Source organism: Trichosurus vulpecula, chromosome 8, assembly GCF_011100635.1.
Source record: "Trichosurus vulpecula isolate mTriVul1 chromosome 8, mTriVul1.pri, whole genome shotgun sequence".
In the NCBI taxonomy this organism is placed as follows: Eukaryota; Metazoa; Chordata; class Mammalia; order Diprotodontia; family Phalangeridae; genus Trichosurus; species Trichosurus vulpecula.
In genome coordinates, this window is record NC_050580.1 from 38,182,688 (window position 1) to 38,254,776 (window position 72,089).

The 72,089-nt window shown below is 38.1% G+C and overlaps 1 protein-coding gene across 1 annotated transcript; it reads right to left on the reverse strand.

Annotated features, from left to right (window-relative positions):
* Nucleotides 1-13,292: 13,292 nt before the first annotated feature.
* LOC118828042 (cytochrome P450 2C23-like) lies at nt 13,293-55,538 on the reverse strand. The gene is made up of 9 exons (XM_036734429.1): nt 55,293-55,538; nt 35,903-36,065; nt 35,451-35,600; nt 34,923-35,083; nt 22,504-22,680; nt 17,282-17,423; nt 15,904-16,091; nt 14,386-14,527; nt 13,293-13,888 (listed from the first exon to the last, which is right to left on the reverse strand). The coding sequence occupies exons 1-9, from the start codon at nt 55,521-55,523 to the stop codon at nt 13,707-13,709; spliced, it is 1,536 nt and encodes a 511-aa protein (XP_036590324.1). The 5' UTR covers nt 55,524-55,538; the 3' UTR covers nt 13,293-13,706.
* Between the last annotated feature and the right edge of the window lie 16,551 nt (nt 55,539-72,089).

Consider the following 72,089-nt stretch of genomic DNA (forward strand, 5'->3'; position numbering starts at 1 on the left):
AGCCAGCTGTTAGTTCACTCTGCTATGTTGTCTCCTGTAGTACATCTTTCACCTGCTTGACTCCTGCTCAGTTTCCTTTTCTGGATCTTTATCCAGCTCATCCCTATCAACCATCAGTGCTCCCCAAACTCTGTTCCAAGCTCTCTTCTATTCTCTCTCTATAATAAGGGCTCTTAATCTGAGGTCCGAAGACCAATGAATAAGGTCTAGATATAGATTTCAAGGTGTCTGTGGACTTGTTTGTGGACAATTTCATAATGCCGACTACCTGTTGAACATATTTGAACCCTGATGTCCCATAGGCATCTCAAACTCAGCATGTCCCAAACAGAAATTATCTTTCTCCTCAAACTTTCCCCTCTTCTGAACTTTCTTATTAATGTCTGTCTGGGATACCATCATCCTTCTAGTTACCCAGGTTGGCAATCTCAGTGTCATCCTCAACGCCTCTCTCCTACTTATTCTTAGTAGCCAATTCCTTGCTGACAAATATGGCTTCTACCTTCATGATATCTATTATATACATCGCCTTCTCTCCACTCACACAGCCACCACTCTGGTAAAGGCCTTGATCAGCTCATGTCTGACATCATGCAATAGCCTTCTAATTGGTCTCCCTGAGTTATCTTTCTCTTCACTTAAATCCATGTCGCCAAAGTCTGCTGCCAAAGTGATTTCCTAAATCATAAGTCTGATCATGTCTATAAAAAACCCCAGTCATTTCCTATCACTCCCAGGATCAAATAAAAAAATGCTCCATTTGACTTTTAAAGCCCATCACTACCTAACCCTTCCCACATTTCCATTCTTCTCATTTTTCACTCCCCTGTATACACATAGTCAGTCAGTAATATTTCTTAAGCAAATGCTATGTGCCAGGCACTGTGCTAAGTGCTGAAGACACAGAAAAGGTAAAAGACAGCTCCTCCCTTTGCTAGAAGAGCTTATACACACATACAATCAATCTACCATAAGATAAATAGGAAAAATTATCACAGGACAGGCAGTAGAATTAAGAGAAGTTTGGGATAGCTTCCTAGGGAATGTGTAAGGGATTTGAGCTAGGACCTGAAGGAAGCAAAAAAAAAAAAAAAAAAACAAACACATGGGTAGAGATGAGGAAGGAGAACCTTCTATCAATATAGGACAGTCAGAGAAAATACCTGGAGCTAAGGATGGATTGTTATGTTTGTGGAATAGTTAGGATGTCACTGGATGAAAGAGCTGAAAGAATGTGCATTAGGGAGTAAGGTCTAAGAAGACTGGAAAGTCAGGAGGGGGTTAGATTATTATGGGCTTTGAATGCCAGAGTATTATTTATTTGATCCTACTAGCCATAAGAAACCTCTGCGGTTTATTGAGTGGTGTGTGTGTGCATGTGTGTGAGTGTGTGTGTGTGAGTGTGTTTGTGTGTGTATGACTTGATATAGGAAATCACTTTAGGGGCTTAGTGGAGGCTGGATTGGAGTGGGGAGAGAATTGAGGCAGGCAGACCCAGCAGCCACCTGGATAATATTTTCCAGGCATGAAGTGCGGAAGACCTGCCTTAGAGTCGTGGCAGTGTCAGAGGAGAGAATGGGGTGTATAGGAGTGATGTTACAAACGTGAGTGGAGTACAGGGAGCATTCTAGATGCACACCTCTACATTCCCCTCTAAACAACTTTAAAATAATGGATCTAAATGAATTCTGGAATGGCAAAGCTAATGAAAATCTGAAGTGAGACTTTTCCCAGCCTAAAAATACTGGGAGGTCAGAAGGAAATGTCTGTGAATGCTTGTCCAAGAAGCATGGGGATACTTATATGAACTGATGCAGAATAAACAAACAGATGAGAGAAATAATATACACAATCATCATAATAAATAAAAGGGAAAAAGGAAGGAAAGAAGGGAGGAAAGAAGGAAGGAGGAAAGGAAACTGGGAAGTAAAGGAAAGAAGGAACAAAGGAAGGAATGGAGGAGAGGGAGAGGGAAAAAGGAATGAATCCGAACATTTAAAGTTCAACTAATTGTGAATCAATTTTAAAGGACATATGAAGGAAGATTCTATCATCATCCAGAAAATTAACTGATAAAATAAAATATGCATTGTAAGGTTTTACATACATTATATCACATATGTGTGCATATATATGTATATATTTGTGTTTAATGGTAGCCTTCTCAAGGGTGATGTGGGGAGGAAGGAAAAAATTCAAAAGCATGCATCAGAGAACAAAAGAAAAATTAAAACAAACCACAGAAAAACAGGTTACCTTTGAAAATGATGTGTAATATATATTATATAGTTTTTTAAAAAGGTAAACAGTGTGAAATGGAAATCTAAGATTTTATACTGAATCCTCCCCTTATGTTCTGCTGTGTACATAACAGTGTTCTTTGCCTTTTTGTATTTAAGTTCAAAATGAACAATAATTTTTAAAAATAGAAAAAGATTTGCTGGGCAAGGCAGCAGTGAAGGATACATTTTGAAATGGAGGCATCATAAAAATATAAATTAAAAAATGAAAAATACCCATTGGAGAGCTGGATGGTGCAATGTATAGAGAGCCAGGCCTGGAGACAGAAAGACCTAAGTTCAAATCTATCCTCAGACACTTACTAGCTATGTGACCTTGCTTAAGTCACTTAACCCTCTTTGCCTTACTTTCCTCACCTCTAAAATGAGCTGAAGGAGGGAAGTACAAACCATTCCTTTGCCAAGAAAACCCAAAATTTGGTCATGAAGACTCAGATACAACTGAAATAACTAAACAACAAACAATAAGGGGTGAACTTTGTTAGTGGCTATTCTTGGTCAGTTAAATAAAATAATATGAACCAGCTGTTTCAGATTAAAAAAAAACACAACTTTCAAAATATTTATTCACTTTCAACTTCACAATTAAAATAATGAGAGGACATGTCTACTTTCATTCACATACCAAATTTATCATTTCCTCAGTCCCAATCCTTTTCTACAAAGTAGTGAACTTTGAGCATATAAGCTGGCACCTGTCAACTCCACCACCCAAGCATGGGGCAATGGACATGTAGCTATAAGTCATCCCTGACCTAGGGACTTGTGATTTTTTCCTCATCATCATGTTTGTGTGGAGAGACAGAGGCAGAATGGGGGAAACTTCCTCCAGGCCCATCTCCTTTTTCCTCCTTTGGGAACTTCCTCCAGCTGAACCCACAGAATATCCCCCAGTTCCCCTTCAAGGTAAGTGTGATTTATTCTGGGATTGGTTTCCACCTGGTGAATCATTAACAAGACCTTTCATTGGGTAAGGCATATTTGTGAGGCCGGACATCATGGTGCAATAAGACCCCAGTGTGTGGTTACACTGGAACTTTGTAAATATTTGGATCATTCATTCTCGAATGAGAATGAGAGTCCTGGCACTGCCCCTTACAAGCTGTGACAATTGGGAAACTCACTTCACCTTGAATGGGACAGATAATTGTGAAGACTTCACAGGGTAAAATACAGGGTTTATACTCTTCTCATATTTCTGAAATAGGGAATGTCTAAGGGAGTAGGAAAGGTTTGGAATTTGGCCTTGTGGTGACTCTGGAAGGTCAAGGCCTGGAGCTGTGGGCTTGTCCTTCACCCTCTCTCAGATGTTAGCACCAAATAGGAAGATAATGGACTACCTGTGAGCTATTTGTTCTCTGCTCCAGGAAGGTCTCTCCCCCACCCCAATTTCTTCTCCTAGACTTTCAGATGCCACCCCTGGCAGTTGAGTTCCGATAAGGAAAACCTGAATGGCCAGGATCAACCTTGGTCCTCTGTCTAGTTTTCATGCCTAGACTGTAAGCCCGCCTCCCAGCCAATAGTGAGAAGGGATAGAGGTGGACAGGAATCCTTTCATTAAGAGTATATATTAAGGCAGGGTTCCCTTTTGCCTCACCTCCTCCATTATGGAGGTGTGCCCAAATCTTGCAAGGTTTGCAAAATAAATTCACTTTACTTCTCCTAAAGATGTCTCTCCTATTATTTGAAATTTTGTCCCATACAACCTTGACCCTCAGTTGTCTTGTTTGTCAAATGAAGAAAATACTTTTGCAATAGCTATATCATAGGGATACTTGGAGCTAATGTAGAATATTGTATATAGAGGATTTTCAAAACAAAAAGAGCCCTAGAAATATCATCCTTTTGCTATGGCCTCTTTGATACTCACTGGATGGTGTTCCTGATTGCAGAGAGGCAATGGGAGGTGGCAGCCAAGCTGAGAGTAAACATTGCTATTAAGTCCTGGGATCCCTAAAATCATGTTCCAATAACTGTTGAAATACTATCCTTTACCACTCAAGAATTGGCAGGAGCTGATTTTGCCCAGTCCCAGGCAGGAAAAAAAGAGAGTAGAGGGAGGAATTTAATAGAAGAAAAACTTGTTAGAGTCAGTGGTGATAATGAGCTTGGTGAAAATGGGACTGGAAATACAGCTGAGCTCAGTCCTATCACTCTGCCCCAAAGGCTACTCTGGGCAGAGACACAGGTCAGCAACTCCCCATGTCCTCCAACACAAGGATTTTGAGTTAACCTTTGGCTTCAAGGGTCTGCTCATAAGTTAAGTGGAAAGTGTTCACAGAGAGTGATTAATAGTGGAATAGAAGGAAATCACTAAAACACCAAGGATAATCAGCAAAAGAGTCACGGTGTAGACCTGCTCCATTACCTCATCAAGAAATGGAAATGTCTTTGGACTCCTAAAATATATAAAAGAAAATTTTATAATTTTAAATTTTAGCAGCTCTCATCCAACTGGAAAAGGTTTGTGAGCATGTACCTACTAATGTCTGAGAACCAGATAAGCTGGGTTTAGAGAGGTTTAGGAGAAGGTTGGTGTAGCCAGAATGGACTTTGTTTTCTTTGAGTGACTCAGCTTGCCTCGTTGAGCTTCCCTGGATGCTGGGGCTTGCTCTTCCGGGGCAGGAGGCCCAGCAACCATGCCAGGGATTGGAGAGCTTCCTGTGTGATGAGTCGTGGGGCTGGCTGAGGAGAGGTGTGTTAACATGGTCTACGCTAGGGGGAGGGGCCAAGTCAAGAACCAATCGGCCCTGGTCGTTCAGGCAGCGCTTGATGATGTCAAAAACTCTATAAGAGGGGAGAGGGCAGCTTGAAGATCCTCCTTTCCTTTTCTGGTTGGAGCCAGAGACGCCTACAGCCAAAGTTGAGATGCCAGTAGCAGAGCTGACTAGAGGCTAGTGGGTAATCTTCTTACCGTAGAGGGGAAGCATGTATACGATTTTGCATTATACCATCTCGCTTCTCTGTGGCCTCCTGGTTACCCTTGTAAGGCGGACTTATTGGGCCTGGAAGCTTTTGATGAAAATATCAAAATGGGGACACTGGTTTGTGGGCTTGTTATTGTGGAGTGTAAATACATGCTTTAGTTGTCTTGCCTTCTGCCTAGAGAATTCCTTATATCCTGCGGTTCCGGACCTTTTAGGCACATATGAGATTCTCTTTGAAATCATAAATTCTGCCTTCCTAATATAGTTGGCCACATGAATGATTTTGCCACAGTGACTTAAAGATCTTCTACTAAGTTATACTGGGCTCAAGCTGGTGTTACTTATTACTGGTGGACAAAAGTCTTACCTGGGGGAAATTATAGATTGCCAAAGTATTGAAGTTTCTGCCAACGATGGGGAGGGGTGCATTCCAGGTGTCAGAATAGAAACCATACTGACCCCAAACCAAACTTTTCCAAAATTGTGCTTTAAGCTAAGATCCTCACCAATCAGAAATGATCCTGTGCATGGTCAGAGATGCTTACCAGCTGTACAAAGGCTTAATGAGACAGGGTTAATTTAGTGCTACCCTCTGCAGCTGTTTGAGAAAGAAGTGTCTGAATAAGTTCTAGGCATTTTCAAATGAGGAAGAAATGAATGGTTTCTCCCACTCATTTTGATTTCTACCTTTTGGCAGCAAAGGTCTCTCCAAATGAGAGATTATGTTGTAGTTCTGTATCCCCGATTGGGAAGGGAAAAAGAGAAAATCAAGACTTAGTTTGTCCTAATAAGTTTTATTGAAGGGTGGTCTGTTTACCTAATTGTCTGAGGTCCCAAAAGGGCTGTAATGGGGGTGCTATGCTGCTCTAAATTGGCATCCAAATCAGGGTGGTGGTGTGGCAGCCTCGAAGATGACTCCTGCCTTTCCCTTTTTGTACAGAAGTAGCCCCATCTCTTACATATATTAATGTGATTCCCTAGCCTTGGGGGCCTCTGGGATCTGTAAGGTTATTTCTTACCACTGCTCTGTGGTCTGCACTTTGAGCTTTTGTTGCTATTATTAGCATTTTGACAAATTGCAGGAACAGAGGAAAGAGAAAGGGGAGTGAGGAGAGAACTTGGATCACTCTGTGAATGCCTTTGGGCCTGTTCTTTGTGTTCTTGGCTAGCCTCCACTGAAATCCTCACCTGCACAGATGGTCATGAACTCATACAAAGAAGAAAAGTGCCAAAATGCATTCCTGGCCAGAATTTCTGTTTCAATACTTAACTGTCAATACAGTGATCACACAGGACCTTTTGTTCAGCATGACTAGGTCTCAGCTAGTTAAAATAGTGAACCCATGTGAAGCATTCAGAGTCTTTTGAATTTGTGCTGCATATTGCCACTGGATTGCTACCAATGGCCATATTTTACATGAATATAACTTAAAATAAGGAGAATTTGAATGCATGTGATTACTTCAGGAGACTGATTGTTTGTAGTAATCAGTATGTAGCTGTAATGCATATATTTGTGTGTCTTCCAATTAAGAAATGAGTCAGCAGGCCATGTCCCAAGATTAGCATATACCCTAATCCACTCCACTGCCACATTTTTGGTCTTAATGTCAAACCATTGGAACTATTCCATTAAGGATTTGGGGGATGGGGTGACTGGGTGGCAGAGACGAGTAAATTTCTATGGGAGGCTATGTTTTTATTTTTAAAAATGCTCTTTTTTGTTACAAACATTTTCTGCTCCTACCTGCATGACTATTCCTTCTCAGTCATCTTTGCTGGATATTTATTGTGCCATCTGGACTGGTAGTGTCCCCTAAGATACTGATCTTCTTTGTTTTTTATGTTTCTCTCTATGTTCTCTCACATGGAAATCTTATCCGCTCCCATGGACTTTTATCATTGGATCAATATATCTAGCTCTTTTCTCTTTTTCTGAGCTCCAATTCCACATCACTAACTGCTTATTGCACATTTTGGACCTGTATAAGCTCAATATCGCTGAGACAAAACCTGTTTTCTCCCTATACCTACCCACCTCTGAACTTTCCTATTTCTATTAAGGGGACCATTACCTTTCTAGTTCATAGATTCAATTTTTGGTGTCAATTTCAATAATTTTGGTGTCAATCTCAACTCTTCTGTCTTGTTCCACATATCCAGTAAGTTGCCAAATCTTATAATTCTCCCTCTCCACCATCTCTGGCTTCCTTTAAGTCTCAGGTCAAATCTCAGATTCTGCAGGAAGCCTTCCTTGGTGTTCCTCCTTCCCCCACCCCTATCCCCACCCTGGGATCTTTTCCATTAAGGCCACCTTCCATTTACTCTGTATTAACACTATCATTTGTTTACTGAGGTATATTTTTGTCTCCTGCATTAAACCAAAATCTTCTTGAAGGCAGAACCTATTTTTGCTTTTTTTGTATCCTCAGCATTTAACACAGTTCCTGTTATATAATAGGCACTTAATAAATGTTTATTAATGAATTGATTGATAATGATACTGGGAGGCATGGTTCTAGTACCCAATGAGACAGAGCCAAAACCACAACTATCCCTGCCTTAAAAAGGAGCTTACATTCAAAAATTCCAAATCACCTACAGAGTAAACCCAAGATTTTTAGCCTGTAAATCAAAGCTTATCATTGTATGAATCCGACCTACCTTCTTGGCCTCATTTCATCCTTACTCCCTCCAGAGTGTCTATACTATAGACAAACTGGATAACTCTCTGGGACCAAATGTTCCACTTTTACTTAGAGAGATCCCTGTGTCTGCCATGGTCTCTGTCCTCCACTGGGTCCTATTAAAGTCTTGCTCACTCTTTAAAGCCCAAATCAAAAACTGCGTCCTCCATGATGATCTTGTTTAACTGTAACAGCCCATAGCAGTAGCCACCTTTCCTCTCTTGGGCTTCATATATGCTTCATTCATATTGAACACCTCCTTTATTGTGTATTAGTTTAGTCTGGTACAATTTAGTCTAATAAATGTTTACTTTGTTAATGACTGAAGTAAAATATATTTTTCATGGTTAATTTATACCAATATAATGTAAGTGATTGAAGCACCTAAATTAAAATGAATGATTGTTATATCAACAAAAAAATCAAAAACATAATTTCTTCTTTTAAATTTTAATATTTCATTTTTCAGCTCATTTAAAAACAATTTTTAATCTTTTATTTTGTTTTGTTTTTTACAATTTTTAGTTCAAAAGTTTTTACCACCCTACCTCTTCTCCCGCATAATTGAGATTTTTGTATGTCTTTTGCCATTTTACTTAGTCCATTCTTTAAGATGCTATTTTCTTCTTGCATAATTCTCATCTCTTCACCCAATTTTTTTCTCTACCAATCATTTAATTTTTAAAATGCTTTTTGAGTGCTTGCATGAGTTCTTTTTTGGGTATGAGACCAATTCAAGTTTTGTTTGAGGCTTTGCATGTGAATTTTGACACTGTTGTCTGTTTCTCAGTTTATGTTTTGAGTTTCTTTGTCACCATAGTAACTTTCTATGGTCAGGTTCTTGTTTTTGTTATTGTTGCTTGCTTATTTTCTCAGACTTTTTCTTGACTTTTAACTTTATGTTAAATTTGAGCTCTGCTCTCGGAGTGGAGGAGGGTACTGTCCGAAGCTTAGTTTTTTTTTTCCTCTATTGTTTTCAAAGTTAGTTCTGGGAGTCTGTGGGTTTCAAATTCTTCTTAAGCGATATGATCTTAGGAGAGCTACTCTCCACACTGTACTCTTGTCTGACCACTAAAGGATAACCATTTTCTCTTTTGTATGAAGGCTAGCACTTTTCACTTCCATCTTTGTTGCCCAATATGTCATTCATACCTTGGGAATAAAAATCATAACATTAGAAATATAGAAATTTTTGCAATTATCCAGATTCTGGCTCCTGCTCCTAGGGAGAATTCACTCTCTGTATCCATTGTGTACTCTGACAATAGGAGGATCATTTCTATTTTATATAAACAAAATGTAGAAAAGCTCTCTTAAGTTGGTTAAAGGTATGCATTCTTTTCTCTTCTTTTCTCTTTCTGTTCACATCTTCAGTTTGGGGTAAATTTAGAGAGGATGAAAGAAGGGAAATGATTTTCACAGCATCCCTAAAGAACAAAGGGATGAGAAGAATACAGAAAGACTCTTTGGCTCACAAGTCTGATCACTGAATAGCATTCAAAGCTGTTCTGCAGATTGGGGGTGGTATCTTGGCATGATGTGTGTGTATACATACATACATATATACATGTGTCTACCAATCTTTCCCTCATAACTTCCTCACTGTTTTCATTTTTCTACATAATTTAATGGTGAGAGATTTCCATCCCTCTTGAAGTGAATGAGCCTATAGAATTTGAGTTGACAGGATGTCAGTTATCCTTTCTCCAAACTCTACGGAATCTGTTCTCCTCCTAATCTGAGCTCGTTTTTAGCCTATGACCAGCCCTTTTCTCCTCTATCACCAATGCTAAGATGCCAAGGTGAACTCTCAAATGACCCTTTTATTTTCACCTCAGTAATCATTTATTTTTATTTGGTGAGGATAAGATCCAGAATTAACATTTCACTTTTTGAAACCTGAAATCTTCAATTAGGTAAGTTGAAATATTATAAGGTATTTTTTGGTTTGAGGGGGTAAAGAGACAAAGACAGATTGTCAGAGAAACATAGAAAAGAGACAGAGAGTCACGGAAACAAAGATGTGAGATAGAAAGGTAGAGATAAAGGGGAAGAGATACAATGTCAGAACAGAGAGATAAAACCAAAAGAGAAAACAGGCAGAGAGAGAATAACTAATATCTTTGTGGAACTTATTATGTGCCATGCACTGTGGTAAGTGCTTTATAATTATTATCTCATTAGATCCTCCCAAAAACGACCCAGGGAGGTAGGTGCTATTATTATCCCCATTTTACAGATGAGGAAAGTGAGTCAATCAGAAATTAAGTAAATTGCCTGGGGTCTCACAGCTAGTAAATGTCAGAAGCTAGATTTGAACTAAGGTCTCCTGAACCCCAGCCCATCCATGCCATCTACTATGTATATAGCTTCCTGAAAGAGGGAGAGAGAAAGAGAGACAGACACAGAGACAGAGAGACCAAGAGACAGAGAGAACAAGAGAGAGAAGAAAAGAGGGAGGGTGATTGACAGACAGGATATTTCATCAGATGTCCAGATTTTGAAATCTCTGATCACTATTATCTCATACGTCCTCTTCACAAATCCTTGGTTGTTTCTTCTTTCCATATAGATAACTTCAATGACAGTATTGTTTCTATTTTCTCTCTTTTAATCTTCACTCCAATGTTTTTCCCTTTGCTTTCCCCCTTTCTGGAATATCCTTACATTATGCTGCTCTCCCTCCCCTGACCCCTTATTTGTCCTTTATCCTTTTTTTTTCTTTTGAATGTTGTATACTCTTATTCCACTCTTGGATCTCATCCCATTGTGTTTCGGTGACACCAAGAAGGTCAAATTTTCTTCCTTGCAAGGGAATCTAAAGTACCCCTTGCTTGGTTTAAATACTCTGTGCACAAGTTTTTAGATATCTGAGGCCATGTGTTTTATTTTGAGACACTTCCAAAGACCTGGGCTCCTGTCAATTTCAAGGTGATTTTTTCTACTATTCTTCCCACAGTACAGCTACTCTCTATAATAAAGATGTACATAAAACACTACATATGTGGTTTTCTTTCCCTTTGTTCCTCTTTGATTTAAAGCCCTTTTAAAGAGATTTCAAAGACACTAGGCATATACTCTCTTACAGGCCCATGTGAGTTGAATTTATCCCTAAACCAGGAGCTTAGCATTCTTCAAGTTTAAACCGTAGTGAAGATATCCAAAATATTTCCTCATTTTGTACAAAACCTTTGATTTGCCCACTTCAGTTATATTAGATAAAGCACTCCCGATCAGTCTCCCCCTTTTTTCCCTAGACTGTATCTGTTTCCCTCCTTTTCCTTTCTTCTTCGGTGGTTATTAACACATAACAAAAAACACTTCAAGCCCTTTATTTATCTAACAGCTTCTATGACCCCAGAAGACATTAGAGAGAGATTTGTATCATCTTTCCCTTGTAGCCTGTAAATTGCTGTTTATCCTTCCTTTTTGAAGAGAACCAATGATATCAAAGGGTGATGTCTTGACTTCTTCATGAATTGTACTTTAATGATGGTGTTTAGCTTCACTCTCTCTTCCAAAGTCATCAAAGTCCAGTAGCAAGATAAAAGTCAGAAAGACTGGTGATGGAAGGCCTTGACATCTTTGATGTCTGACTATTTAGCCACATTCATGGCAATTGGAACAAATTGTTCTCATGCACCCATTCCATTGGGGGAAGTCTTTATATGCTGTGGGTTGATATCCCCATAAGTCACGAATGGTTTTGAGGCCTGTCAGTTACTCTCAACTTGGTTTAGATGATCTGCTAAGCTAGTTTTACCAACATTTGACCTTTGTACATGCTATAGTTTCTTGGAGCTACAGGAGAGAGGTGTAAATACTGCATCCTTGTATACATTATGTATGTTCCTTCTGATTACTCACTGTTGTTTATCTTTGAACCTAGGTGAGGCAGTGTGTAGGTCACTGATCTTGGAATCAGGGAGATTCATCTTTCTGAGTTCAAATGTGAACTTAGTTAATACCTGTGTAATCCTGGGCAAGTCACTTAACACTGTTTGCCTTGGTCCCTCATCTCTCTTACATGAGCTAGTGAAAGAAATGGTAGATCTCTCCAGTGTCTTTACCAAGAAAAATTCAAATGGGGTCCCAAAGAGATGAAAAAAGAAGCCAATGGTTAGACAGGTTTTTTTTGCAGGAGTTTGACTATGAAAGGGAACAGAGAAAGAGGAAGGTAACATAATTGGGGTTGCATGGAGCATATAGAGGAATTCCCAGGGAGTTTTTGTGTTGGCAAAGTGTGACTCAGCACTCTTGTACTTTTAAATGAAAAGTCATTCATTCAAAACTCAGATGTGCTGGGCCTTCTAGAAGTTGAAGCAAACCCTCCTTGCCCACTGAGCTGAAGGAACTCTTATTAACTCAGTAGATACTCGAGAAGGCTCACTTTTTACTTTCAGAGTTACAAAAGTGCTGACTAAAATATAGACAGTAAGAGTCAGTTAGGGAATCCTTGGGAATATGATGGGTTTTTTGTTTAATTTTGTTTTAAGGATGAGGGAGAAGTGCATTTTATTGTAAGCAGTAGGAAAGGAATGAATGGATATAGAGAAATTATAAATTTGGAAACGAGAGGAGAGGTTAGAGAATGCAATCTCTAGAGGAGGTGATATCAAGGACCCAAGTAGAAGAGCTGCTGGTTGCAAGGAGAAATGCTACATTTTGTTTTCCTCTCCATCTGCTATACCATATTAGAACAAAAGAAAGGAAATGTGTGTGATGATGGAGAGGTGATTTAGAGTAAAGAATTGTACAAAAGAATAAATTAGTAATACATATTATCATGTTATTGAGTTCAGTCTTATGGTGAAAGGGAAAGACTGAGATGATGGGAGAAGCCTCAGTACAGAAGAGAAATCTTAAAAGAGATGCTGAAAATAGGGGGTAGTCATCCAGGGAAGAAATCTGTGTTCAGTAGCAAGGTTATAGTAACAGAAAAGGCAAGTAGCAGGAATGATTCCCTTCTAAAATTCAGTGAGAAAATGAATGTTCCCATAGGAGAAGTGGACATGGGATTTGAAAGTGAAGATTAATTTAAGATGGAACTGGTTCACTATTGGGTCAAGATACTGAAAGGAGGAATGTGAGAAGACAGATGGAGTGAGGACCCAAAGGACGGATGAGTGGACTATCCCACTAATCAGCTTGTCATACATAGAGACTCATTAGGGAATTCTGATCCCATGTAGCTTGACCCTTTCCTGACTGAGATGAAGAATCTGATGTGACAAAAAATGATGAAGTTATTTGCCCCAGGCCACACACGTTAGAAGCAGGATTCATCCCCAGGACTGTGCCCCAAAAGCTAGGAATCCTTCCCTGTTACCATGCTGCCTTTGACATCATGAATCCTCAACATAAAGGACAAGTATACATTTTCATATAAGGATTTAGTATGCTCACATCCGTGTTTATTGTACCCTAAATACAGAACAAGTAATATACTATATAAAACAAGAACATCCAGGAGGATATGTGAAAAATACAAACTAATATGGGTTTTGGGGGGGTATATTTTCCAAATCACCAGCCATGCCCTAAAATAAGAATTGAGGTTGTGGCTGGAGATATTGCTGAGAGGGCTACACATGAATGTCTATAATGCAGAACCTATTACCAAAGAATACACAAAGCACTCTGCTAGCCTACGTTGTCCCTGCAAATTAAAGCCTTTTTAATCACTAGGTAGCAATTTGTCTTTCTTTCAATGGTATTCCAGTCAAAAACATATTATTGCATCTAGAAGATGAAATGAGCTGGCTAATTACAAAATCAACTTTTTCTTCTGACTAGTGGGGAACAAAGCATAATTGATAACGTGGTGGAACATTGGTGAACCCAACATTATTGGTCTTCATGCTAATTTCATTTGGATCCCCAACTGGTTTGAGGGTGAAATTCTGTAGAATGCTGGTAAGGAACAAAAATAACTCCATCCTTGCCAGGCCCTCTCCAAGACAAGACCGTTTTCCTGGAAAGAAACAAAATTGTGCTTAGAAATCTTCACACAATATCACAGTGTCAGCCAAAGTGAAATAGACTCATTGGACCAGGACAATAGTGGATAAGGAAGCAAAAGGGAAAGATGTAGATGGGCTGAAATAGTGGGTACTATTATTGTAAGATATATCAGCCATTAGTAGCCATTACTAGGGACAGCAACAAATTCCCTCTTCACACCATTCTTCCTATCTTGAAGGCTTCTACAGTGGATCTTGCAATGAAGACATAGTTCCACTAAAATATGTGGGCTGGTAAGCCAGAGAAGAGGCTCAGTTCATTTGTTAAGGGTCCTGAGAAGAATCCAAGCCATTGGAATACTAGAAAGAGCACTGTGTCATGTACCATGGTGGGGTGGTGTATCCTTATAAAAAATACCAGGGGGAGGCTCAGCCACAGGAGGGTAGGAGGGGAAAAAGGATTTTCCTTTTTGAGTGAGAGGTAGAGATTGGAAGGGTTTCTTTTTACCAATGGAAAAAGGCATGAAGTAGTCACTTTTCTTGAATTTCCCATTCTTATCCAGGAAATGCTGGGGGTCAAACTGGTCAGCGTTGGGAAACTCTTTGCTGTCATACAAGACAGGGGAGAGCAGTGGGAAGATTGTTGTACCCTAGATGAAAAAAATTCCAGGGGAAAGTCAGTTATCATCATGAATATCCTTACTTTAGTGGCTCCTTATTGTCTCTAATACAAAAAGCACATTCCTTTGTGCATGGTATTGACTGGGTTGTCTAGCTATTGAGAATCTGCATAGCTTTCTAGGTTGATGTCCCCATTATTATTCCCATCATGCCCTCCTTGGGTATCCAGCTAAACTGATACAACTGTTGTTCCTGATCCACATGGCTCCTTCAGTGATCTTCAAACCTTTATAATGTCTATGTCCCATGCCTCTAAGACACTCCTTGCTCACTTCAGCCTTTTAGAAGCCCCAACTGTCTTCAAGGCTTTACTTGGGTCCCCCTTCCTAAAAGAAGCTTTGGCTAAGGTCCTGAGCTCTGTCTCTCCTCAGTTCCTTGCTCTATACTTCGTGTTAGCACCTGCTGCCTGTGTGACAGCTGGCAAGACATGTGAATTTTCAGTGACACAGGTAATGCTGAAAGCCTCTAGGTGGAGACCAGGTTTCCTCCTGAAGGAGTTAATTCAGCTTGAAGCCACTCTGCTAGTCAAGTCACAGCTTAGGTGTGAAGGAAAGAAATAATACTTTGGGAGGACTTTTCTGGTTCCAAATTGTGCCTCATCCAGGGAAAGCTAAAGTCCTCAATGTTCAAAATAACCTGCTATTCTTGCCTTTTGTGACCAACACTTGGCCCAAAAATTCTCACATAGTAGGTTTTTTTCTGAAATCTTGATGATTTGAATGGAAAAATGCACTCGATGGGGTATATTAAATGCGAAATAAAGTGAGATGCTCACTTCTTCTTTCTTTGAGGGACAGTAATTCTGATCAGCCATTGCTTGGAAACTTCAATCTGATTCAATTTAATTCAATCAATGTTTATTTAGTAACCCTGCAAAGCAGTACTTTAGAATCTAAAGACCTAGGTCTCCACTCTGCTCCCACACTTTTAAATAGCCTTAGGCAAGTCATTTAACCTGAGACTCAGTGTTTTCATCTATACAATGGAACAGATAATGGAATTTACCCAATCCACTTCACATTCTAGTGAGAGAAAAATTATATTTTTAAAAATTTCGGTTGAGCAATCTCACTATAATTTTCCTTGTATGTTTTCTTTCCAAAATGTTGCTGTGGAAAATGAGAAGCATGGAGAACAGATGTAAGTATGCACTTTCCTCTCATTCTTCATTAAGCACCACATCTAAGTGAGCTGTTTCTAATAACAAATGACTGCCTTATGGGGAACATCATGTGAGTTCATTACAATGGGCATCAGTTTTCCTATGTTCAAAATTATATCACAGGAACAGATGATATTTAAGATCTCTTCAAACACTAGATCCCATTCTTCCATGACTGCTGACCTTAGGGAGGACATATTGTTGAAACTGGATGTCTTTGGTGACTGCATGGGGCAGGTTGAGAGGTACAAGGTCAACAAATCTTTGCACTTCATGGACCACAGCATCCATATAGGGCATATCTTGTCTGTCTTTTATGGAAGCAACTCGATTATGTCCAATCACACGATCAATTTCCTCATGAATTTTTGCTGTAGGGATAAAAAATATGAGTAACCACTGAGTATCCTGTTCTACTGGGACTGCCCAACAGAGCCTGTGTAGAGTATCTGGCTGATCATATGACCTAAGATGATTCTCAGATGGTCTCATTGTTCTTCTATTACTCAGTAAAGGTGGAAATGCTTTTGCAGGGGCAATAGGATACCTTTCCATGGTTTAACGGATAGGAGTCAGGAAGAACTGCTTTTGCATTCTTGTTTATACACTATCTGTATAAATTAAGCAAGTCTTTAAATCTATCTAAGGCCCATTCTCCTCATCTGAAAAAATGGGCATTATAAATTATCTCTCTTCTAAGGTTCCCTACACCTCTAAATATATTATCCTGATTTGTAAAATGGAGATAATATCTGCACCTCCTTGAGAGGGCATCAAATGAAATAACATGGCAAGTAATTTGCAAACTTTACATCTTTTATATTGATACCATCTATTATTGTCAAAGAAAGTAGATGTCTTCATTTGAATTTGATAATGCTGGTGATTTCATTGTCTTAATTTAAGCCAGTCACCAGGTATCTATCTCAATTGCTGTCTCAATGTCCTAAGTTGCTGAGGCATAGGATGTTAGTATTGGAAATTACCCATTTCACCTAAGGCCAACCATACTTGAACAGGAATCTCATTTCTAATGGAATGAAGAAAGGGTTACCCGGCCTTTTCTTCAGAATCTCTACTAAAGGAGAACTCACTACCTCTACGGCAAGTAGAATGGATTTGGAAGAACTTAAATAGTTGGCAAGTCTTTCCTTTTATGAAGCCTCTGTTTGTCAACTTCAACTTCTATCCATGGTTCCTAGTTCTGCCTCCTTGGATCCAGCAGAACCAGCCCTGGAAGAATATAAACCATTTGAGGAAAGGAGGTGTTTTATTTGAGTCTCTGTATCCTAAGCATACAGCTGAGGGTGCACAGTGGGAGCTTCATTCATGTTTTTTTGAATAAATTGAATTCCCCATGATAGACCTTCACATACTTGAATAACTATTGGGCCTTATCCATGTGTTCTCTTTTCTCAAATATTCTAGTCTCTGACCTGTTGATAATCTTTGTGGGAGTCATACAAGTCCAAAAGGTCGAAATGTTATTTCAGGTCCTGGGAAAGGTACAGGGCTGGGAAAGCAAGCCTAGTCAGTAAGCATGGCAATTCTTGTGCTTTACCTTGGACCTCAGGATGTTTCAGAATGAGCAGCAGGCCATATCTTAGAGTGCTGCTGGTTGTCTCTGTTCCTGCAGAAAATAAGTCTACTCCAGTCATTTTTAGATTCTCTAAGTCAAATTCAGATTGGGGATTATCTTTTTCCTAAAGGAGAGTTGCAAAATAAATTAAGTAAGGAGAGACAGCAGGGAAAACCATTAGTAACCATATAAAGTACACAAAGTTTGTCCTAGGAGTCCTCCCCCACCTTCATTTTGGTAACCTAAAAGACTACAACCTTTCCAATGTCCTTAGACTTCCACTGCCCAACAGTAGACTTGTCCTTCCCAAGCAACCTTCCTCCTATCTAGCAATATGACAACAGTGAAAATAGCACTAGGCTTTGAATAAGGAAGATCTGGATTAAACTTTAGAGTCAGCTAAGGGGTATGTGTCCATGGGAAAGTCACTTAATTTCTCTGGGTCTCAGTTTCCCATATGTAACATAAGAGAGTTGGATCTCTCTCAGCTCTCTGTTTACTATGTATGACACATATGGTATGGTAAGCACTTGATCAAGTCATTCAGTTAATATCCTAATAACCTGGCAAGTGACCCCTCATCCTGATACTTTCACCACAAAGAAAAAAAACACATATTAGTTTTAAATAGAACAAAGAATTTCAGCTTTTCAGAAGGGGAAATGAGAGAAAAGTCTTGGGACTGGAGAATGCAGAATCTCACATTTTTGTAGGGAAAATGAACTTCACCCACCCACCCAACCTGTGACCGATCAGAAATTTCCTTTTAAAGATCACCCTTAAGTGAACATCTAGCCTAATTTTGAAGACTTAGACAGATGGGAAATTTATTACTTAATGAAGAAGTTCATTCAAATCTTGAACATTATTCCCTCATGTGGAAATTAAATGTGTCTCTGTAACTTCAAACCACTGTTATGAGTTCTGTCTTCTGGGAGTGAGGGAGCAAAAGTATTTTAGTCCATTTGTGTGAAGCCCTTAAATTAGGTGGCTGCTGAGGTTCCTTCCAACATGCAAATTCTGTGAAATTCTCTTAATGTGCAAACTCACAGGATTTAGGAGTTGTAGATCACTTGGCCCAACATATTCATTTTACAGAAAAGGAAACTGTGGCCTAGAGGGATGGAATGACTTTTTTTTTCAAGATCACACAGGAGAAAATGGAATAGGCTGGATAGTGGAATGGATAAAATGGGAGAAGATTTTATATTATGTTACCAGGAATAGAAATGAAGCTGTCTGTGGTCAAAAATAGAAAAAAAAAGAAAAGAAAAGAAGGAAGAGAGAAAGAAAGAAAGAATGAGCTAAAGAAAGGAAGGAAGGAAGGAGAAAAGAAAGAGGAGGGAATGAAAAGAAGAAAGAAAGAAAAGAAAATTTCCAAAAAGCTGAGACAAGTTTTGGGTTGATTTTCTACTCAAATAAACTGGCAGTGAAACTCATGAGAAGTGAAAAATGAGCAAATAATCAATACCAGGATATAAAACAATGAATATAGACTATATAATTAAGAACAGCTATTCATACATCTCTGATAAATGAGAAAACCAAGCACATAGCATTATAAGACTCAGAAATAAAGGAAGAACACGCTAGAGGCAGCTAGTTGGCACAATGGAGGGAGTGCTGAACTTGGAGTCAGGAAGATATGCATTCAAATTCAGCTTCAACACTTTCTAGCGTTGTTACAGTGAGCAAGTCTTTTCACCTCTGTTTGCCTCTCTTTCCCCATTTCTAAAATGGAGATAATAATAGCAGCTACCTGTTAAAGTTGTTGTGAGGCACAAGTGAGATAATATTTTAAAAGTGCTTTGAAATTTTCATGTGATGTAAATGCTATTACTATTCAAGTGTTTCATAAACAGAAAGAAAAGAATTAAAAGAAGAAATAAGGATGAAGATTGGACTGAAATAACAGGTCCCCAAAATAAAAAAAGTGTGTACATAATTTTGAACATATAATAAATAATGTGTCTAAAGCTGTATAGATTTTTTTAAGATGAAACTAGCAGATTTGGTTATAGAAAATAGAAAAAATTTGACAGAAAATGTAAAGACAATAATACTGGAATAACACATTGGAGCTGTACAAGCCAAAATGATCTTGAAGACAGGACTTGAAGAAATAAATTAAGGTTCTTATATATCTTAGAAATATAGAATTAATTTTAAATTGTGCACATAATATTTCAATAAAGAGACAACATACCATTGTTAAAAACAGGACAAAATATGTATTTATAAAATTCTGAGGCTATCAAAGAGAAAGAAGCATCCAGTTTAACACATCAAGAACTGTGGTATTCAGACACTAGGTCATCAACACTAAACAAGTGCTTTGGGCAATGAAAATCATGCCTTTTATATATCAAGGAAAATAAATTTGAATAAGTCAAAGTCTCTCAGAAATAAAGAAAAGATTGTGAAACAATAATACCAAAATTAAAGCAGATTAGGTTATCGTTCTAAATAAGTAATGCAAAAATGAGCTTAATCCTGCACAAAATAAGACAAACTTAAAGCCACCAATATTTTAAAAATGAACAATTTTGAAAGATTTATAAGTCAATATCAATTGAATTATCAATCATGAGCTCAGAAGATGAATGATAAAGAATGCTATGTGCCTGATAGGAATGTATATATAGAGACCATATCAATTTCATGCTGTCTTGGGGAGGGAGGTGGGAGGGAGAAAGTTTATGGAAGTAAATGTTGAAAATTAAATATACATATTTTTTTTTGAAAAAAGACAATCCTACCTGCCTTGTGAGAGAGAGCTAGTATGCAGAACGGGACATGTATTTTTGGACATGGCCAATATAGTAAATTTTTCTTGAATATGCTGTTGTTTAAGAAAGGTTTTGTTGATCTTATCTTCATTGGGTGGAAGGAAATAAATATTAGATAAAAGAAGAAGTATTTACAGAAAAAAATAGTGGATTTCAGGCATTCCCTAAAAAGAAACTCGAAATGATTCAGATATGTGACCTGGAATACTTCAAACCAGACAAGTATAAGGTAAATTAAAAAAAATTAATAAGAACAGATTAAGCAACAGAATCAATAGTCTTTTGCTTTTGTGTTAATTTTAAAAAAATCTCCCATTGTCTTAGGGCCACTGAAAACCAAAGGTAAAAATTACAGCGGCAATAGCAATAAAGTGCCAATGTGTCTAGGGAGGGCATTAAAAGAGTATTCAATGATAGTTGCATTTTCAACCTGGAAGAAAGTCTCTAGTGAACATTTGAGTGATCTCTGCTTTTTTCTATAGTGTTTCAGATTTTTACCAGTATATTAAACCAGTCAGTCAATCAATATATTTGAAATATTTCTGTGTGCAAAGCAGAGTGCTAGTTAGTGATGATATAAAAGCAAAGGATAAAAATAAGGCAGCCCCTTCCCTTTAGGAGTTTGCATTCTACTGGAGGAATACAACACATTTAAAGAGAAGCACATATGGTATCCATACAAAATAAACACACAGAGATTTTGAGGTGGGATATTAACAGCAAGAGCAATAAGAAAAGGCTGCTTGAAGGAGGTAACAGCTAAGTGTGGAAAGATATTAGGGCTGCTAAGAGTTGAGGACAGAGAATGAGAGCATGCTAGGCATGGGGGCCAGACTGGATAAAGGCAAAGAGGCAAAAGATAGAATATTGTGTACAGGGAAGAACAAGCAGACCAGTTTGGCTGGTGCATAGAGGGTGTGAGGGGAAAAATGCATATTGAGCCTAGAAAAAGAGGCTGGAGCTAGATTGTGAAGGGCTTTAAGTGCCTGAAGTAGGGTGGCTGTGATGTCAACACAGAGGAAATTTAATGATACTGCCCTGAAAGTGTTAGGGGAGAGAACACATTTACTATCTCCTCCCTAGCCGCATTCCCACATTCCCATAAGTTTTTTGATCAGTTAATATATGTATCACTCCCAATATGATTTTTACTTCTAGGACATATTTAATCTATTTGGTGACACTCTAAAGGAGGGACAGAGATATGCGTTCATCAAGCATTTGCAATGTGCTAAGCACATTACAAATATTTCATTTGATCCTTACAATGACCATAGTAGGTAGATGTTATCATTATATCCTTCTTATAGTTGAATAAATGGAGGCAAAAAGATGTTAAGTGACTTGCTCAGGGTTATGCTGCTATAAAGTATCTGACTTTAGATTTGAGCACAAGCCTTTCTGACTTTAGGCTCACTTCTCTATTCACACCACCACCTAGCTTTCTCCATCATTCTGAGTGGAACTATGTGGGACTGGAAGATAGTTAAGGGTTAATTAGAATGTTTGGCTAATGTCCTAATGGTGACTCTGAGGAAAATTTCATTGTCAGGGTACAATATGGGTTAATATATGTGCTTTCTTTGTTTCTTTAATTTGTTTGTGGGTTTCTGGGAGACTTTTATATCATTTTTATTTCTCTGTGGGGTAACATTAAGGCTGCTCTCTTCCTGAAATTAATTTTCAGTGCTTTTATGGGATCTAGTTATAGGTAGCATTTGAAATATTATCTAGTATTTATATAATGTTATAAGGTTAACAATTTGCTTTGGAAAATATGTTATCTTCATAATCATCCTGGGAGATAAATGCTATTAAGCCCATTTTACCAGTGAAGAAACTGAGGCAGATAGCAGTGATAAGATTTGCTCAGGATTACACAGCTAGAAAGTGCATGAGTTTAGCTTTGAAATGGAATCTTTTTGACTCCAAGTCATGCTCTGCAGCCCATTTCTCCTGTTTAGAGCTCATTTTTACTTATTTGCTTACATATTATCTCCACCATCACATTGTAAGTTTCTTGAGGGCAGGGGCTGCCTTTTGCCTGTTTTTTGTATCTTTGACACTTAGCATTGTGCCTGGTACATAATAGGTGGTTGGTAAAAGTTTATTAGTTGATCCCTATTATAATTCTCCCATATTATATTCTCCTCCAAAAAGGAAATCCCAGATCAGCAGCTCAGCACCTGGAAAAGTGGAACTTTTCCAACCTCATTTTCCACACTGAGTTCAGAGAAGGGACATCATCAGAAAAAACAAAGCCGAGTTTGTAGAAAGACAATGGCATCCTTGGGGGACATGGATACCTTGAGATTCTCCAATGTCCCTTCATGTGTTTTGAAGAGAGTGGCCTGTAAGAATCCTTGGAATATCTGCCTTACTCATCAAATAAGGTGTTTCCCCCATGCATCTTACCTGCTGCATTTTGGAGAGGAAGCAGTCAAGGTAGTCTTGTGGGTTGTGGGGGTCCAATATTTTTTGATGCTCCTTCACTCTTTCCGAAATGAAATTCTTTATTTCCTCAATATTTTTAAAAATTGTTTTATGTGTTCCAGGGAGGTACTCTCTGAATGCTGGTAAAAAGTTGTAGATCTACAGACAGACATCCCCAAACCCAGGCAAACACATGTGAGTTTACGGTCGTGAAGAAGCAACTTTAACTTTCTAATTATAAACTACTATGTTTTATTTGAAGGCATTACATTTCTTGTTAATTTTAATAATTTTTTTCATTAATAAAATATATTTTCTCTCATCTGCACTATACGTTTGGAAAAAAAAAAGAAAAAAAAAACATTGAAACAAATATACACAGTCAAGCAAAACAAATCCTCACCTCGGCAATAGCCAGGAATGTATATCACCTTCTCCATCCTGAGTCCATTCCCCTCTCTGTCATGAGGTAAGTAGCATGCCTCACTGTGCTTCCTCTGTGGGTCCTTGCATCGTTAGTTATTCATTTATTTTTTTATATTAATTTAAATTTATTTATTTAACATATTTAGTTTTCAGCATTGATTTTCACAAGAGTTTGAATTACAAATTTTCTCCCCATTTCTACCCTCCGCCCCACTCCAAGATGGCGCATATTCTGGTTGTCCTGTTCTCCAGTCAGCCCTCCTCTCTATTATCCCACTTCCCTCCCATCCTCTTTTCCCTTCCTTTCTTGTAGGGCGAGATAAATTTCTATGCCCCATTGCTGGTGTATCTTATTTTCTAGTTTCATGCAAAAATTTTTTTTTTGTTTTTGAACATCTGTTTTTAAAACTTTGAGTTCCAAATTCTCTCCCCTCTTTCCTTCTCACCCACCCTCCCTAAGAAGTCAAGCAATTCAACATAGGCCACATATGTAACATTATGTATAACCCTTCCACAATACTCACGTTGTGAAAGACTAACTATATTTTGCTCCTTACCAACCCATCCCCCTTTTTTGAATTTTCTCCCTTGACCCTGTCCCCTTTTGAAAATGTTTGTTTTGGATTACTTCCACCACTATCTGCCCTCCTCTCCATCATCCTCCCCCCCTTTTATCTTCCTCCCTCTTCTTTCCTGTGGGGTAAGATACCCAATTGGTTATGTATGGTATTCCCTCCTCAGGCCAAATCTGATGAGAGCAAGGTTCACTCATTCCCCGCTCACCTGTCCTCTCCCCTCCTCCCACAGAACTGCTTCCTCTTGCCACCTTTATTCCAGATAATCCACCCCATTCTATCTCTCCCTATCTCCCTCTCTCAGTATGTTCCTCTCTCATCCCTTAATTTGATTTTATTTCTTTTAGATATCGTCCCTTCACCTTCAACTCACCATGTGTCTACTCTCTCTCTCTCTTTCACACACACACATATATATACACATACATATACATTATATATATACATATATATACACACATATATATACACATACATATACATTATATATATACACACACACGTATATATACACCTATATATACATATACACACATACACATATATATACATACATACACATTCACATATATATATATATATGCACATAAACATATATATATGCATATTCCCTTCAGCTACCCAAATACTGAGGTCCCATGAATCATATATGTTATCTTTCCATGTAGGAATGTAAACAAAACAGTTCAACTTTAGTAAGTCCCTTGCAATTTCTGTTTCTTGATTACCTTTTCATGCTTCTCTTGATTCTTGTGTTTGAAAGTCAAATTTTCTATTCAGTTCTGGTCTTTTCACTGAGAAAGCTTGAAAGTCCTCTATTTTATTGAAAATCCATATTTTGCCTTGGAGCATGATACTCAGTTTTGCTGGGTAGGTGATTCTAGGTTTTGATCCTAACTCCATTGACCTCCGGAATATTGTATTCCAAGCCCTTCGATCTCTTAATGTAGAAGCTGCCAGATCTTTGGTTATTCTGATCGTGTTTCCACAATACTCAAATTGTTTCTTTCTGGCTGCTCGCAGTATTTTCTCCTCGATCTGGGAGCTCTGAAATTTGGCAACAATATTCCTGGGAGATTCCTTTTGGGAATCTATTTGAGGAGGCGATCGATGGATTCTTTCAATTTCTATTTTGCCCCGTGGCTCTAGAATATCAGGGCTGTTCTCCTTGATAATTTCTTGAAAGATGATATCTAGGCTCTTTTTTTGATCATGGCTTTCAGGTAGTCCAAGAATTTTTAAATTATCTCTCCTGGATCTATTTTCCTGGTCAGTGGTTTTTCCAATGAGATATTTCACTTTGTCTTCCATTTTTTCATTCCTTTGGTTCTGTTTTATAATATCTTGATTCCTCATAAAGTCACTAGCTTCCACTTGCAAATCCAATCTAATTTTTAAAGTAGTATTTTCTTCAGTGGTCTTTTGGACCTCCTTTTCCATTTGGCTAATTCTGCCTTTCAAGGCATTCTTCTCCTCATTGGCTTTTTGGAGCTCTTTTGCCATTTGAGTTAGTCTATTTTTTAAGGTGTTGTTTTCTTCAGTGTATTTTTCAGTATTTTTTTGGGTCTCCTTTAGCAAGTCATTGACTTGTTTTTCATGGTTTTCTCGCATCCTTCTCATTTGTCTTCCCAATTTTTCCTCTACTTCTCTAAGTTGCTTGTCCAAATCCTTTTTGAGCTCTTCCATGACCTGGGACCAGTTCATGCTTTTCTTGGAGGTTTCTGTTGTAGGCTCTTTGACCTTGTTAACTTCTGAAGTCTGTATATTTTGGTCTTCTTTGTCACCAAAGAAGGAATGCAAAGTCTGAGACTGAATCTGGGCACGTTTTCGCTGCCTGGCCATATTCCCAACCAACTAACTTGACCCTTGAGTTTTTCAGTGGGGTATGACTGCTTGTAGACTATCGAGTTCTATGTCGCATGTCTGGGGGGGAGGTGCCAGCTCTGTCACACCAGCACTACTCCTTCCCCAAGAATCCTCAACCCGGACTGGGCTTAGATCTTCAGCAGGCTGTGCACTCCTGCTCTGATCTGCCACTTCATTCCTCCCACCAGGTGGGCCTGGGGCCAGAAGCAGCAGCAGCTGTAGCTGCCCCACCTCTGCTGCCCCCAGGGATTGGAAGCTGAACCACGAACTCCTTCCACTCCCGCAGCTTTTCCCACTAACCTTCTCTGCTGTGTTTGGTGTTTGTGGGTTGAGAAGTCTGGTTACTGCCGCAGCTCACTGATTCAGTGTGCTAGGGCCCCCTCCGCCCAGCTCCTGGTCTGGTTGATCCATGCCTCTGCTCCACTCCGTTCCCAGCTCCCAGCTCCTAGCTACGTGTAGGATAGACCTCACCCAGAGACCATCCAGGCTGTCCTGGGCTGGAGCCCTGCTTCCCTCTGCTGTTTTGTGGGTTCTGCAATTCTAGAATTGGTTCATAGCCATTTTTTATAGGTTTTTGGAGGGACTCGGCAGGGAGCTCATGCTGGTCCCTGCTTTCCAGCCGCCATCTTGGCTCCACCCCCCTATCGTTAGTGATTTAGACTTACATGGTATTTATCCTTCTAGTATTGCTGTATTGTGCAAAGTAGTTCTGCTCACTTTGTTGTTGTTGTTTAGTTATTTCAATTGTGTCTGACTATTTGTGACCACGTTTGGGGTTTTCTTGGCAAAGATTCTGGAGTGGGTTGTTATTTCCTTCTCTGGCTCATTTTATAGATACAGACAGGGTTAAGTGACTTGCCCAGGGTCACATAGCTAGTAAGTGTACAAGGCTAAATTTGAACTCAGGAAAATGTCTTCCTGACTTCAGGCCTCACTGTGCCACCTAGCTGCTCACTTTTCATGGTTTCTATTCATAAAATCTTTGTAGGTCTGTAACTTTCACTTTAATCATTTTTTGCAACATAGTAAAATTCCATTACATTCGTATGTTATAATTTGTCCAGCTTTCCCTCACTTGATGAAAAGCTCCTTAATCTGCAGTTCTTTACAGCCATAAAAAGCAGCTTTCAATAATTTGCATATAGTTCTTTATTTTTTGTATTTTCTTCTTTTAAAAAAAATCTTTTTGAGCGCAGGCCAAGTAATGGTATTGCTGGTTCAAAATTTATACATGATTTACTAATCTGGGAGGGATAGATACAAATTGCTTTCTAGATTGTCTGGATCAATTTATAGCTACACCGTAAGTCAATGTGCTGGTTTTTCTGAAGTCCCTCCAAAATGTGTTATTTATATTTTTTTAAATGCATTTGGAAACACTTGGAAGGAGAAGTCAGGACTTGTCCATATTTTTAATAAATCCATTTGGGGCCAATTTTAATGACAGCTTCTAAAGTATTATAAACTGGCAGAATGTTTTTTAATGGTGTCCATTCAGGAAAGACCTGGTGTTAGTTATGAAATATGAGGAGTTTCCAGCAGCCAGGAGCAGACAAAACATCTTATCCTAATTGGACAGAGCAAGTTTCAGGGTTGTACACAACAAAACTAGGGAAGTCAGAAGCTGCTGGCTACACTGAACTTCAGGGAGAAACAATCTCATTTCTCTGACTGAAATAAGCATGGAGCAGAGAAAGCAACCTGAGTAGAAGACAATGCTTCTTTCTCCTCCAGAAATGGGATATTGCCAGAGCACAGTGCTGCCAAGTTCTAATAGAGGTGGAGATTAGGATTGGTGGAGAAACAATTAGAGATGTCAGAAAAAGGAAAGCTCAGACCATCAGAGAAGCTCAGCACTTGAAGTGAGATGAAGAGAAAGATTATCTGAGAGCAGAAAGTGTAAAATCAATTTTTATTCATTTTTTGTTTGTCAATTAATAAACATTATCCCTCCACGCCCCTTGAATTTAAAAATAATAAAAACCCGTAGTAACAAATATGAATAATCAAGTAAAACACAAATCCTACATTGTCTACGTCCATAACTGTATGTCTTATTCCACATATTCAATCTGTCAACTGTCCTAAAAGGGGCAGTATATTTTACCCTGGGTTTGTGGTAATCAGCATTGGTCATTGCATTGATAAGAGTAATTACATCTTTTAAAGTATTTTGTGTTTAGAATGTTGTTTCCATTGGATAAAAATGATCTTCTGGTTCTGCTTCTCTCAATCTGCATCACTTTACATATTTCTTTCAAGACTACCCTGAACACATTAATTTCATTATTTCTTTAAGTAAAATAGTATTCCATGAAATTAATATAACATACTTTTCCAATCATTTCAAAACTGATGTGTACCACCCAACTTCCAGTTCTTTACCACAACAAAATCTAGTATGCTTTTGAAAATATGATTCCCTTTTTATTTTTCTCTGATGTCTATAGGGATTAAAACTAAGAGAGGAATTGGTGGTTGCAAGGGTATGCAGTTTAATGACTTTTGAAGCGCACTTCCAAATGATTTCCAGAATGACTACACCAACATTATATTAATATGCCAGCTTTTATGTAGCTCCACAAATATTAACCATTTTATTATTTTATCACCTTTGCCAAATGAGAGTAATATTTGCTTTAATGTTTACTTCTTCTGATTATTAATGATTCATAACAAATTTTTCAGATGGCTGCTTGTTATTTGGATGTCTTCCTTTGAGAAATGCTTGTTCATATCTTTTGTCCACTTATCAGTTAGAAAATTGTTACAAAATATTTGAATTGATTGTCAAGAGTAACTTTATCAGAGAAAAATATTTTAAATATTTTCCACCAAGTTACTTTTTCCTTCCTAATTGTAGCTGCATTGATTTTGTTTGTGCTAACAATTTTCAGTTTTACATATCAGAATTGCTCCTCTTATCTTCTGTGGTTCTCTAACTTTATTGTACTATCATGAACTCTCCATAGTCATACCTCTGGAAGATAACTTCTTCCTTTTATTTCTAAGTTGTATGTGATGTGATCTTTCATATATATCATATATAATTTGAAGCTAATCCTTGTGTATGAAGTATGAGCTCTTGGTCTTAACTACTTTTGCCAGAATAATTCCTAGTTTCTACAGCATGATTTTGTCAAATAGTGAGTTCATACCCCAGAAGCTGGAGTTTAGGCTGCCAGGTAATGTTGTTTCTATTTGCAGCATACCCCATCAATTTAATTGGCTATTTATCTATTTTTAAATATAGTAACATCATTTTGAGATCGGGTCCTGCTAGGCTCTATTCTTCTTCCATTTTTTTTTCATAATTTCCTTTAGCTTCTTTAATTTTATCATTTATTTTCTAATTCTGTCAAATAATCTTTGGATTTGTGTGGCATTTATAAGTTAATGAATTGAATATTGGTATTTTTATTTTATTTGTTCAGCCTGCCTCTGATCAATTAAGATTCTTTAATTATTCATGTCAGTCTTCATTTCCACATAACAGAATTCTGTAGTTGTATTTAAAAAGGTCTTACATGCATGTTCATAAGCAGACTCCCAAGTATTTCTATAGTTTTTAATAAAATGTTTTTTCTCTTTCTCTTCTTGTTTACCCTTATTGATAGTATACAGAAATGTTGATGAATTAGCTGAGTTTATGTTACAACTAGTTACTTTGCTGTGGTGACTAACTAAAAAGCCAGTTTGGGGTTAAGTAGTAATGGGTAAGTTTCCTCCACTAAAGTTCTCTTATTATGCCTAGTCCTGGCATGGAGGTGATCCTGGGCTATCAAAGGATATGGAAACTTTTAACACTGTCAAAAGGCTTTCAGGAGAAGCTAGGCCATGCCTTTCCACTTTTTTGTGTGTTTGTGGGAAGGGAAATCAGAGGGTATGCTATATAATGAGCTTTCTCACCATAAGTTCAACTGAATGAGTTTTTGCTAATCAATTACTATTCCATTTAGGTGAATTCAATGGATAGGTATAAAGTACTTAATCAAGGTAGAGCAGAATGTGAGGTGTTCAGAAAGATAAAATACTTATAAAAGATATAATGCTTGCTCACATGAAGTTTATTTTCTAGAAGGGGAATAAGGTAAACACACAAAGATAAGTCTTAAATAAATAATGTATAATTGGTGAATCAGAAGGATGTAAATAAAATCCCAGGGGACATCCAGGAACATGAGATCACTGCTAAGTGCAGGAAACAATGTATGTTTCATGAAGGAGGTGGCATTTGAGTTGGACTTTAATGGGTGGGTAGAAATTTAACATGTCAAAATGGTACCTGAAGGACACACAAAGAATAGAGGACAGGGAAAACAAAGCCAGAATGTCAAATTAGGACAGAGTTTGACTCTGGGACAGAGAATGTCCCAGACTCTGGGATAGTCATACAGTACATGAACTTGAATAGTAGGTTTATCAAGCTAAAGAATTTGAGGGGATAACAGATTTGGAGGGTCTAGAATGCCAGTCAAGCAATATAGTGTTTTCTACCTCTTGGGAAAGTCTAGCTTGTTTATCTCTGTAGCCCCAAACCAAGATACTTCCATTCTCTAAGTGGCATTGGTGGTTATCAGACAAAAAGAGGGAGGGCTGTGAGTCAAGAGCAGAATATTGTCTGGATCCTATATAATTAAAGAAGGAAACTAAGCCATCGTTTCCTAAATTGATCACTACTCACTCTCTTGGCCAAGAGTAAGTAGGCTTGTGCTGACCACGGTGCAGAAATTCACAATATCAGCAAAAGGACTTAGAGATGTTAAATATTCACCTTTCTTGCTAAATTACTTATCTGTCTTGTGAAGGTGATATTTCATTCTTTAGCAGAGAATGTTTAAATAGAAAGATGATTGGACTTGAAGGTCAGAAGAGCTGGGTCACTATTCATGCTCTGTGACATTCACAGTGAACTCTGGTAAATCATGTCACTTCTCTGTACCTCTGTTTCTTACTCTCTGCAGCAATAATAATATTGATAATAGCAAAAATAACTAGGATTGTTGTAGAAAACTGTATGCCCAGGGGCAGAGCCAAGATGGCAGCTGGAAAGCAGGGACTAGCGTGAGCTCCCCACCAAGTCCATCCAAAAACCTATAAAAAATGACTCTGAACCAATTCTAGAACTGCGGAACCCACAAAATAGCAGAGGGAAGTAAGACTCCAGCCCAGGACAGCCTGGATGGTTGCGGGGTGAGATCTTTCCTGCATGGAGCTAGGAGTGGAGCAGAGTGGAGCAGAGCCCAGAGTGGGCGGCACAGACCAACCAGACCAGGAGCTGGGCAGAGAAGGCCCCAGCCCCCTGAATCAGTGAGCTGCAGCAGTTACTAGACTTCTCAACCCTCAAACACCCAAGACAACAGAGAAGGTTAGTGGGAAAAGCTGCGGGAGTGGAAGGAGTGTGTGGTTCAGTCACCACCCTGGGGGCAGCAGAGGTGGGGCAGCTACAGAACTACAGCTGCAGCTGCTTCCGGCCCCAGGCCCACCTGGTGGGAGGAATTAAGTGGCAGATCAGAGCAGGAGTGAAGAGCCTGCTGAAGATCTAAGTCCAGTCTAGGTGGGGGTTCTTGGGGAAGGAACAGTGCAGGTGTGACAGAGTTGGCACATCCCCCCAAGCTTGTAACATAGTTCTCTTTACTCTACAAGCAGTTAAATCCCACTGAAAAATTCAAGAGTCAAGTTAGTTGGTTGGGAACATGACCAGGTAGCAAAAATACACCCAGATTCAGTCTCAGACTTTGGAATCTTACATTGGTGACAAAAAAGACCAAAATATACAGCCAGGAAAAGGTGACAAAGTCAAAGAGGCTACAACAAAAGCCTCCAATAAAAACATGAACTGGTCTCAGGTGATGAAAGAGCTCAAAAAGGATTTGGAAAAGCAAGTTAGAGAAGTAGAGGAAAAATTGGGAAGAGAAATGAGAAGTGTGCGAGAAAAACATGAAAAACAAGTCAATGACTTGCTAAAGGAGATCAAAAAAATACAGAAAAATATACTGAAGAAAACAACACCTTAAAAAAAATAGACTAACTCAAATGGCAAAAGAGCTCCAAAAAGCCAATGAGGAGAAGAATGCCTTGAAAGGCAGAATTAACCAAATGGAAAAGGAAGTCCAAAAGACCACTGAAGAAAATACTACTTTAAAAATTAAATTGGAGCAAGTAGAAGCTAGTGACATTATGAGAAATCAAGATATTATAAAACAGAACCAAAGGAATGAAAAAATGGAAGACAATGTGAAATATCTCATTGGAAAAAAACACTGACCAGGAAAATAGATCCAGGAGAGATAAGTCAAAAATTATTGGACTACCTGAAAGCCATGATCAAAAAAAGGGCCTAGATATAATTTTTCAAGAAATTATCAAGGAGAACAGCCCTGATATTCTAGAGCCACAGGGCAAAATAGAAATTGAAAGAATCCACCAATTGCCTCCTCAAATAGATACCAAAAAGAAATCCCCTAGGAATATTGTCGTCAAATTCCATAGCTCCCAGACCAAGGAGAAAATACTGCAAGCAGCCAGAAAGAAACAATTTGAGTGTTGTTGAAACATAATCAGAATAACCAAAGATATAGCAGCTTCTACATTAAGAGATCGAAGGGCTTGGAATACAATATTCTGGAGGTCAATGGAGCTGGGATTAAAACCAAGAATCACCTACCCAGCAAAACTGAATATCATGCTCCAAGGCAAAATATGGATTCTCAATTAAACAGAGGGCTTTCAAGCTTTCCCTTTGAAAAGACCAGAGCTGAATACAAAATTTGACTTTCAAACACAAGAATCAAGGGAAGCATGAAAAGGTAATCAAGAAAAAGAACAAGAAAAAGAAATTGCAAGTGATTTACTAAAGTTCAACTGTTTTGTTCACATTCCTACCTGGAAAGATGATGTGTATGATTCATGAGACCTCAGTATTCAGGTACCTGAAGGGAATATGCATATATATATATATATATATATATATATATATATATATATATATATATATATATATGTATATATATATATGTATATATATATATACACACATATATATGTTTATGTATATATATGTGAGTGTGCATGTATGTATACATGTAAGTGTATATACATACATACATACATATATGTGTATATATATATATATACACAGAGAGAGAGAGAGAGAAAGAGTGGATACAGGGTGAGTTGAAGATGAAGGGAAGATATCTGAAAGAAATTAAGTCAAATTAAGGGATGAGAGAGGAATATATTGAGAGAGGGAGATAGGGAGAGATAGAATGGGGTAAATTATCTGGCATAAAAGTGTCAAGAAAAAGCAGTTCTGTAGGAAGTGAAGAGAAGGCAGGAGAGGGGGAATGAGTGAATCTTGCTCTCATCAGATTTGACCTGAGGAGGGAATGCCATACATACTCAATTGGGTATCTTACCCCACAGGAAAAAAGAAGGAAGAAGATAAATAAAAGGTGGGATGATAGAAGGGAGGGCAGATGGGGGTGGAGGTAATCAGAAACAAACACTTTCAAAAGGGGACAAGGTCACAGGAGAAAATTCAATAAAGGGGGATAGGTTAGGAAGGAGCAAAATACAGTTAGTCTTTCACAACATGAGAATTGTAGAAGGGTTATACATAATGATACACATGTGGCCTATGTTGAATTGCTTGACTTCTTAGGGAGGGTGGGTGGGAAGGGAAGAGGGGAGAGAATTTGGAACTCAAAGTTTTAAAAACAGATGTTCAAAAACAAGAAAAAAGTTTTTGCATGCAACTAGAAAATAAGATACATAGGCAATGGAGCATAGAAATTTATCTTGCCCTACGAGAAAGGAAGGGAAAAGTGGATGGGAGGGGAGTGGGGTGACAGAAGAGAGGGCTGACGGGGGAACAGGGCAACCAGAATATTCACCATCTTGTAGTGAGGGGGAAGATAGAAATGGGGAGAAAATTTGTAAATCAAGCTCTTGTGAAAATCAATGCTGAAAACTGAATACATTAAATTTAAAAAAATTAAAAAAGAAAGATAGACAAAGATAGATAGATAGATAGATAGATAGATAGATAAATAATGGTGTATATATTGTATGTATGAATGTAAAACCATACTATACATACTTCTACTTATCAGTTCTTTCTCTGGAGGTGGATAGCATATTTCTTCACATGTTGATGTGAGTATTTGTAATATATGAAATAGCTTAATCATTCAGTTATTCTTTGAACAATATTCCTTTTACTGTATGCAACATTCTTTAAAAAAAATTTTTTTTGACAAGGCAATCGGTGTCAGGTGACTTGCCAAGATCACACAGATAGTGGGTGTCAGGTGTCTGAGGCCGGATTTCAACTGGGTCCTCCTGACTCCAGGGCCAGAGCTCTATCCAATGTGCCAGCCCTCTATACAACATTCTTGTGGTTGTGCTCATTTCACTCTTCATTATTTAATCCAAGTCTTTCCATGATTTTCTAAAATCAACCTACTCATTATTTTCTTACAGCACAATAGTATTTCATCACAATCATATATCAAAACTTGTTTAGTCATTCCTTAATCGATGGACATCCCCCTCAATTTCCAGTTCTTTTCCACCACAAAGAGAGCTGTTATAAATATTTTAGAAGGTATAGGATCTTTTCTTTTTTCTCTTATCTCCTTGGCAAACACACGTAATAGTGGTATTTCTGGGTCAAAGGTATGCACAGTTTTTATAACTCTTTGGGCATAATTCCAGATTACTTCTCTCAAATAGTTGGATGAGTTCATAGTTCCACCAACAGTGTATTAATTAATGCTCCAGTTTTCCACATCCCCACCAACATTTGGCATTTTCTCCTTCCATCATTTTAGCCAGTCTGTTATGTATGAGATGATATCTCAAAGTTGTTTTAATTTGCATTTCTCTAATCAATAATTATTTAGAGTATTTTTTCATATGATCATCTATAGCTTTGATTTCTTCATCCAAAAGCTGTCTGCTCATATTCTTTGACTATTTACCAATTGGATAATGATTCATAGTCTCATCAATTTGCCAGAGTTCTCTCTCTCTATTTGAGATATGAGACCTTTATCTGATAAACTGTCTGTAAAAGCTTTCCCCAGTTTTCTGCTATCCTTCTTATTTATAGAAAACCTTTTAAAATTTAATGTAATAAAATTATGATCTTTTTCTGTATTAGCTTATTTGAGTCACACAACAACTTTGGTAGGTAAGTGCTATTATTATCCTCATTTTACTGATAAAGAAAATGAGGATGAGACAAGTGAAGTGACTTTCCAAGAGCCATGCGACAGTTAAGGCCTGAGATAGATCTCAAACTCATTCTTCCTGATTCCCTGTCTAGCCCCCATTCATTAAATTCCTTTATGTCTCTAAATCCCCTGATCTTGTGATCCCTCAATCCAAGGTGCAGTCAAAGAATTGCTTTCTTGCACACTTGGGAGTAGTAAGCTACTCTGCACAAATCCCAAGACCTCCATAAGTCTTCTCAAATCTAACCCTAAATTGGCAAACACCCACAGGATAAGAAGGGAACTCTGGCCTTACCTGTGTCCATGGTTTGTTAAACAGATGAAAGTTTTCATTTAACAACTTCATCAGATATAGAAATTTCTTGTCATTATACTTGAATCGATCCCGGAAGAGGATAGAGCAGATCACATTGCATGGGGCACAGCCAAGGATGAAGGTAGGATCAGTGGGATGACCTAGGGTGGAAAAAATACCAAATGGGTATGAGGGGGAAGCAACTGTAACAGAAATATTTCGGATCAGATAGGATCTGGGCATCTCTTCTACTCATACCTGGATATGGTGCCTAGTTCTTTAATGGCTAATGAATATTGTTCATCTGCAAAATCTCTTTTACTGCATATAGGGATGTTAAATGTGCTTATACTACCTTAGTGTAAGGAAAAAGAAGGGAGTTCTCTGGCCCAGCATAGTTATTACCTGGTCAGTGGACCAAAGGAGAGACTTTTAAAATGCAATATAATTAAGCAAGTAGCATTTAGGACAGAAGATGAGTCAGCAGTTCAACCTCGCATGACCAGGTAGAAAGAACTGAAAACCAACCATTTGTTTTCCTGAGCTCCTCCATCAGGTTTTGGGCTTCTTCTTGAACTCTCTCTTCAATGCTTCTCTTCCCCATCCCAAAGTTCCTTAAGGTCATGAGAGAAAATCTACGGATTTGTTTCCACCTCTCTCCATGACTGAAAATAACTCCTAGACAAAGGAAAAGAATGTGACATTGGTCACTCTGATATTGGAGGTAAGCAGAGGGGTGTGGTGGCTGTGTAGTTTCAGGATTAGTTTATTGATCAAGTTTAATTGTATTCAATTCAACCCAAAATGCAAAGGCATCATGGTAGGTATCATGTACCTACCACATAAATGTCTTGTGCTAGGTGATGGGAATAAAATAATAAAAATGAAACCAGTCATTATACTCCAGAGGAGTATACTCTACTGGTTATACTCTGCCATACATTTTGCTTTTCTGTGACTCTTGAGTAAACAAAACTTACCTTTTCCTTTGGCAAGTTCTTCAAATATTGGTACATCTCCTCTTGCCATAAAAATATCTCCTTGATCAATTAGAGCTTCCTTGACAATATTATATCCATGTAACACCACAACACGTTGGGTTCCAAAATAAAGAGTATAGATGGGGCCATATGTTTCAGCCAGCTGTGAAAAGAATGCCAAAAAACAGGATGAAGTTCTGGTGAAACTTAAGAAAGTTGGAATTCATTACCACAACTACTTTATAACATGCCAGTAGCTATGTATGCATGAGACCATGAGTTGTTAATGAATTTTGGGTATATAAAGGCATAAGCTATGGGACAACAAAGTAGTATTCTCATTCCTTTTAGTTTGCTCTTGGGAATCTTTGTCATTATGTTGCATCATATTTTTCTCAAGTAGAGCCTCCCTTTGTGCTCCATTGGTACCTATTATAAAGAGATTGTAAAAAGACCCTCAGGTGGATGTTGGGTAGACAACCCATGGAAGATTTAAAGGAAGACATAGAAAAAGGTATACCAATTACATAGGAAATTGCCATCTCCTAACAAATGTTATCTACTGTCATTGCTGCTCCTCTCATTTCTTAAATTTTGTAGTAATTCTTCAGTAATAACTAGTTAAATTCCAATTTATGACTCCAAAGTTGCTAATGTTCTCTTTATTGACAAATCTGATGCTCTTATCTCAATCCACATTCTTTTATAACTCTTTACAGCATGTGACACTATGCTCTCTCTGGGCTTCTTGTATCACTCTCTCTCTGTCTCTGTGCCTGTGTGTGTGTGTATCTGCCTCTCTGTCTCATTTCCTCTTACCTGTATTATTACTCTTTATCAGTCTCCCCTGCTCAATCATAGTCCATATTGAACTATGGGTTTTCCTCATGGTTCAGTCCTGGGCCATCTTCTCTATCTGTACTCTAGCTTAGTAATATCATTATTACCCTAGAGATAATTCCCAGATGTATACATTTTGCCCTACTCTCTCTCTTAAACTTCCACAGGCATCCCACACTCAATAAGAACAAAATAGAAATCACCATCCTACACCTAAAAACATACCTTCCTCCAAACTTTGTTATTTCTGGTGATGATGCCACTGTATAGGTACCGGTCATACCATTTCAATCCCCTGATCAACAAACTTCCGTGGTTCCCTATTACATCTGGGACCAAATGTACACTTCTTTGGCATTTAAAGCCCTTCACAAGCTACCTAGAACCTTTCCGATGTTATTATTCCTCTTCATTTATTCCATGATTTAGACAAATTGGCTTTCTTGCTCTTTGTCACACAATATTTTTAAAGGCTTTTGCAAGCCCTATGCCCTCTGTGCACTCCTTCCTTTCATCTGACTCTTAGAATACCTAGTTTCCATGAAAGCTTAGCTCAAGTGCCACTTTCTGTACAAGATCTTTCCTGACCCCTCCCCCAGCCAGTAAGGTTAGTCCCTTCCCCTCCAAATATTACCTTACATTTATTTTCAACATATTTTGCATGTTTACTTTGTAATTTCTCACATTTCCCCATTTGCTTACCAACCCAATCCGAATACACACTAGAAGCTTTGGCCTTCAAGGATACCTGCAAAAGCTCTCTGACTTCTATGAGGATAGAATGAACACAAAATTATTGTACCATTGTAGTGAAACACAAATGTAGGGCTACATACATCAGCACCTAAGTCATGAGGTCATTTAATGAGTATGTGTTTGTGCACATGTGGCCTTTGACTCATTCAAATGTGAAATCCTTGAGGACAGGGATCATTTTTCTTGTGTCTCTGTATCCTTAGGAACTGGCACAGTTCCTGGAATATGGTATGTCCTCAATGATGGCTTTTATTGATCAATTATTCACCATAAAGGAGAAATACTGGAAGCAGGGGACTGAATTTGGACGCCATTGAAAGGATGGTTAAAAATATCATTTCCATGCTGTATTCTTCTGAACTGTAATTTTGTTCTTCCCTGTCTCCATTATAAAAATCAATTGTATTTGACTTCTTAGCATGGTTTTTCATGGTGTTTTGTTTCCTCCTGGCTTCTAAAGTGGATCTCTGTTTCTGAGGCTCAGAGGGCTCTGTCGCAAGTTTCTTGTGTTGGAACATGTGGGTCTGTTCACTGGCTTTACCTTCTATGGCCTCTGGTTTCTTTAGGTGGAGGCCAACAGGACAGATCTGAAGGGAAGGAGAGTGCTCAGCATGGGGAGCTGTTCCAGAAAGCACCAAAGTGGAAGCAGCTGCAGAAACCAATCAGTGAGACAAACAGTGAGAAAGCTGGTCACCTGAAACTGGTGGAGGTCCCCAGGTCTCCTGACAGGAGGTTGGGGAACCAGTGAGAGGCAGCAGCACAATGCCACCACCAGGAAATATCAACTCCTGAGCCTTGCAGCCCAAAGGTATAAACATGTCTTCTTGAACTTCTGGGAGACACAATAGACAGGTAAATGGCTCTAATTCCTATGCCCCTGACCAAGAGAATTCCTCAGGAAAAAATGCTGGAATAGAGGAGACAGAAGTGGGGATTCAGTGGTGAGCAGTGGGAGTTCCTGAGTCCCAGAGGGGCAGAGCTAGCAGGGGTCAACACCAGGAGCCCAGATATACCCTTGCACCCCAAGGGGAAGTGCCAGACACCGGCACAAACAACAAACATCTGAGACCATTGCTGAACAGCAACACTGCTGGACAGCAACCCCAGGGGAAGAGGACACTTCAGGCAACCAGACCCCTCCCCCACACCTCAGGAAACTGAAGACTATGATACACAAAGCCAGTAAACTAGACTCACAATCCCCAGAACAAGAAACCTGGGACAGAGAGCACAGAGCCCCAAAAGCATAAATCCACTGTAAAGCCAGGAAAAGCTAACCACCATGAAGAACAACATGAAAAAACTGAGGACCATTTATTCTTCTCATAGAGACAGGCATCATCAAAATACCAATTTGGAAGAGGATAGCAATGACACTATAACCACATCTGATACCTCAAAAAGTAGTGTGAACTGGTCTCAAGCCCAAAAAGCATTGCTGGAAGAGCTAAAGGAAGATTTTAAAAATGAAATTAGGGAGGTAAAAGAAAAAATGAAAAAAAAAAACACTGATGAAATCAAGTCCTTAAAACATGAGATTGTTGAAATGTCTATGGAGATTCAGAATCTAAATAGAGAAAATGGCATCCTGAGAGGTACAATCAACCAATTGGAAAAGGAGACTCAAAAGCAAAATGTAGATGGCAAGTCATTAAAAATTAGAATTGAACAGCTGGTAGTTAATGACTCTATGAGGCACCAAGAAGTAGTAAAACAAAATGAAAAGAAAGAAAAGACAGAAAAAAAACGTGAAATATCTGATAGGAAAAACAACTGACTTGAAAACAGATTCAGGACAGACAATTTAAGAATTATTGGTCTACCGGAAATCCATGATGAAAAAAGAGCCTTGAGAGTATCTTTGAAGAAATTATCAAAGATAACTTCCCAGAGGTCCTAGAACCAGAGGGGAAAATAGCCATTTCAAGAATCCACCGATCACCCACTGAAAGAGACCCCAAATTAAAAACACAAAGAAATATTATAGCCAAATTTCAGAATTACAAAATCAAGGAGAAAATATGGCAAGCAGCCAAAAATAAACATTTCAGATATCGTGGAACTACAGTCAGGATCATGCAAAATCTTTCAGCTTCTACTTTAAATGACAGGAGAAATTGCAATATGATATTCTGAAAGGCAAAGGAGCTGGGACTATGAACAAGCATCAACAAACCAGCAAAATTAAGTATAATTTTTCAGGCAAGGAGATGGACATTCAACAGAATAAGGGAATTCCAGAACATCCTGATGAAAAGGCCAGAACTCAATGGAAAATTTGATCGCCAAATACAAAACTCAAGAGAGATATAAAAAGGAAAATATGGATAAAAATACCCACAAACCTCAATAATCAATAAGGGGAAATTATTTACATATTCATATAGGATCATATCATCATATGTATGTTACATATATATATATATACATATACATATATGTATATATATATATATATGTCTATCTTGAGACTACTACAGCGATTATGACAGTTGAAAGGGATACACATAGACTGTGAATGTATGTATAAAATAACTGATATAAGGATAAAACATAATTAAGAGATGTAAAGGGAGGCTTCTGAGAGAAGAGGTAAGGAGGTAGTAGAAAAGGGTGAATTACATCAAATGAAGAGGCACAAAAACACATTTTAGTAGAGGGAAAGAATGGAGGAAGAAGAGGAGTATTTGAGCTTTACTGTCATTGGATCTGGCTCAAGAAGTGAATAACTTACCCTGATAATAATAAAAACCTAACTTCTCCTACAGGCAGTAGGAGGGGAAAGAGGGGGAAAAGGGAGGGGGTGTTCAGAAAGGAGGGAAGAAGTAGCAAGTGGAAAATGGTAAGATAAGGGAGGGGAATCAAGAGGGATGGTAAACTGAGTAAGGCAGTAGTAAAAAGCAAAAGTCTCTTGAGGAGTAAAAGGGGAAAGGGAGAAATAAAAGCATGAACAGGGTGGAAATAGGATGGAGAAAAACACTCATATAGAAATCACAACTGTGAATGTGAATGAGATGAACTCTCCCATAACACGGAAGGAGAAAGCAAAATGGATTAAAAACCATAATCTTACAATTTGCTGTTTACAACAACAACAACAAAAAAAAAACATTTGAAATAGGGGTATACACACAGAGTAAAGGTAAAAGGCTGGAATAGAATATACTCTGCTTCAGCTAAAGTAAAAAAAAAATTAAGAGTAGCAATGCTAATCTCAGACAAAGCAAAAGTAAAGATAGATTTAATTAAAAGAGATAAGGAAGGAGACTACATCCCACTAAAAGGTACCATAAGCAATGAAGTAATATCATTATTTAACCTATATTCACCAAGTGATACAGCAAGCAAATTCCTAGAGGAGAGCTTTAGGGAGTTACAGGAACAAATAGACAGCAAAACTGTATTAGTGGGGGATGTCAACTTCCCCCTCACTGAACCTAATTGATCTAACCTCAGAATAAACATGAAAGAAGTTAAGGAAGTGAAGAGAATTTTAGAAAAGGCAGATATGATGGACCTCTGAAGAAAACTGAATGGGAATAAAAAGGAACATACTTTTTCTCAGCAGTATATGGCACATACTCAAAAATTGACCATGTACTAGGGCATAAAAACCTCACAATCAAGTGCAGAATGGCAGAAGAAGTCAAAGCATACTTTTCAGATTATGATGCAATAAAAATTATTTGTAGCAAAGAAACATAAGCTAAAAATTAATTGGATACTAAATATTCTTTTTTTTATGTTACAAAATATTTATTGCTGCTCTTTTTGTGGTGGCAAGAAATTAGAAATCAAGAAGTACCTATCCATTAGGGAATGGCTGAACAAACTATGGCACATGAAGGTAATACCACTATGACATAAAAAATGACAAAAGTTTCAGAGAAACATAGGACTCTATGCATTGATAAATAAAGAAGTGCGCGGAATAAAGAAACAATTTATATAATAACAAAAACATAGTAAAAATGAAGGAATTTGAAAGACTTAAAAACTTTGATCAATGCAATGACCAACCATGATTCCAGAGGACTGATGACAAAAAATGCTTTTTACCTCCTGACCAAGAGATGAAGGACTCAATATGCAGAATGAAAAATATGTTTTTGGACATGGGAATTCATTTTGCTTGACTGAATATTGGTTACAAGAATTTTGGTTTTTTTTTTTTCCTTTTTCAGCGTGGTGGGAGATGTGGGAGGGAAAGGTTTGAGTGACATAGCATCTGGGTAATTTAATCATTTTATTAATAAGGCCAGCAAGTTACTAATAAAGGATGATCTTTCAGCCTTCTCACTTAGACCAAAGACAATCATGGTGGTGGACTCACAATTTATGTACCCTTCAGAACAGTAGATAATCTATCAAACAGAAGTCAGATCTAATTGGTTAAGGTGACTGGAGGTGGACTATATTTTTTTTCTCATTTCCTTTTTTTAAATTTATTTATTTATTTTTAGTTTACCACACATGGTTCTACATAGTTTTGAGTTCCAGATTTTCTCCCCTCCCTCCCCCCTCCCTCCCCAAGACGGCATGGAAGCTCATATAACTGTCATGTATAACTTCGCATTGAATTAATTTATGTGCTAGTCAAGTTGTGGAGAAGAATTTTGACCAATGGAATGAATCATGAGAAAGAAGAAACAGAACCAAAAAAGAAAAAAAAAAAAACAACCCAAAAACAAAAAGAAAAGAGAAGCAAAAAAGGCAAGCATGTAGTGCGTCTCGTTCTGTATTCAAACTTGACAGTTCTTTCTCTGGATGAAGATAGCATTCTCCATCGTGAGTCCCCTGGAGTTGTCCTTGCCCCTTGTGTTGCTGAGAAGAGCGAATTCTGTCAGGGTCCTCACAGAATCCATATATCTGTGGCTGTGCACAACGTTCTGCTGGCTCTGCTCCGCTCACTCAGCATTATGTCGTGTAGGTTTTTCCAGCTTGTTACGAAGTCTGCATCATCCCCATTTCTTATGGCACAGCAGCATTCCATCACCTTCATATACCACAGCCCATTCAGCCATTCCCCAATTGACGGGCATGCCCCCAATTTCCAATTCTTGGCCACCACAAAAAGAGCTGCCATAAATATCCTTGTACATATGGGTCCTTTTCCTGCTTGTGTGATTTCTTTGGGATACAACCCTAGAAGTGGTATTGCTGGGTCAAAGGGTATGAACATTTCTATAGCCCTTTGGGCATAGTTCCAAACTGCTCTCCAAAATGGCTGGGTCAGCTCACAACCCCGCCAGCAATGCAACAATGTTCCAATTTCCTCACATCCTTTCCAGCATTTATCATTTTCCTGTTTTGTTATTTTAGCCAATCTGACAGGAGAGATGTGGTATCTAAGAGTTGTTTTGATTTGCATTTCTCTAATCAGTAGTGATCCAGAGCATTTTTTCATATGCCTATAGATAACTTTAATTTCTTCCTCTGAAAACTGCCTGTTCATATCCTTTGACCATTTCTCAATTGGGGAATGGCTTGTATTCCTATGTATTTGGCTCAGTTCCCTGTATATGTTAGAAACGAGGCCTTTATCAGAGATACTAGTTGCAAAGATTTTCCCCCAATTTTCTGCTTCCCTCCTAATTTTTGTTGCATTGGCTTTTTTTGTGCAAAAACATTTCAATTTGACATAATCAAAATTATCCATTTTGCATTTTGTAATGCTCTCTGTCTCTTGTTGGGTCATGAATTCTTTACTTTTCCATAAATCTGATAAGTAAACTATTCCTTGCTTTCCCAAATTACTTATAGTATCAGCTTTTACTCCTAAATCATGAACCCATTTTGACTTTATTTTGGTATATGGTGTAAGATATTGGTCTATGCCCAGTTTTTGCCCTACCATTTTCCAATTTTCCCAACAGTTTTTGTGAAATAGTGAATAATTAGCCCAGAAGCTCGCCTCTTTGGGTTTATCAAAGAGTAGATTGCTAAACTTGTTGATTTCTCCTACTTGTGTACCTATCCTGTTTCACTGATCCATACCCCTGTTTCTTAACCAGTACCAGGCAGTTTTGATGACTGCTGCTGTGTAGTACAGTGGATACTAAATATTCTAATTCTAAAGAATGAGTTGCCCAAAGAACAAATCAGAGAAACAATTAATAACTTCATTAAAGAGAATGACAGTAATGAGACAACATACAAAAACTTATGGGATGCAGCAACAGCAGTTCTTAGGGGAAGTTTTATATCTCTAAATGCTTACATTAATAAAATAGAGAAAAAGGAGATTAATGAATTGGGTATGAAACTCAAAAAGCTAAAAAAAGAACAAGTTGAAAATCCCCAATTAAATACCAAAGTAGAAATACTGAATATAAAAAAGAGAAATTAATAAAATTGAAACCAAGAAAACTATTGAATTAATAAAAAAACAAAAAATCTGGTTTTATGAAAAAAAAAACAATAAAATTGGTACACATTTGGTCAATTTGATTAAAAAAAAAGGAAGAAGAAAATCAGATTACCAGTATCAAAAATGAAAATGGTGAATTCACATGCAATGAAGAGGAAATTTAAACAATAGTTAGGAATTAGGTTGCCCAATGGTATGCCCATAAATGTGACATCCTGAGGGATATGGACGGATATCGACAAAAATATCAATTGCCCAGGTTAACAGAAGAGGAAGTAAAATACATTAGTAACCCCATCTCAGAAAAAGAAATTGGGAAGCCATCAATGAAATCCCTAGGAAAAAATCTCCAGGGGCAAAAGGTTTTATATGTGAATTTTATCAAACATTCAAAGAACAATTAATTCCTATACTTTAGAGATTATTTGGGAAAATAGGTGAAGAAGGAGAGCTACCAAATTCTCTTTATGACACAAATATGGTACTAATACCTAAACCAAAAAAAGTCAAAACAGAGAAAGAAAATTATAGACCCATTTCCCTCATGAATATTGATGCAAAAATTTTAAATAAAATATTAGCAAAAAGATTGCAGCAACTTATCACCATAATAATACACCATGACCAGGTTGGATTTATTCCAGGAATGTAAGGCTGCTTTAATATTAGGAAAATCATTAGCATAACTGACCACATCAACAGCAAAACTAGCAGAAACCATATGATCATCTCAATAGATGCAGAGAAAGCCTTTGACAAAATACAACACCCATTCCTATTAAAAACATTAGAAAACATAGGAATAAATAGAACCTTCCTTAAAATTATTAATAGCATCTACCTAAAACCATCAACAAGCATTATTTTTAATGGGGATAAGCTAGATGCATTCCCAATAAGATCAGAGGTAAAACAAGGATTTCCATTATCACCCCTATTGTTCAATTTGGTACTAGAAATGTTAGCTGTAGCAATAAGAGAAGAAAGAGAAATTGAAGGAATTAGAATAGGCAAAGAGGAAGCTAAATTATCACTTATTGCAAATGATATGAGGATATACTTAGAGAATCTTAGAGAATCAAGAAAAAAATATTTGAAATAATAAACAAATTTAGCAAATTTGCAGGATATAAAAAACCCACATAAATTCTCAGCATTCCTACACATTACTAACAAAGTCCAATGGCAAGAGATAGGAAGAGAAATTCCATTCAGAATTCCTGTAGATTCCGTAAAATATTTGTGGGTCTATCTGCAAAGACAAACCCAGGGACTATATGAACATAATTATGAAACACTTTTTGCGTGAATCAAGTCAGATCTAAAGAAATGGAAAAATATATCAGTTACTCATGGTTAGGCCAAGCTAACATAATAAAAATGACAATTTTGCCTAAATTAATCTATCTATTCAGTGCCATAGCCATCGAACTACCAAAAAATTCTTTTACAGATCTGGATAAAATAATAACAAAATTCATCTGGAAGAACAAGACATCTAGAATATCTAGGGTATTAATGAAAAGTAATGCTAGGGAAGGTGCCCTAGCCATACCACATATTAAAATGTACTATAAAGCAGCAGTCATCAAAACTACCTGGTACTGGCTAAGAAACAGAATCATGGACCAGTCGAATAGGATAGGTACACAAGAGGGAAAAGTCAACGACTATAGCAATCTACTCTTTGATAAACCCAAAGAGGCCAGCTTCTGGGCTAAGAACTCACTATTCCACAAAAACATCTGGGAAATTTGGAAAATGGTAGGGCAGAAGCTACGCATAGACCAATATCTTACACCATATACCAAAATAAAGTCAAAATAGGTTCATGATTTAGTAATAAAGGCTGCTATTATAAGCAGTTTGGGAGAGCAAGGAATAGTTTACTTATCAGATTTATGGAAAAGTAAAGAATTCATGACCCAACAAGGGATAGAGAGCATTACAAAATGCAAAATGGATAATTTTGATTATGTTAAATTGAAAGGTTTTTGTATAAAAAAGCCAATGCAACAAAGATTAGGAGGGAAGGAGAAAATTGGGAGAAAATCTTTACAACTAGCGTCTCTAATAAAGGCCTCATCTGTACAATATACAGGAAACTGAGCCAAATTTATAGGAATGAAAGGCATTCCCCAATTGAGAAATGGTGAAAGGATATGAACAGTCAGTTTTCAGAGGAAGAAATTAAAGATATATATATACAGGCACAAGAAAAAATGCTCGAAATCACTACCGATTAGAGAAATGCAAATCAAAACAACTCTTAGGTCCCACATCTCCCGTCAGATTGGCTAAAATGACAAAACAGGAAAATGATAACTGTAGGAGAGGGTGTTGCAAAATTGGAACCCTGTAACATTGCTGGCAGAGTTGTGAACTGATCCAGCCATTCAGGAGAGCAAGTTGGAACTATGTCCAAAGGGCTATAAAAATGTTCATATGCTTTGACCCAGCAATACCACTTCTAGGGTTGTATCCCAACGATATCACACAAGTGGGAAAAGGATGCATATGTACAAAAATATTTATTGTGGCTCTTTTTGTAGTAGCAAAGAATTGGAAATCAAGGGGATGCCCATCTATTGGGGAATGGCTGAACAAGTTGTGGTATATGAAGGTAATGGAATACTATTGTGCTATAACAAATGGGGAAGATATGCACTTCATAATAACCTGGAATAACCTTCACAATATAATGCTGAATGAGTGGAGTACAACTAGGAGATGTAATGATTAACCTTGATAGATTTAGTTCTTCTCAGCATATACAAGGTTCAAACACAACTCCAAAGGACTCAGGAGGGAGAGAGCTATCTACATCCAGAGAAAGATCTATGGAGACTGAATGCAGATTGAGGCAAACTGTTTGCTCTCCTTTTTTTTTCTCTCTTTTTTTTCATTTTGTTTCTTCTTTCTCATGAAAGAATTGGCAGTAATTGGTAATAATTCTTCTTCACAACTTGAAGAAAAGTTATATGTACAAGATATATCAGACTGGGGAGGGAGGGAGGAGTGGGAGATGAAAATCTGGAACTCAGGATCATTTGGAACTGAGTGTTTTAAACTAAAAATAAAAAATCTTAATAAAAAATGAATTGGAAAAATATATATTATTTCTTGGGTGGGGGGAGAGGGCAGAGCTAAGATGGTGGCTGGATAGCAGGGACTCTCTTAAGCTCTCCCCCAAATACCTTCAAACTTCTATAAAAATGGCTCTAAACAAATTCTAGATCTACTGAACCTACACAATAGCAGAGGGAAGCAGGTCTGCAGCCCAGGACAGCCTGGATGTTTGCTGAGAAGGGTCTATCCCATGATGCTGGGAGCAGAGGACAGCCCAGCATGGAACACACCAGGACAAACCAAGCTCTGAGGAGATGGGGCAGAGCAGGCCATACAGCCATGCATCACTGAGCTGTAGCAGTCACCAGACTTCTCAACCCACAAATGCCAAAGACAATGGAACAGGTTAGTGGTAAAACTACTGGATCAGGGTGAAAGCAGTCAAGTCCCAGCCTGAGGGATGTTGGAGGTGAACCTGGTGCAACAGCAGCAGCAGGAAGCTGTGGTTGCTTCTGGGCCCAGGCCCACTCAGGAGGAATCAATTGGCAAATCACAGCAGGAGTGTAGGAAGGGCTTTGCTGGCACAGACCAGGTTTCTCTTGCTTTGCCCTACTTGGATCTTCTTCATGGTCCTGGGTGGTGGTTCTTGGGGGAGGAGGAACACAGGTATGTCTGAACTTGTGGTGCCAGTGGAGGAGAAGTTGCTCTGAAAGCAGCAACACAGCCCCAAAACCTCGGGACAAAATACTTTCTACTCTACAAGCAATCGTACGCTGAAAAAAACTCAAGGATCAAGTAGTTGGTTGGGAACATGAACAGGCAGCAAAACTGACTCAGATTATAGAATCTTTTTTTTGGTGACAAGGATCAAAACATACTGCCAGAAAAAGCCAACAAAGTCAAAGAGCCTACATCAAAAGCCTGCAAGTAAAACATGAACTGGTCTCAGGCCATGGAATAGCTCAAAATTTGGAAAAGCAAGTAAAAGAAGTAGAGGAAAAATTGGAAGAAGAAATGAGAGTGATGCAAGAAATGCATGAAAAACAAGTCAACCACTGGCTAAAAGAGACCTAAAAAATACTGAAGAAAATAACACCTTGAAAAATACACTAACCAAAATGGCAAAAGACCTCCACCAGTGAATGAGGAGAAGAATGCCTTGAAAAGCAGAATTAGCCAAATGGAAAAGGAGGTCCAAAAGACAACTGAAGAAAATACTGCCTTAAAATTAGATTGGAGCAAGTAGAAGCTAGTGACTTTATGAGAAATCAAGAAATTATTAAACAAAAACAAAGGAATGAAAAAATAGAAGACAATGTGAAATATCTCATTAGAAAAACCACTGACCTGGAGAATAGATAGAGGAGAGATAACTTAAAAATTATTGAACTATCTGAAAGTCATAATCAAAAAAGAGTCTAGACATAATGTTTTAAGAAATTATCAAGGAAAACTTCCCTGATATTCTAGAACCAGAGGGTAAAAAAAGAAGTTGAAAGAAACCATCAGTTGCCTCTTGAAAAAGATCCCAAAAAGAAAACTCCTAGGAACGCTGTTACAAAATTCCAGAGTTTCCAGATCAGGGTGAAAATTTCGCAAGCAGCCAAAAAGAAACAATTCAAGTATTGTGAAAACACAATCAGGATAACGCAAGAGCTAGGAGATTCTACATAACAGATATAAGGGGTTGGAATATGATATTCTGGAGGTCAATGGAGCTAGGATTAAAACCAAGAATCACCTACCCAGAGCAACTGATTATAGTGCTCCAAGGCAAAACATGGAGTTTCAATAAAATAGAGGACTTTGAAGCTTTCTTAAGGAAAAGACCAGGTGCTGAATAGAAAATTTGACTTTCAAATAAAAGAATCAAGAGAAGCATGAAAAGTTAAACAAGAAAGAGAAATCATAAGGGACTTACTAAAGTTGAACTGTTTTGTTTACATTCCTTCATGGAAAGATAATGTGTGTAATTCATGAGACCTTTCTCAGTATTAGGGTGGTTGAAGGGAATATACATATACATACATACATACATATATACATATATAGACAGAGGGCACAGGGCACATTGAAAATGAAGGGATGATATCTAAAAATAAAATTAAGGGGTGAGAGAGGAATATATTGAGAGAGGGAGAAAGGGAGAGATAAAATGGTATAAATTGTCTTACATAAATGTGGCAAGAAAAAGCAGTTCTGTTTGAAAGGAAGAGGGGGCAGGTGAGGGGGATTAAGTGAATCTTGCCCTTATAAGATTTGTCTTAAGGAGCGAATAACATGCACACTCAACTGGGTATCTTATCCCACAGGAAAGTAGGGGGAAGAAGATAGGAAAGGGGGCATGACAGAAAGTAGGGCAAATTGGGGGACAAGGTAATCAAAAGCAAACATTTTTCAAAATGGACGTGGTCAGCTCAGATTTAATCTAGCTCAGTTGACTGAATCTAGCCTGCTTGTGAAAACAATTGTCACAAATGGTGGGATTTCTTAAGACAACCCAATATGGCACATCCTTAATAAACTTTGTCTTTTTCCTTGGCTTAGAAGGCTTGAGTCGAATTCATTCAGCAGGACCTGGAATGTTTGAATTTGGGTTCTTGAGCATCCCTCAACCTCAAACCTCATCATTTTGGTTTCCTGAGATGGGTAATACTGCTAATCTTAAGTTCTTCTCCAGCCAAGACTAGAAGGTAGAGTTATACTGCCACCGAGAAGAAAAATGGAAAGAAATTCCCTACATAATGGCCTTCGTCAAGCTCTCTCAGAACCCTGCTCTCAGAAAAGATTGTAAGATGCTCATATCTAGAGCTGCCCCACAAAGGGTCAATGGGGGGTAAACAGGACATTTTGGATAACCCCCTCCTTATGGCCCCCAAAGCTTCAGCCCCAGCCCCTCCTCCTGCTCCCCAACCTCCAACCAAGCACCCTTGTTTCCTGTATTCCCCCTTCCTTGGCTACTCCCTCTTTCCCTTTGTTTTGCTTACCTTTCCTTCTAGCCCAACCCTTCTCTTTTCCTGCCCCCTTCGTGGTCCAAGACTCCTACGCTGCATCTCCTCCCATGGCTCCTCCCCCATTGGTGACCCCTGCTTAGGTCCCAGCCAAGGGTCTTGTTGAGGTGCCTCCCTCTGTCACCCCTTTCTCTGAATAAACCCCTACTCAGTTTCTGGCCTCTTGGCCTTCCCCTATTTCAGACCCTGCAGTATCTACCACCATGGCCTCTACCCCCCAGGCAATGCCTATTCATGTTCCAGCCTTGAGCCCTGCCCCCATGGAAGTAACTTCTCCCCTAGTCCCTCTCTCTTAGGTGGTGCCCCCTCAGGAATCTTCTGTAGTTCCCCTTGTGACACCTACCCCTTCTTAGGTACCAGCTGATCTTCTCCCTTGCAAGCCAGATCCCCTGGCCTTGCAGTCTAATACGAATCAGCAGATCTCTCTCCACAGGTTCCAGTTCCCATAATGCCTTCAAGGCTTTTTCCCCTGAGGGAAGTGCTTGTCTCACCCAGTGGGACAATTAGAGTCCATATTCCATTCTCCATTTCAGATCTCATTCAGGTTAAAGATAAACTGAGGAGATACTCAGAAGACCCTACTAAGTTTACTGAGGGTTTTAAGGATTTGTCCCTACAATTCAAGCCTTCTTGGAGTGATTTCTCTACCTGTTGTACCATTGAGGAGAAGAGGAGAATCTTGGAACATGCCAAAATTTGGGGATCATCTGGCTAGCAACGACCACACAAATACCCCCAAGGAACTGCTGCTGTTCTCAATAGTGACCCGGTATCAAAAGAGTGAGAATAGAGGAAAGAGAGTATGGCAATTTTCCTGTTAGAAGGCCTAAGAACAGAATTTCAAAAGCAAACAAATTTTCAAAAAATTAAGAAGATTACTCAGGGAGAAAAGGGAAACCCAGAAGTACACAAATTTAGAACATGATTCAGTTGAAGGTGCAACAATCCTTAACATGTATTTCATTAATCAGTCTGCCCCTCATATTAGGAGGAAACTGAAGAAATTGGCAATGGGACCCCAAACGCCTCAAACCCAATCACTGGAGATGGCCTTTGGAGCCTTTAACAACAGAGACCTGGTTGCAGTAGAGGAAAGAAAACACAGGGAAAGGGCTAGAGACAGAGAACATGCTCAATTCTTGGCTGCTGCCATGGCCAGGAAAAAGACGCAAGGAGTGTTCCTCTAGAGCACCCCCTTGGAGGAAGCCTCTCTACTTGGGTGGTGAAAAAACCTAATTTTGATGCCACAAGGAGGGTCACTGGTCCAAGGAATGCCCCTCTAGTGCCCCCCCCCCCCAGAGAAAGCACCCAGGACCAATGCTTCCAGGATTGTGCCCAGCATGTGACCAGGAGGGACGTTGGAGGAAGGATGGACCCCTAGGTTGGAAAAGTAGAGCCCCTTTCCAGTGCCCTGTCCTCCAGTGTTCTTAAGCTGTGGAAGAAGGGGAAAGCCTGGGGTTTGGCATTGCTCCCACTTTCTCCACCTCTCTCACTGATCCCTGCACAAAATCGAGGCTGAAGGTTTGTCTCCAGGCTCCAAGTTATCAACTTCCAGATGAGTGCTCAAACTATGTACCCATTTAACTGGACTGATGGAGGCAGGGAAAGTTATACACCCCTTGTCAGCAGGAAGCAGTTTCAGAAGCTGAGACCTTCATCCCTGACCCCAAAATAATTTGGGTCCCATCTGTTTGAGGGTGGAATGATGAGGGTAAAGTCTCTGGGAAACCCCTTGAACTCTCTTTGAATCTTCCCACTAGATCTAACCTCCCTGAGGCCACAACCCTTGCCCTATCACTAGGCCCACATCTCTGCCTAACCTAGCCTAGCTGCTTCCCACCCTTAATCCTATCAAAATCCCATTCTTTTGTTTCCTGGACTCTTGACATCCTCCTTAGACTCTTTCTCAAGACCCTCCCTAAACCCTTCCTCTGGTCACCTCAGACTACTAGACCACACCTCAATCCCCCCCACACTCTATCTATGCACAAGTCTCATCTTGCCTCCATGAAGGTGCTCAGATTCAACCTAGCTCAATTGACTGAATCTAGCCTGCTTGTGAAAACAAGCATCACAAATGGTGAGATTTCTTAAGATAACCCAATATGGCAAATCCTTAATAAACTTTGCTTTTTCCTTGCCAAAGGAAATTAAAGAAAAGGGATAGGGTCAAGGGAGAAAATTGTATAAAGCAGGACAGGATAGGATGGAGGGAAATATAGTCAGTCTTTCACAACATGACTACTGTGGAAGTGTTTTGCATAATGATACATGTGTGGCCTATGTTGAATTGCTTGCCTCCTTAGGGAGGGTGGGTGGGGAGGGAAGAGGGGAGAAAATTAAAACTCAAAGTTGCAAAAGCAGATGTTCAAAAGAAATGTTATTTTTACATAAAAGCTGTAAATAAAATGTGTGGACAATGTGGTATAGAAATATAACTTGCCCCACAAGAAAGTAAGGGTTGGGAAAGAAAAGGGATGGGAGGGAGACAGAAGGGAGAACTTACTGGGGAATGGAGCAACCAGAATATATGTTGTCTTGGAGTGGGTGGAGGCTAGAATTGGGGAGAAAATTTGTAACTCAAAATCTTGTGGAAATCAATGTTGAAAACTAAAAATATTAAATAATAAAATATGAAAATTAAAAAAAAAAAGAAATACATCACTTGGTGGCCATAGGGTGATGAGCCTCTTGGAATTCAACTAAGTCAGTCATCAGACAATAAACTCATAAACTATTGTTGAGCCAGTACTTTAAAGATTTCAACTCTGAAGGACTTTCAGGAGCTTGAACTCTCTGACAAAGTCAGTCAATTTGCCTTTATTAAGTACCTACTATATGCTAGGCACTGTGCTAAGCACTATGAATGCTTTCATTACAATGAAGTGCCAGAGGAGGATGTTAGTCAAAAATACATACATATGCATACATAAAGGAAAAAAAAAAACTGTAGGGAAAAAGACTATGCTTACCTACCATGGCATTTGTTTTTTCTTAGTTTTCAGAGGCTTGATACCCAGTAAAATGGGTTTGATTCCTGCCTCAGACTCTTATTAGCAGTGTAACCCTGGGTATGTCACTTAGGTTCTCTGTGACTTATTTTCCTCAATCTGTAAAATGAGAAGGTTGGGCTAGATAGCCTCTGAAGTTCTTTTCAATACACAGTCTATGATTCATTGTTTGGGGTTTATATGTATTAAAAGAACAAAGTCACTACAATATTTCTTGCTTAATGTATTTGAAGAAAAACCCTGTATTAGTTTGCTACTAATAAAAGCATAAAATTTAATAATATGAACAAAAATATAATTTCTTAAGTACTTCTTATGTGCTTAGTATTGTGGACATGATAGAGAGGAAGAGATTTCATGTCTGTATTACTAAGAAAGGCCTTGTGCTTCTTAAGGCAAATTTACAAAACTGGTGGTAATAAAGCATGTATAATGTCAATTCCACTGATAAAAAAACATATCTTTTCTGATACTGAACCATTAGAAAGTGCCCAGGACTGTGGTGGTGGGAATTTTCTAGTTTTCAGTATCTGTCACTTCAGCACTTCAGAAGCAACTGCCAGTAGGTTGCTTCAAGGGCTGATGTTGGGAGCAGTTTGGATACAAGTAGGAAGAGTGTTCTGCAGGGCTAGGCTGGCACTCCCAGGACTCTTATGTTTACCTACCTGCCAGTGTCAAATGTTCAGTAATTGGTAGTGGTAGTGGTGAGGAAAGTGGGTCCCTTCTCCATAGTGATTGCTCCTCATTGAAAGGAGAGGCAACGGTCTAGGGGCAGAAGTTTCCAAAGGGGGTAATACCGCCTCTGGGGGGTACTGGAATTATCTGAGGGCATGGTAGAAACGTCTGCTCCAATTGGGGGACATTGAATAAAACTAAAGCATGGTGGAATTATAAGGAAAGAAGGAAGAGAAGAAAAATTTGAAAAACCACTTGTATAGGTTTTATCTGTTTTGTAACAGAGTTAAAATCATAGTGATTACATTCTTTTCCAAATAAAAGCACAAAATGAAAGTTTTAAAGGATCAGTGTGTCAAATCCCCCAATTATGAGTGTTTTCTCTGAAATATAATTACCTTCCAATTACTTATCTACCAAGGTATTGTTTCCCTCTAGTAGAACATAAGCTCCTGGAGAACAGGAACTATTTCATTTCAAAGCTAGATTGCTTCATTCACTGTATGTTACTCTCCTGTGGTTGACACTGTGTCTGGCACATAGTAGTGTGTGGGACGAGTGAAGACCTCTCATAAAAGGGAACAAATTAAATAAATAGAAATAAGTAGGATAGTGAGTCCCATTTCTCTACTTAGATATTTTCCCCTCCACAAGCTTAGCCAGTGACCATAGGCCCCCGAGGTTAAGAACAGGTCCTGTGTATTTACCTAATGGCGAGAGGCCTGAAAGAAAGAAGGGTTGAGGTGAATAAGTCAGCAACCATAAAATTCTCTGAGGATAAGGATAAGACACAGGATACTCACCCCCTGTACATTGACCCCAAGATAAGAGAACCTCTGTTTGGGGAAGAATGGATGGAAAGCCGAAAAGCCAGGTGCAATATAGATGTGCAGGATTAGGTAACTAACAACTAATTCCTGCCTGTCACCGATAACCGAACTGTTTGTTTAATCGTCATTGTCATTTAAGACAGATTTACTACCTTGAGATTAATAGTAGAATGAAACAAGGATGGTGGGAAGTTTATGACTGTCTCCTGCTTGTAAAAATAACCATACTGTTTGTTTCTTGCCATTGTCCCTGGGTAGATTTATCGCGTCTAGATTGTACCCTCAAAGCTTACGTCTGCAAGCTGAGAGGAAGGAGGTTGGGAGGGGGAATTGCGGTTAGGGACCTATATAAACACCCCAATTTTCTGTGTCCAGTGCGCTCTGACACTGAGAGACCTTCGGTGTCCGAGTGGCCCTTTCCCGGGATCGTAATAAATTTTCCTTTCTACTTTCACCTTGGGACGCCTCTGTTGTTAATTTTTGGATTCGTAAAATCCATCCCACACAGTAGGTACTGAAGAAGTTCTCATTAATTCACTGGTTTATTTTTGTCTTTGATTCCCAGAGACTAGTACCACGAATTACAAAAAGTAAATATTTGATTCTATTGTTGAATTTCATCTGCTGCCAAAGTTTTGACAAAACAATCATGTATGTCTGACATCATTGCTAATAGAATATCACTCACAGAGCCCTTGATCCTTCCCATCCATGAGGAACAACCAAATCACCACAAGTCCTGATTCAGTTATTTTTTAAAGCCTTTGTGTCACCACCACCCCACAGCCCAAGCAGCTAGGATCCAAACCCCAAAATCCAGTTCTGTACCTGTGAGAATGTTTTAGTCATATTCTTGAAATCCAATTGCAGGATGTTTCCAATAAAGGGAAGAGGAGTGGGACCAGGTGGGAGCTTTCCCTTTTTGAATCCTTGGTTCCATAGGGATATGAAGATCAGGAAAAGGACACAAGCCAATAGGGCAGTAGAAGTGAGTCCCCAAGGATCCATTGCCCTGAAAGATGGTCCTACAGCTCTCAGAGGTACCAGATCAGTTGCCATACTTTTATAATCATTGGTAGAAAACAAGGGGTGGGAATGCCCAGCCAATAAATAGGTAGTTCTTGTAGGAAATCAGAATTAGTTTTTCATTAACTTTCATTAGTTTAGCAATCAAGAGGCCATTAAGGGGTTTTGGAATCTGTCCCTAACAATAACCTTGCACTAAAATATGTTGGAAGAGTTGAAACAAGGAAGGCTATATCCAGCTCCTCTTTTAGGGGGTCACAGGCTGTCAATAATCAACTTTCTGTTGGCCTGTAGATGTGTACTGAGGTAAGGAGAAAGAAAATATCCAAATTCAACCTGAGAGGAGGTGGTGGTGGATTTCAGACTGTCAGATCCTACAGACTTGACCTCATATTAAAGAGCTTAGGTGTTGTCTTCTTATTTTCTAAGCTACTATGGGCATAATTGACTTCTTCGCCATGCTTGTTCTTTCTCCACCTTGAAGAACATTCTTCTTGAGAGAGAAGATGGCAGCAAAGTAGGCATTGGTGTGCCCTGTCTTCTTTCTGTCCTCTTTGAATAGTGGCCCACCCACTTGGGAGCCCTCCTCACTATCTATCCCTTTCTTCTCCTTTCGCAGATCTTTGATGTCCCCAACATTTTTACATCCCTGAATGTCTTCTGAGCTTTAGTCTTCCTGAGCCCGATCTTTCAGGTTGGTGCCTTTTCTGGTATCACTCTTTGATGACACTCACCCTCCAACCATCTTTGGTATATGCCCTCATCTACTAATGATACCTGCAGCAGAGTCCGAATCTGTCTCTCTCACTGACCTCATGGATTACCAGCTCAATTCTAGCTTGGAAAACAGCCATAGATGTAAGATTGTCTTCCCCCATTTGATTGATATGGAGCACATTTCCCTGTTTACCCTCACCTCTGTTTTCATATCAGCTTCATGACTCTGAGAATCTCATTGGAATGAATGCCTTGCCCTATGATTACCTTTTCAACATTTCCAAAGGTATCATTATATAACAGCAATGGTTAGCACATAGAGAGTACTTAAAGAAGGACTCTGGATAGGGTCTCAGCTAGTCACCATTGACTTATCTCTGTCTTTTACGTTCACAGAAATTGCACAGCTTGCCAAAGTTTGTCTAGAGGTGCTCTTCCACCAAATACTCTTGCATCTGGTGGAACAAAGGAGATTTTGAAAATTTCAAAAAGAAAATAAAATGATAAAGGATTAAGTTTCTTGCCCAAGGGTGTCCTAGAGCTAGTTCAGTCCATATCAAGAGAGCTGGTTGTTAAAATCTAATTCTGACTATTTATACTTTGGTTATCTGACAAACACAAATCAGGGATTGATTTATTGTTTAACTTCTAGAATTAATGATGGACAAAATGTTAATAGTACAGATTAAATTTAAAAGTGTGACAAGTGTAATTTTTTTTCTGGAAAGCTGACCATTAAGCATTTACCAGCTTGCTTCTGCCTCTTGCCTGTGTGGAGGGTCTTTAGGTGTAGTCACACAAGAATGATCTGCCCTGCAAAGGTATAACTAGCTTACCATTTCCATTGTTAGAGGGAGTTCTTCCATTGATATAATCACAGAAACATTAATTTATGTAATAATAATAATATTTATATGACATTTTCCATGTCCCAGACACTGTGCTGAAAGCTTTATAATTGTTATTTTATTTAATGTTCACAACAATCTGAATAAGTTTGTGTTATTATTATCCTAATTTTACAGATGAGGAAACTGAGCCAAATGGTGATTAAGTGACTTAAGAATAATAGCAGAAACACCATACTCCTTCTGCCCCCTGTTACCATTCTGACCTTGGTCCCTACACCTCAGTTTCCTTCTCTGATTACCAAGGGCATTGGACTAGAAGACCTAGTCATCAGACAGTGAACCCTCGTGATCTTGTGATTTTCCACCAGTCCTCCTACCAAATCCTCCCCGCTCAGTTTAAACATTAGGAAATGTTAGGCAAGTGATCAGAGGGGATTTACATAAGACTACACACCCAATGAGCAGCAGACAGAGTTAAGGTGCTGCCTAAAGTCTGTACTCAGCCAAACTCATTTGTACTTCTTTCTTTGTTTATAAGAGACGTGGACCCTGGTGACCACTCATAGACTCTTTTGAACTTGGCATGAGCTTCTGAGCAGGTTTAGATTTCATTAAAACTTATCAGATTAACTAATTCAGCAATGTTATTATTTAATTCCTGCTAATTGGTTCCACACAGATGGAAGAAATACAGTACAAGGACAAGAAAGTGTGATGTGGATTCTGGAGAAAGTTCACTTTGAATCAAGCTTTTGATCATTATTATTATTATTATTATTATTATCTAGGAGACATGTGCTCATGAACAGTTTTAACACTATCATGGTAGGGAGCCAGAATGATTTCATTTGGGTAGTGAGGTCTTCCAGGGGCTCCCATCTGGGTGCATCAAATCCCAAACCTTACAGAGCATTCGGGACAAGATGGAATTCCAATCTGTATGCTAAGGTTCAGGTAGGAGGTAATAATGGGAAAATCTATGTCATTATCATTCCTTTATATAGCTTTTAAACTCATACAAAGCCACATTTGTAATATTTTGTACTATAAAATGTGATTGGGGTACATTATTTCCTCTGACCATAAGAAGTTTTTTATGAAGCTAACACTGTACGTAGTGAGGTGGTTTGGTATGGTGGGAAGGGACCTAGACTCAGAGTGAGAGGATCTGTTTTCAAATCCAAGTTCTGCTGATGACTCCCTATGTGACCTTGGTCCAGTCACTTGCCCTAACTAGAGCTTCAGTTTACATGTCAAATGAAGCTTTTACCCTCAATGACTTGCAAGTTCCCATCCAGCTCTAGATCTATGATCCTATGACTCTCTTTAGCACTTTATGGTTTCCCAAGCCCTTTACACACATTGCTTCCTTTAATTCTCATGAGCATCCTGTGAAGTGAGTACAGCAAGCATCACTCAACTCATTTTTCAAATGCAAAAACCTAGTTGCTGAGTGATTCAGTGATTTATACAAATATCTTCAAGTAGACAGTAGCAAAGCAGAATTTGAACCCATGTCTTTTAACTCCATATGAAACTTTTTCTATCAGAAAAGTCTCCAATAATCTTGCCCAGTATGTGCTATCTCATTCTTAAAAATTACATGTGTGATCCCAGTAAGGCATGAGTTCCTGTTGATAGATGTCCTCTACTAATGCACATTGGCACTTTCTCTGAAGCATTCTACTAGACAGTTTTCTGAGGAGATTAAGATGGTAAGATGACTTGTCCAAAGTTGCACAGCCTGGAAGTGAAGGCAAGTCTTCCTGACCCTGGGGCCAACACTTTATCTACTCTCCCACATAGGAATGAAATGTGGGGTTGGACAAGGATAAGAAAAGAGTAAGTTGCTTAGGTTAATCTTCTAGGTACCCTGCTGATCATAGGCAATGCATCAGATCCTTAACCCTAAGTATTCTATGGCAGCTCTCTGACAACAAATAAGGAGCAGAAAAGAACTAATGAACTTCAGGGTATTTTTATATGCACAGCAACCCACAAGTCAGAGATTGTATGTAAACTTGGTATTGCCATAGTTCCTAGCTGTTAGTGTTGGATTGAATTGAAATAAAATGAATAGACTGAAATCAAAGTGTCATAACTATGAAATCCAGTACCCTATGGGAGCTAGCATTGCAGGGAAGTCTGTATCTTCTTAGAACTAAATGAATTTTCTTTTATTAACTTAGATGGTATGGGATTTGCTAAATATGTGTTGAATATTGATATTGAGTTGTCTTCTCTGGTCCATTGCAGATGTCATTTCCTTAATTGTCTTTATTTACATTTTTTTTAAATTTTATTTTTATTTTTTTTAAATTCATGTTATAAAGCAAGAGTTTCTATAACATAGTGTAATAAAAATGAATGTACATGAAACTGTAAATTTATTATGTACAATTTCCCATTCCTTATAAATATGCAATAAAGTTATCATGTAAATTTCTTCCCCCCCCAACTCTAGAGATGGCTATTAGACACAAATACGTGCATGTAAATTTGTTCTTTTCATATTTATCATCATTTCTTTCTCTGAATGCAGATAGCATCTTTCTTCATGCCGTTGTAGTTATTTTGGGCATTTATATTTTTATTTATATATTTATATGATTTATATTATGTAATTTATATATTATATACATATATAATATATATATTATATGTTTAACGCTAAGTCATTTTTAAAACAATATTGCTATTCCTCTATGCAATGTTCTTTTGGCTCTGCTCATTTTCTTCTTCATTATTTTGTGGAAGACTATCCATTTTTTTTTCTAAAATCATTGAGCTCATCATTTCTTATAACACTGTAGTATTCCATCACACTCATATATCACAACTTGTTCAGCCATTCCCAAATTGGTGGATATCATTGCATTTTCCAGATCATTCCCACCACAAAGAAAGCTGCTATAAACATTTTGGACCATATTGGTGCTTTTCCTTTTCCTCTAATCATTCCTATAAATACACCTAGTAGTGATAATGCTGGGTCAAAGATATAACTTAAGAACTCTTTAGACATAATTCCAAATTGCTCTACAAACTAGTTGGATCAATTCACAATTCTACCAATGATGAATTAGTGTCCCAATTTTTCCACATTCCCTCCAACTTTTGCCACTTACCTCTTTAATAATTTTAGCTAATCTGTTAGTTGTAGAATGATATTTCAAGGTTGTTTTAATTTGCACTTCTCTAGTCAATAATGATTTAGAGCATTTTTTTGTATATAGAGACAGTTTCTCAGACACAGTTCTCATCTCTCAAATATATAAAGAACTTTGGCCAATCTATAAGAATATGAGTCATTGCCAAATTGTTAAAGGGTCAAAGGATATGAAAAGGTAGTTTTCCAATGAAGAAATCAAAACAATATATAGTCATATATTTATTTACATTTTTAACATTTTCAATATCTTATTTAGGTATACGTTGCTAGTGCGTAATGCTAGAATGAGTATTTTCTGCTCGAAAGATGGCATAGTATTAAAAATCTTGTCAAAGGTGACCAATAATACCAGAGGAGTCTTTAAAAACAGAGTATGATGTTAAGTCATTAGAAAAGCTGCTTTTGAACATTCATAGGGCAAATACTATAGAAAAAAGCAGAGAATAATGATGGCAAATGATAAAGTTCAATAACCCTGAGGCATATAGACAGTGACTCCTACAACTAGTACACCAGAAGCCTCAAGTTAAAATGAAAAGCAGTGGTAGCACCAGAGTCTCCATGTAAACCACACCTACCAATTGAGTTTTATTTTCAAAATGGAAAACAAAACAAAGAGATCATCTCCAGCATTTGCAGGTAGATGGTACTCTCCAGGAACCTTGAGATGTAGGAATTGGAATGGCACCATTAGGCTGCTAATTAAAAGGAGACAATATGGCCCATCATACTTTCAGCTAGCACTACAGTAATTACATCTCTTGAATATCTTGTAACAGAGGGAGAAAAAAATATGCCTCATTTTTATAACTATAGGAAAGAGATTCCTAAACCATATAGATTTTAAGGGTCCTTGGCCAGAATCGCAATAAATGACACATTTTCTGTTTTCTTTGAAGAAGGCATTTTCAAAACAATTTTTCCGCCTCTTTATTGAGTCTGGCATTGTCTTTCTTCAGTTTCACCAGGCACTCAATCTTCTGATTGCATTTTTGAAACCTATTGATTTTATATTTTCTTCTGCAAGAAACCTCACCTGTTTGTCTGCTGAAAAAAAATATTCTTTTTCTTCATAGATTTCTTCCAGCTTACATCTTGATTGTTCCTTCTCTTGCAAGGCTTTCAATTCTAGGGTTTCTGTTTGCCCTACTTCCATCATTTTAAGACAGTCTTATTCTTTGCTTATAAGGACATTTTTGACTTGTTTTAATTCTGCTTTTGTTTTCAGCATCTTTTCAATTGCTTCATTCTTAGCAAATCTTTCTTCAGCAAACTCCCTTTTTTGATTCTTTTTTAAGTTGATGAATATCTGGATAATTTTGATCACTGCTTTTCTTTTGCTTCTTAGTATCATCGAGTTGGCTCTACAGGCATTGATTTGTCTCTGTTAGTTGTTGAAGTTGTAAGCACGTGTCTACATTTTGATTCTTTTAATTTATCAGGTAAAATGATTGCAATTTTTTATATGTTGAATGAACTTCATATGCAAGACACTGTTCAAAACTTTCACTTTTATTTTGTTCACATCTTTAATTTTTAAGTTGGTTTCCTGAAAGGAATAGATGGTAGGGTTTTATTTAGTGAATCTGTCACTTTAATTTTATCAAATTATTTGATCTACTCATATTTAAAATTTTTAGAGCTGATTTTGTATTTCCTCCATTTCTCTCTCATATTCCTTTTTCTGAATTAATTTTTGTTCCTTTTTATATAAATACTCTTTGCTTGAAATGTTTTAAGATAACTATAGCCCCAGACTCTTTTCTTGCCCTCAAACCCCTGTCCTCCCATATGTCAACCCTTTTCCTAGCTTTAGAGTTTTATTAAATTATTTGTTTCTCTCTTTCCCTTTTATCTAGTAATCTGAATGTTCCCTTTTTCCCTCAGGGATAAAAAAGAAATAAAAATCCCCCTTCCTCTTCTCTTTTTCAACTTCTTTTGTTATTTTTTTATATTTTCTACATTTTTAAATTTATATCACTTTTACATACTTGTTCTTAGATTGATAGCCCTGATCCATTTTAATTTCTATACTATTCATGGAATTAAATAATCTAATGGATGAATTTCAAGATCCCTCTTCCAAACAATTTCTGTTTTATTGCCTTTGAGGATTTTCTAGGAGACACAGCTTTTTGTTGTGATTCATTCATAGATATATCAATTTTTCAGGACATAGAGAGCACAAAAATATTGTCAGATGATTGGAATATTCCTATGTCCTTGATCACATCAGCCACTTAGTAATCATTTATAAAGTGGCTACTATGTTAAGTGCTGGAGAAAGAAATGCAAAAGACACTTCCTGTTCTCAAGATATTCCCAGTCTGGAGGCAGAGCCAAGACGGCAGCTGAAAAGCAGGGACTTGCTTAAGCTCCCCCCCAAATCCCTCCAAACACCTGTAAAAATGTCTCTGAACAAATTCTAGAGCTGCAGAACCCACAAAATAGCAGAGGGAAACAGGTCTCCAGCCCAGGAGAGCCTGGGTGGTCACCAGAAATGATCTATTGCACAATGCTGGCAGTGGAGCACAGCCTAGCATGGGCCATGCCAGGACAGACCAGACCGGCAGTCAGCCAGCAGATCAGGTACTAGGGCCATGACTCAGTGAGCTGTGGCAGTTACCAAACTTCTCAACCCACAAACGCCAAAGAGCAGGTTAGTGGAAAACTGCAGTATAGAGTTCAGAGCAGTCCAGTCACCAGCCCTGGGGGTGGTGGAGGTGGTGCAGTGGTGGCATTGGCAGCAGCAAGGAGCTCCTGAGGCTGCTTCCACAGCCCCAGCATCAGCAGCTTCTTGAGTCCCTGGTTCACATGGTCGGAGGAAACAAGCACCAGATAAGAGCAGGAGTGCAAGGAGCACTTTGTGGGCACAAAGGAAGGTTCTCTTGCTGCACCCTGCTCGCATCTGGGCTGTGGTCCTTGTTGGTGGTTCTTGGGGAAGGAAAAGACCTGCTGTGACAGAGCCCGGAGGATGGTGAAGTAGAAAAAGCTCTGAAAACAGCAGTGCTTTGACCCTAAAGCTTGGGACAAAGTACTCTCAACTCTATAAGCAGTCATACACTGACAAAAAGCTCAAGGGTCAAGTAGTTGTCTGGGAACATGAACAGGCAGTAAAACCAAACTCAGACTCAAACTTGGACTCAAACTCAAACTCTACATTCATTTTTTGGTGACAAAGAAGATCAAAACATACAGCCAGAAGAAGTCAACAAAGTCAAACAGTCTACATCAAAAGCCTCCAAGAAAAATATGAATTGGTTTCAGGGCATAGAAGAGCACAAAAAGGATTTTGAAAAGCAAGTAAAAGAAGTAGAGGAAAAATTGGGAAGAGAAATGAGAGTGATGCAAGAAAACCATGAAAACAAGTCAACGACTTGCTAAAGGAGACCCCCAAAATATGAAGAAAATAACACCTTAAAGAACAGGCTAACTGAAAGGGAAAAAGAGCTCCAAAAAGCCAACGAGGAGAAGAATGCCTTGAAAGGCAGAATTAGCCAAATTGAAAAAGAGGTCCAAAAGACCACTGAAGAAAATACTACCTTAAAAATTAGATTGGAGCAAGTGGAAGCTAGTGACTTTATGAGAAATCAAGATACTATAAAACAGAACCAAAGGAATGAAAAAATGGATGATAATGTGAAATATCTCATTGGAAAAACCACTGGCCTGGAAAATAGATCCAGGAGAGATAATTTAAAAATTATTGGACTACCTGAAAGCCATGATCACAAAAAGAGCCTAGATATCATCTTTCAAGAAATTATCACGGAGAACTTCCCTGGTATTCTAGAGCCAGAGGGTAAAATAGAAATTGAAAGAATCCACAGATCAACTCCCCAAAAAGATCCCCAAAAGAAAACTCCTAGGAATATTGTCACCAAATTCCAAAGCTCCCAGATCAAGGAGAAAATACTGCAAGCATCCAGAAGGAAACAATTTGAGTATTGTGGAAACACAATGAGAAGAACACAGGATCTAGCATCTTCTACATTAGGGGATCGAAGGGCTTGGAATATGATATTCTGGAGGTCAAAGTAGCTAGGATTAAAACCAAGAATCACCTACCCAGCAAAACTGATTATAATACTCCAAGGCAAAATATGGATTTTCAATAACATAGAGGACTTTCAAGGTTTCTCAGTGAAAAGACCAGAGCTGAATAGAAAATCTGAATTTCAAATACAAGAATCAAGAGAAGCATGAAAAGGTAAAGAAGAAAGAAAATTCATAAAGGACTTACTAAAGTTGAACAGTTTTGTTTATATTTCTACAAGGAAAGATGGTGTGTGTAATTCATGAAACCCTTCTTATTATTAGGGCACATAGTGAGTAAATGTGAAGGGATGATATCTAAAAAATAAAATCAAGTTAAGGGATGAGAGAGGAATATATTGACAGAGGGGAAAAGGGAAAGATAGAATGGGGTATATTATATTACATGAAAGTGGCAAGAAAAATCAGTTCTTTGGAAGGGAAGAGGGGACAGGTGAGGGGAAGTGAGTGAATCTTGTTCTCATTGGATTCAACTTGAGGAGGGAATAACATACACATTCAACACATATCTTACTCCATAGGAAAGTAAGGGGAAGGGAATACAAAGGGGGCATTATAGAAGGGAGGGGAGATAGGGGGACAAGGTAATCAAAAGCATAAACATTTGAAAAAGGACATGGTCAAGGGAGAAAATTGAATAAAGGGGGAGATGGTAGGATGGAAGCAAATATAGTTAGTCTTTCACAACATGAGTATTGTGGAAGTGTTTTACATAATGATACATGTGTGACCTGTGTTGAATTGCTTGCCTTCCTAGGGAGGGTGGGTGGGAAGGGAAGAGGGAGAGAATTTGGAGTGCAAAGTTTTAAAAGTAGATGCTCCAAAAAATGTTGTTTTGTATGCATCTGGGAAAAAGGATATATAGGAAATGTGGCATAGAAATCTATCCTGCCCTACAAGAAATTAAGGTGAAAGGGGATGGGGGGGGGGAGCATGGTGACACAAGGGAGGGGTGACTGAGTAATGAGGCAATCATAATGTATGCCATCTTGGAATGATGGGGAGGGTAGAAATGGGGAGAAAATTTGTAACTCAAAATCTTGTGGAAATTAATGTTGAAAGCTCAAATATATAATAATAAAGATAAAATTTAAAAAAATTCACAGTCTAATGTACAGGTTCTATCATATAGATAATTTTCTTCCTAGTTTACCATGTATTCTCCTCTTTAGGTACATGCCCTCTAAACCTTATGGATTCTGTTTTCCCCCATTTCTGATTCCATTCTCCTTTGAAAAATGCTATCTGTGGAATATGAATTCTCTCTCAAATCTTTTGCAGATTACACCCATTTGAAGGTTCCCCAAATCCCTGTAACAGAATATATCTCTCTCCACCTAGGAATGTTCTTCAGTGAAACCCCTCCCATCACTGATCCTGTTTCAATACCTACCTTCATCACCTTGCTCATTCTCCCACAGTGTCTTTTTTTCCTGAAAGACTACAGGAATTATTTCCCTTCATTGTTTGACTTGATTAAGGTATTCTTTAATCTTCACCTCTATCTTTTGCCTTCTCTCTGCCTTTTTATGCACACTCCTATTCTGCTGTTCAGTTCCACCAAGCAAACATTTATTCATTTGTATGTAAAGTGGGTATGGGAGTTAGTCCATAGTATTTCATGCCAGTTTTTTTTTTCACCATGATGTCTACTTCTTTAAATTCTGCTTCCACCCTTATTACCTTATGTACTTTTGGGGAGAAATCTCTGAACCATTCTTCAGCTGTTTCCTTTTCAAAACTCCAGTTTGTTTCTTTCCCTTTATAGTGCATTACTCCTGCTGTTCTTGGTAACTTTATTTAATTTATCTTTCTTGTGTTTCTCTGGTCCAAGGTGCTTGGAAATTGAATAATTTTTACACATATGAGATTTTAATTTCTTCTGTCAGAGTACCTGAAGTCCATCTCTTTGATTGAATGTCCATTATTTTTCATTACTGATTATTCTCAGGTGAACAGGGTATGCCATTTTGGGTAGTGTCTTGAGCTCTGTTGCTTTTCAGAATAGATTTCTGTATTCCTTTCTGAATTTTCTGCTGAGGTAAATATTGTTTTGTTATTTCAACATCCATTCCTTTACAATTGAAGTTCAAGTTATTTGAAGAATTTGTTGGTTTTTCATTGCAATTGTGAAATTTATTCATCATATTCCTTGAAGTTTACAGCTTATAGATTTTTTCCCTTCTTGAGATAATCTCTGTGGATTCATTTAATTGGTGCTTTGTTTTATTTATTCAGAAGCTGGAGTCATTTTCTTTTTCTTATTTCATGAATTATAATGTTTGAGTTTTTGCGTTGTCTATTGTTCTCAGAGGCAAATATGAGTGAAGAATCAGATGGAACTATACAAGGATAGAATGTTTATATGCTAAAACAAAAAATGATCAAAAGTGCCCCCCTCTATCATCTAAAGTCCTTAGATATTGTATAGGGAGTTACATAAGATGGAAGGTGACTAGGGATTGTTTAATTGTGTTTTTATGACTTTAAGAGAAGAAAAGAAAGAAAGGCAATATATTTGAGAAGAAAGGAAGAAAGTAAAAGTCACTATAGAAAAAAGAAAGGAGGGATGAAGAAAGGAAATAAGCCTTCATTAAGCACATAGTATGTTCCAGATAATGTGCTTAATACTTGACAGATTTTATCTCATTTGATCTTCACAATTATCAGAGGTACATGCTATTATTATCTCCATTTTAAAGTTGAGGAACTGAGTCAGAAAGGTTAAGAGACTTGATTGGGGTGATACAGCTTGTATCAAATAAGGACAGTATAATTTAGTGAAGGATCATTTATATGTAAAACAAACTCTAAACTGAAATTGGGGGTGGTGAAGAGAGGCTTTTAAAGGAAAAAGGGTAAAGTAAAAACCTGTGACTGGAGTCTCAGAAGGGATAACTGAAAATGGTGGGCTGGGGGGAAGCACATTTACATCAGTCCTGGAGTATTAATGATGACCATATTCTATTTTCATCTTCCTGTTCTTATTTGTGAATGGAGCATGAGGGGGACAGAAAGGAAAAAAGTATAAGAGAATGAGGTGGAGGTAATTACACACAATTAACATTCATAAATAAATGATCCAATACATAAAACTGAGGAGGATAGCAAAATAGATTAGACAGCAGAATATAGTAATATGTTGTTTACAAGAAAGCACCAGAAACACAACAGATTCATGTAGTTAAAATAAGAAACTGGAGCAAAATCTATTATGCTTCAACTAAAATAAAAATTAGGAGTAGGAATCATGATCTTAGAAACATAAAGAGCAAAAATAGAATAAATTAAAATAAACAAGGAAAATACTGTTTGCTGAAAAACAACATAGACAGTGAAATAATATCAGTAGCATATATCCACTAAATGGCATAACATATATATCCTTGAAGGAAAAACTAAATAAGTTTCAGGTAGAAATGCACCGTAAAACTAGAATAATTGGGTCTTCAATAAACTTTAAAAAAACAGAATAGTCCAAATGGTAAAAGGGGCACAAAGATCTACTAGAGCAAAGAATTCCTTAAAAAGCAGAATTATCCAAATAGAAAAAGATGTACAAGAATTTGATTAAGAGAACTAATTATAAAGCAGAGTTGGACAGATCAGAAAAATGGTGAAAAAGCCACTGAAGAAAACAATTTCTTAAAAAGTAGACCTGGCTAAATAGAAAAGGAGGTAGAGAAACTCACTGAGGAAAATCACTCCTCAAAAATTAGAATTGGGCAACTGGAAGCTAATCACTCTATGAGACATCAAGAAACAATAAAACAAAATCAAAAGAATGAGAAATAGAAGAAAATGTGCAGTATCTTGTTGGAAAAATAACTGAACTGGAAAATAGGTCAAGGGGAGATAATATGAGAATTATTGGACCACCTAAAATTCATGATTAAAAAAAGAGCCTTGATGCCATTTTCTAGAAATTATCAAGGAAAAATTCCTTGATATTCTAGAACAATAAAGTAATTAAGGAGTCAAAAAGAAAAATCCGCTGGGAGAAGGGAAAGAGAGAGGTAAAATGGGGTAAATTTTCTCACATAAAAGGGGCATGAAAGAGTGTTTAAATGGTGGAAAAGATGGTGGATTGAGGGGGTGTATTTGAACTGTATTCACATTTGAATTGGCTCAAAGAAAGAATAAGAAACACATTCAATTTGGTGTAGAAACCTATCTTGCCATACAGGGAAGGAGGAAGGAAAGAGGATGAGAGAAAGGGGGCTGATGGAATGGAGGGTGGATTGGGGAGACAGTAGTCAGAAGTAAACATTTTTGAGGATGGACAGGGTGAAAGGAGACAGAGAGGGAGAGAGAGAGAGAGAGAGAGAGAGAGAGAGAGAGAGAGAGAGAGAGAGAGAGGAAGGGAGAAGGACATACAGAAATAGGATAGAGGGAAATAACACAGTAATCATAAAAGTGAAAATAAATTACAGCGACTTTCTCTGATAAAGGACTGATTTCTCACATATATGGAGAACTGAATCAAATTTATGAAAATACAAGTCATTCCTTAATTGATAAATGGTCAAAGATATTTACAGGAAATTTTCAGATGAAGTAAGCTATATTAGGAAGGCAGAATTTGTGATTTCAAAGAGAATCTCATATGTGCCTGAAAGGTTTGAAACCGCAGGATATAAGGAATTCTCTAGGCAGAAGGCAGGAGAACTAAAGCATGTACTTACACTCCACAGTAACAAGCCCACAAACCAGCGTCCCCATTTTGATATTTTCATCAAAGGCTTCCAGGCCCAATAAGTCCGCCTCACAAGGGTAACCAGGAGCCCACAGAGAAGTGAGATAGTATAAGGCAAAATCATATACATGCTTCCCCTCTACACTACGAAGATTACCCACTGGCCTCCAGTCCTGGCTCAGCACTCCTCACTCCACGTGGGTCAGCTCTGCTACCGGCAGCTCAGCTTTGGCTGTAGGCATCTCTGGCTCCAACCCAAAAAGGAAAAAGGGATCTTCAAGCTGTTCTCTCCCCTCTTATAGAGTTTTTGACATCATAAAGCGCCACCTGAATGACCAGGGCCGATTGGTTCTTGACTTGACCCCTCCCCCTAGCGTAGAACAGGTTCACACACCTCCCCTCAGCCAGCCCCGTGACTCATCACACAGGAAGTTCTGATTACTGGCATGGTCACTGGGCTTCCTGCCCCGGAAGAGCAAGCCCCAGTGTCCAGGGAAGCTCAATGAGGTAAACTGAGTGATTCAAAGAAAACAAAGGCCATTCTGGTTACATAAGCAAAGCTATTTATAGTCACATAAAAATTCTGTAAATCACTACTGATTAGAGAAATGCAAATTAAAAGAATGCTGAGGTACCACCTTGCACATGTCAGATTGACTAATATGAGAGAAAAAAATGACAAATGTGGGAAGGGATGTGGGAAAATTAAGACTAATGAACAGTTAGTAGAATTGCAAACTGATTCAACCATTCTGAAGAGCAATTTAGAACTGTGCCCTGAGGGCTATAAAACTGCACACGTTTTGACCCAACAATATCACTACTAGATCTTGATCCCACAGACATAAAGAGCAAAAAGGAAAAGGCTCTATACATACAAAAATATTTATACTGGCTCTTTTTGGTATGGCAAAGAATTAGAAATTGAAGGGGTGCCCATCAATTTGGGAATGGATGAAGAAGTTGTGGTTTATGATTGTGATGGAATTGTCTTGTGCTCTTTTGTACCCAGAGAAACAGGGTGCTCCTAGAAAAACCTGGAAAGACTTACATGATCTGATGCTGAATGAGGAGAGCAGAACCAGGAGAACATTATACATGATTACAGACACACAGTATCTGTGATGACTAACTTTGACAGACTTGGTTCTTCTCAGCAATACGAGGTTCTAAGACAGCTCCAAAAGACTCATGATGGAAAAAGCTATCCACACCCAGAGAAAGAATTATGGAGTGTGAATGCAGATTGAGGCAAACTATTTGCTCTTTTTTTTTCTTTTTCCTTCTTTTTTAGTTTTGTTTCTTCTTTGTCATGATTCATTCCATTGGCTATGGTTCTTCTTTGCAACTTGACTATTGTGTAAATAAGTTTGGTGTGAAGTTGTGTGTACAGTCTGTATCAGATTGCATGCCATCTTGGGGGGGGAGGGAGGAGGAGAGGGATGTGGAGACAATTTGGAACTCAAAATCTGGTGGAACTGAGTGTTGTAAACTAAAAATAAAAAATAAATAAAAAAGAAAAGTACAGAAAAAGGAAATGAACAGAACCAGGGGAACACTATACACAGTTACAGCAATATTGTATAATGATCAGCTATGACTGAGTTAGCTATTTTCAGAAATACTGTGATCCAAGACAATTCCAAAGGGCTTATGGTGGAAATTCTATCCAGTTCCAGAGAAAGAAATTATGTGGTCTGATTGCAGGTGGAGGCATACTTTTTAAAAAAATATTTTGGTTTTTTTTGTTTGTTTTTTGGTCTGTTTTGTTTTACATAACTGATACGAAAATATTACTTCATGACTGCACACATATAACCTATATTTCAATGTTTGCTTTCTCAAAGGGGAGAAGAAAGGGACAGAGAGGATTTGGAAATCATTTTTTTAAATGAATGTTAAAAATTGTTTTTTTATGTGTAATTGGGAAAAATAAAATATTAAATTTAAAAATTAAGTGCATGAAAGAAGATGGACAAAAATTAAGGAGAAAGTATAGACAAGTAGAAAAATAATTTTGAAGGTACCATATAGAATTTATTAATGTTTTTAAAAAAGCTGAAGAGTACAAAAGGGCAATTGATAGTTCCATGTAGCATCCTCATTTGTGTTTTCTTGAGAGTGTGGACATGATCTTTTTTGATGTTTAAATTTAGAATAATTATTTAAGGCACAAAAATCTAGCAACAAAGTTGTAACTCAAGTCCTGGCTTTCACAGCACTGACATTTGCCTCAACTAAATTATTTTCAGTTTTCAATTTCTTTTAAATTCAGCCCAATACAGTTGTAGAAACTGAGGAGCTAACTTGATACCATCTAGGACTTTGGGGACACCTTATACATCAAACCACCTGAAGCTAGTCAGTTCTTTTAATTTCCGCATTAATAAAGACCATGTCCCATTACTTGTTGTCAGAGAATTGCCACAAGGTATGCTGTGGTAATGAGCATCATGATAAAATTTTTGTGATAGGCAGGCCAGGCCACCTAAAGCTGCTAGCTCTTTTCTTCTCTTTTTATACTTCCAATCACACATTTTATTCTTATGTAGCATAGTGAATAAACTCTTGTCCCTGAAATCAGGAAGGTCTGGATTCACAGATTTGCTGTATGATCCCAGAAAAGTCAATTATCTTCTTATTGCCCTTAAAACTCTCTAGAACAGCAAGTTGCATACAAAGAACCAGTCTGTGGCAAACTATTTGCTCTTTTTTCTCTCTTTTTTGTTTCTTCTTTCTCATGATTCATTCCAATGGTCCAATGGTCCAATGGTCCAATGGTCCAATGCAACTTGAGTATTACGCAGGTGGGTTTAGTGCAAAGGTATATGTAGAATATATATCAGATTCCATGCTGTCTTAGTGGGGAGAGGAGACAGGGGAAGAGGGTCTGGAACTTGGGAATGTGCAGAACTGGGTTATTGTGAACTAAAAATAAAAAAATATATTAATTTAAAAAAGGAAGTACCAATCTGCATGAGTATATGAAATATTTTAATACAGGAAAACTGGATGTAGAGTTGGAAGACATGAGTTCAAATCCTGCTATGCCAAATCCTGGTTTTGCCTAGTTAGGCAAGTCACTGAACCCCTCAGGATCCAGGTGC

Coding starts and splice junctions, on each gene's coding strand:
- LOC118828042 (XM_036734429.1), bottom strand. CDS start 55,523: ATGGCAACTGATCTGGTACCTCTGAGAGCTGTAGGACCATCTTTCAGG. Junction 35,601..35,902: donor AGAACTTGCCAAAGGAAAAG/GTAAGTTTTGTT, acceptor TCCTTTGTCTAG/GAGTTATTTTCAGTCATGGA. Junction 22,681..34,922: donor TTAACAAACCATGGACACAG/GTAAGGCCAGAG, acceptor GTCTGTCTGTAG/ATCTACAACTTTTTACCAGC.